The 72089-nt window shown below is 40.6% G+C and overlaps 1 long non-coding RNA gene across 1 annotated transcript; it reads right to left on the bottom strand.

Annotated features, from left to right (window-relative positions):
- Positions 1-16795: 16795 nt before the first annotated feature.
- Positions 16796-58478, bottom strand: LOC108536902 (uncharacterized). Its single transcript, XR_001887652.1, has 3 exons — positions 58256-58478; positions 57503-57585; positions 16796-16960 (listed from the first exon to the last, which is right to left on the bottom strand). It is a non-coding gene; the product is annotated as an uncharacterized LOC108536902 (long non-coding RNA).
- Positions 58479-72089: the final 13611 nt, after the last annotated feature.

Genomic DNA, 72089 nt, shown 5'->3' with positions numbered 1-72089 from the left:
ACACTTCATTCCAATTCTGACTCTACTTGCTCTGTGCTGTTAGGCAACTTGGAAACTCAGTGTTCTCATCCATAAAATAGAGATAGCTCATATGTGTAACCGCGGCTCAAATGCAAGGACAGCTGTATCTTCTTAAACAAGGGCTGGTTACCATAGAAGGTTGGTACATGTTAGTTCCCTGGTCCCTTTCTACTATCAAGGCGGTGAGATCAGGACTTTTAAAGCATCAGGACGATGGCTAGCTAGATTTTGAAGATGAGGTAAAAGGAGAAAAAGCAACCAAGAGAGGTGGAAACCTGGCAGGAGGAGGGAGATTGGGGGTCTGGGAGAGGACCACCAAAATCAACGTTACAAGTGTTGAGTGTTTCATGATCTTGCTTAGGAAAAGGGCTTGTTTGCAGCAGAGTGTCTCTTCTCAAATCCTTTGCCGAGCACTGCTGATCATCAGATTGGAGATGGATCTGAAGAGATAAAAGCTGTTTCTGCTGGCCGGTCTGGCTAGACAGGCAGCCCTTCGTGCTCAGCATGCCATGGGAAGACCACCCCCAAATCTGCACCTTGCTCTGAGAGTATGCCCTTCCCAAATAAAGAAAAGCTGCTCTCCTGCCAGTCACACACACAAACAATAGCTGCCCTTCTCAACTAGAAATTCCTCCAAGTCCATTTGTCCTGACCTTGATCAAAGTTTCACTGCTGTGGATTGGGATATTGTGTACAGTGTCTGATAGAAAGAATTTGCTCTACAGAGAAAAATTCTCAGGATAGCCACCCCGAGGACACTGATTATAAAGTCCTCATGTGACAGAGCCGGCAATTCCTGCATCCAGATGTCAAAAGCTGGTTAATTAAGATTAAGACATAGTTGCTTGAGCAAGTCCAGTCAATCCAATTTCAGTATAGTTCTTTTCCCTTTGTTCATTTCTACAGAAATGTCTTTGTCTCTGTAGAACAGCCGTAAGTAGCAGAAATAACCAGAATTTCACAATACCGTCTCTCAAGCAAGAGTGAAGAATAGTTTATTTATTTGAAAAGAGAAGGGAACATTTTTGGAGAGGAATTAAAATGTCTTGTCTTCAAGCTATCATTTTTAAGGAAAAAGTATACTCTACAACTTCAAACTGTACAAAAGGTAAAGCTGAATATTGCAATTGACCACTTGACGCAATGAAGAAGAATGAAAGCTCACAGCTGAATCTCATTCACAACATTTCACCAGCCCACTTGGGTAATTTGCACCATCTTGACTCAAAAGGAAGAGTTTCCCCACCGAGTCCATCATAAATGCTGCTGCTGACATTTCCATTTCCCCCTTTGCTTGACTATAGACTAAGGCCCAGAAAACAGTGCTTCCACAATCTGCAAATTAAGATGACTTTTCGGCATCCATAAACTTCAAGCTGAAGAGGCTATTCAAAAAGCTGCGGTAAAGGAGGCAGTAACTGTTTTATCTTTTTCCATAAAACTCTAATGCATTGGAGGGAAAATAAAGAAACCCCAGGTATAAACACTGCTATTGTAAGTTCAGTACACAACCTCTGTGATCTATCTACAACAAAGTTAAAGCTGTTGCATATGATAGTGATAAAATTCTAAACAGAACTCATGAGAGGAACGAAAACGATTCAAAAAAGGGATTTTTTAATGGGATTTATTAGCAAGACCATCCTTGGGAATTATAGGGACATGCATATAAGAGTTTTGCAAAGGCAAATTACACTATGTTGGGCATTATTCTATCTTAATTTAAAGGTAAAAGGCAAAAAACCAAAGGTCATCAGCCCAAGAGTATATTAATTTATATCTAATGTAGGGTTTTTTCCACACATGAAGAAGTCCAAAGGGGAAAAAATTATAGCTCCCACAAGAAACTTTCAGCAATAATCTTACGTAATTTACAACATAAAAGGACATTTCTGTGTCCAGGAATTGTGGCTCATCAGCATTGTAAAAATGGATCTGTGCAACTCATTTGATGCAAAAGTCATATTAAAATTTTCAGCCAACTGGTTTCTTTCACACAACTCTTTCTTCTATTGAAAGTCACACTCACAACAGGTAATATTTATGGCCACTCTAGTGGAAAGATAAATACATGAACTTTGGGTGCAGGAGGTCAAACTGAAAGGACAAGCTCAGTTCTTCTGAGTCTCAAGAAGCACTGCTCAGTTACCCAACAAGGCCCATGCCAGCTGGGTTCTATATCTAGCCTAGCACAGGCTCAGAAAAGCCCTGAACAATTTCATTATCTCATGCCTTCCAAAGGGAGAAAGAGCCTGCTTTCCTATTTCATGATAATTGGATGAAGAAATGTGGGTGGGAACACAATTCATTTCAGAGTTTGATGAATTATTTACCAATTAAGGAGATGAACACAGGAAGGGGAGGGCTACACAACTTTCATATGAATGTTCCTTTTATTATATTATTTATACACACGAAATTGTTGCTTTTATTAACTAAGAGGTTAATCACTTGAATGGGATTCTTTGCAGCCTTTCCAATCCCATACACAGGCAAATTGGCTAATTTTATGTTAGGAAAATAACCTGGCAATTTTTCTAGCACTTATCTGTGTGGTGCAGTTTAATAACATTTTATAATATGAAAAATGAATAAACTAGCCAGGCTGCTGGTGTTGCAAAGCCACCCGTTTTAGAGGTGAGGGAAAAAGGAAGCATACACAGGACTCTGGTAAAAAATGGATTTCAAGAACATTACCTTTTTCTGCTTTTCAAGTGACAACATGAAAGTCTGTGTTATGTGGAATCAAAGCACAGACTGCAGGGTTCGAAAATGTAACTGGAGACCCAGCCTTGCCACTCACTGTGTAATTTTGGGCAAGTCATGTGCCTCCTAAGTCTTATCTTCATTTGTGAAATAAGGATTTACTCATTCATTCATTCAAACATGTTATGAAAACATTCTATATATTTTCATTTCACAGGATACCAGGATTGTCATGATGACAAGATTGACAAGATTCTTGTCCCCTTGAAGATTTCACTCTAGTGAAAATAACAATGCACACATAAAAAATGAATTAAGTGAATTAAACGAATTTGCAGGTTGTGATAAGTACTCTCAAAGAAATAAATAGGAATAATTGGAAAATAACAATGAGACCTACTCTTTTTATTGTAATAAACACACTGACATGAGATCTACCCTCTTAACAAATTTTAAGTGTACAGTACAGTGTCATTGACCATAGGTACAGTGTTCTACAGCAGATCTCTAGAGCTTATTCATCTTGCTTAGCTGAGACTAAGATATAGGAAGGAATAAGCAATTTGTAGGCCAACAAAAGAGAATTTCACAGGGAACAGCAAGAGTAAAGCCCCTGATGCCTGAAAGACTTGGTTTGTTCTAGCAACTGAGAGATGGTCAGTGTTGTCAGGGCCAGAGAGGTAAGAGATGAAGCTGGAGAGGTAGGAGAATCCAGATCACACAGGACCTTGTAGGCCACATTAAGAAATTTGTATATTTATTCTAAGTTTTAATGTGCAGCCAATAAGGGTGTAAACAAGATCTTATTCACATTTTTTGAAGATCTTTCTGGTTATTATGCAGTGTCCGTTGAAAAGACAGAAGAGAGATGGAGAGAATGTTGGAGGCCACTGCAGTAATCTAAATGATGGGTAGTGGTGGCATTGACTAGAATGTTGACAGTGAAGATGGAGATGGGCAGAGAGAGACAAGCTATGTTCTGCAGGTAGAATCATCAAGCTTTTGTGATGAAAAGATTATGTCTCATTAGATTTCCCATGAAATAAGAGACAAGTTTATGATGACACTGACTGAAATAACAGACCAGACTGGTGCTACTGGTGACGCAAGACTGGAAACACTCCAGGTTTGGGAAATATTCACAAGTTCACCCCAGGCCTGATTTTGAAGCATCTTTTGAGACATCCAAATGGATATGTCAAGGAGGGCAGTTAGACAGGTAAGTGTGAGCCCAGATAAAAAGTATGAGTTAGGAATGTAAATCTGGGAGTCGTCAGATTAGCAAGAGTATATTAGTAATGTGTTCCTTACACACCTTACAAGAGTTTCTTCAAATTATTATCTTGCAGCCTATCTCACTGAGAGAAGTTAAGTTATGCTACAGTAACAAAAACTGGAAAACACCAGTAGCTAGAAACAATAGAGGTTCATTTCTTATTCATGCTACCTGCCTGTAGTAGGTTGGCTGGGGGCTCTGCTCTAAATCTCTGCTATCATCACTATGGCCAAGGCTGACAGAGCTGCCAAGTCTAAAGAATTGTCAGTCATAGTAGCTGAGATGGTTAGTCTTATATGTAACTTGAGTGGGACACAGGATGCCCAGATATCTGGTTAAGCATTATTCTGGGTGTGTCTGTGAGGGCATTTCCTGAAGAGATTAGCATTTGAATCTGCAGACTGAGTAAAGTCATGAAGTCCATTGAAGACCCGAATAGAGCAGTCTGAGTAAAGGAACACTTGCGCTCTTGCTGACTCATTATTTTTAAGTTGGAACATCAGTCTTCTGCTATCTTTGGCCTGTGGCTCAGACTGGAATTGACACTATCAGCTCTCCTGATTCTCAGGCCTTCAGACTCAGACCAGAACTAAACCATCAGCTTTTCTGGGCCTCCAACTTGCCAGCAGCAGACCTTGGGACTTGTCAGCCTCTTTAACTTCATGAGATAATTCCTTATAATAAACCTCTTTATGTTATATATATATATATTTTATATACAAAACATTATATGTGTGTTGGGGGGCAGGGAGAGAGAGAGATGCTTCTGCTTCCCTGGAGAACACAGACTAATACAAATTTAGGTACCAAGAGTGATTCTAGAGGAACAGAGTTTTAAGGATGAGTTTTCCAAATTTGTTCTAGAGTTTCTGGAATTGGGTCTCTAATCCAATTAGATCTAAAGACACTAGTAACTCTATTTCCAGTAGTAAAGAATGCAATGATAGGCCATAGGGTGATCAGGAAATAGAGACACAAAATATCGTCACCGGATACTCCTAACTAACCATTTATAAGAATAACGAGTTGGGTGACTGTGTATATGATACTTTTGAACATTTTTGGAAAACTAATTAATATTACTATTAAATTGGCTGATTGCTCCTGATATTGCTGAACAAAGTGGTGAAAGACAAAGATGAGTTCAGGGACTTGAATTTCCAGCTCAGGCATAACTAATCTGAAGAGATCTATGTGTGCTCTGAAGGAGACCCTTATCTCCTGTAGCCACAGGGCTGAGATTGCTGAAAATCCAATGTAGAATCTCATCCTGTGACTGGCTGAATCACAATACAAATTTAACTCCCAGCTTCACAGGGTATCTACTGTTAGAGTAAGAGTATTGATCAGCAAAGAATGAGGTTCTGTAAGCAGGAATGGAGACATGTGAGAAGACCCTGATGAAGGTGGGGACATTGAGCCCTTAAATTGTGATGAGTTTTTTTGCAGTGAAAGAGGCTTTCCCACCGCCAGTGGAAGTGACCTCCTCATCCCCAGTAGAAGCACCCTCACTGGGAGTGGGATAGTGGCTTCTCCAATCTCATCTCAGGGGAGTAATCCCTCATTGCCCAAGGAAACTATAATGGCCTCCTCTGAGGCAGTTGCCATGGAAGACAATACTGATTCTCCTCAGGACCTACCTCTACTACCTCTCCTTGATTCTTGACCTATAACTAGACTCAAGTCACAAAAGGCCCCTGCAGGTGAGGTAAAAAGTATGACCCATGAGGAGATGTGCTATACTCCAGAACTACTTGAGTTTTCTAATTTATACAGCCAGAAATCTGGGTTAATATGTGGAAATGGATATTAAAGGTGTGGGATAATGGTGGAAGGGACATTAAATTAGATCAGTCTGAATTTATTGACAAGAGTCCACCAAGCAGAGATTCTGCATTTAATGTTGCAGCTCAGGGAGTTAGATGGGTCTCTAACAAGACATCTTTCACCACTATTGTGAGAAGTAAATTTGTGATGGGAAACACAGCATCCTCATTGAGTTCTGCGATCACTTCTCTGTAGGTCAGAACTGATAATATGGACTGCAGACAGAACTGGAAAATCTAAATGTAATGGGATGGGGTGGCAGAAGCCAAGTGGCAGCATTCAATTGCCAAAGGTAAAGCAGGTGTGGTAACTGTAATAGTAGGGTCAAAGCAGCAATCAGAATAGTCTGACTTACTCAGATCTATGGTGTTAGCTAGTTAATGACTGTGTTCCTAAATGTGAAATAGATAGTGCCCACTAAATTCTTACTTGATCTGTATAAGCAGAAAAGTTCTAGATCAAGTGAACAAACGTCTAACTCAAATCATAATAAGAGTGTCATAGCCCCTCAATCAATTACCAGACTTGAGCCAGTTTATAGACCCAAAACCCTTTGAATAAATGGAAGGTTGAGTCCCCTCAAGGAAGGACCATGTACACTACCAAAAATGTGTACTGTTAATCTTTCTCCCAGCATTTCCCAAAGGATTCTGTAAGTAGGAATGGGGACATTCCTATTGCCTTTTACTAGGGTAACTGTACATTGGGAAAATACAAGAAATAATCAGGCTTTTCAGGGACTACTGAACACTGTCTCTGAACTGATGCTGATTCCAGAAAATTCGAAATGTCACTGTGGCTCTCTAGTTCGAACAGGAGCTTATGGAGGTCAGGTGATAAAGAGAATTTTAGCTCAGGTCCATCCCACAGTGGATCCAGTGAGTCCCTAAACCTATCCTGTGGCCTTTCCTCAGTTTCAGAATGCATAATTGGAGTAGGTCTACTCTGCATGTGGCAAAATCACCACACTGACTCCATGACCTGTAAAGTGGGGGCTGTTGTGATGGGAAATGCCAAGTGGAAGCCACTAGAACTGCCTCTACATAGAAAAATAGTAAATCAAATGCAATTCAAATGCAGTATCCCTGCATTTGCAATGCAAAATGGTTGGGACCAGAAGAGTTTTTGATTTGGGATTTGTTTTTAATTTTGGAATATTTGCATTATACATACTGGTTCAGCATCTCAAATTTGAAAATCTAAAATTTAAAATGCTCCAATGAGCATTTCCTTGGAGCTTCAGGTCAGTTTAAGTTTTAGATTTTGGAGCATTTTGGATTTCGGATTTGAGATACTCAACTTTGTACTTCATTCCTGGAAGAATTGCAGAGATTAGTGCCACCATCAAGGACTTGAAAGATCAGAAGTGACGTGATCATTAATTTTATGTGTCAACTTGAGTGGGACGTGAGGTGTCCAGATATTTAATTAAACATTATTCTGGGTGTGTCTGTGAGAGTGTTTCCAGAAGAGAATAGCATTTGAGTTGGTAGATTGAATAAAGTTGATTGCCCTTCCCAATGTGGGTGGACATGAGCCAAAATACTGGGGTCCTGAGTAGACCAAAAGGCAGAGGAATGGAGAATTCATTCTGCGTGACTACTAAAGCAGAGACCTGGATTTTCTCTTGCCCTTGGACTAGGACTTCACCATTGACATTCCCAGTTCTCAGGCCTTTAGACTTGAACTGGAATATAAACCATTGGCTCTCTGGTTTTCAGGCATTTGAACTCCAACAGGAACTACACCATCAGCTTTTCTGGGTCCCCTGTGTGCAGATGGCAAATTATGGGATTTGTCAGCCCTCATAATTGTATGAGCTGATACCTTGTAATAAACATGTATATAGACATATAGATGTAGATGTAGATATATAGATAGAGATATCATATTGGCTCTGTTTCTCTGGAGAACACAGACAGGTAGCGATTCCCACCACATCCCCATTCAACTCACCTATTTGGCCTATGCTGAAGACAGGTGTGTCTTGGAGAATGATAGTGGATTACTACAAGCTTAACCAGGTGTTAACTTCAAGTGCAGCTGCTGCACCAGATGTGGTGTCGTTGCTTGAGCAAATTAACACATCCCCTGGTACTTGGTATGCAGCTATTGATCTGGCAAATGCCTTCTTCTCCATATCTGTTTATAAGGCCCACCAGTAGCAGTTTGCTTTCAGCTGACAAGGCCAGCAATATACCTTGTCCTATCTCAGGAGTATATCAACTCTCTACCTTATGTCATAATTTAGTTCACAAGGATCATGATTGCCTTTCCTTTCTACAAGATGTCACACCAGTCTATTACACTGATGACAATATGCTGATTGGACCTAGTGAACAAAAAGTAGCAACTACTCTAGACTTATTGATAAGACATTTGCATGTTCAGAGGGTGCGAAAACTATGACAAAATTCAGGGACCTTCCACTTCAGTGAAATTCGTATGAGTTCAATGGTGTGCAGCATGTCAAGACATCCCTTCTAAAGTGAAGGGTAAGTTGTTGCAGTTGACCTCCCCTCCTCTACAACCAAAAAAAAAAAAAAAAAAGTCAAATTGCCAAGTGGGTCTCTTTTAACGTTTTGAGACAACACATTCCTCATTTGAGTATCTTACTCCACCCCATTCATTGAATGACCCAAAACCTACCAATTTTGAATGAGGCTAAGAATAAGAGAAGGCTCAGCAAAAGGTCCGGGCTTCTGTGCAAGCTGCTCTGACACTTGGGCCATATGATCCAGCAGATCCAATGGTGTTTGAGGTGTCAGTGGTAAATGGAGATGCTGTTTGGAGCATTTGACAGGCCCCTATAGGTAAACTGTAGTTCAGGCCCTCAAGATTTTAGAACAAAACATGCCATCATCTGTGGATAACTACTCTCCTTTTGAGAAACGGTTCTTGACCTACTACTGGCCCTTAGTAGAAACTAAATGCTTAACCATGGGCCACCAGGTTACTAGGCAACCTGAGCTACCCATCATGAACTGAATGCCATCTGACCCACCAAGTCATAAAGTTGGACATACACAGCAGCACTCCACCATCAAACAGATGGTATATACACAATCAGGCCTGAGCAGGCCCTGAAGGCACAAGTAAGTTACATGAAGATGTGGTCCAAATTCCCATGGTGCCCACTCTTGCTACGTTGCCTTCTCTCTCCCAGCCTGCACTTACACCCTCATGGGCAGTTCCCTAGGATCAGCTGATGGAGAAAGAGAAGACTCGGCTTAGGCCTGGTTTACAGATGGCTCTGCATGATATGCAGGTCCCACCTAAAAGTGGACAATTGTGCCACTATAGCCCCTTTCTAAGATATCCCTGAAGCACAGTCGTGAAGAGAAATCCTCCTGGTGGGCAGAACTTTGAGCAATGTACCTGGTTGCATATTTTGCTTGGAAGGAGAAATCGCAAGACATGTAATTATATACTAATTCATGGGCTGTAGCCAATGATTTTACTGACTGGTCAGGGACTTAAAAGGTACATGATTTGCAAGTTGGTGGCAATGGTATCTGGGAAAGAGATATGTAGATAGACCTCTCCGAATGCACAAAAAATGGAACTATATTTGTGTCTCATGTGAATGCTCATCAAAAAGTGACCTCAGCAGAGGAGGATTTTAATAGTCAAGTGGATAAGATGACCCATTTTGCGGATACTAGTCAGTCTATTTTCCCAGCCATCCTATTCATGACCCAATAAGACATCAACAAAGTGGCCATGGTGGCAGGGATGTAGATTATCCCTGGGCTCAGCAAACATGATTTTCACTCACTAAGGCCAATCCAGCTACAATTACTGCTGAGTGTCCAATCTGCCAACAGCAGAGACCAATACTGAGTCCACAATATAGCACCATTCCCTGATGTGGTCAGACAGCTACCTGGAGGGCAGTTGATATCACTGCATCACTTCCATCATGGAAGAGGTTACATGTGTTCTTATTGGAATAGACACTGACTCTGGATATGGGTTTGCCTTCCCTGCACATAATGCTTCTGCCAAAAAGGCTTATGGAGTGCCTTATCTATCATCATTGTATTACGTACATCATAGCTTCTGGTTGAAGAACTCACTTGACAGCAGCTGACGTGCAGTGCTGGGCCCAGGACCACATCTTCATGTAACTTACTTGTGCCTTCAGGGCCTGCTCAGGCCCAGGGCCCATGGTCATAGAATTCATGGCCTTACCTTATTCTCTACCATCCTGAATAGAATGGTAAAATAGCCTTTCAAAGACTCAGTTATACCAGCTAGGTAGCAATACTATGCAGGTCGGGGCAAGATTCTCCTGAAGGCTGCATGCTCTGAATCAGCATCTATTATATGGTGCTTTTTCTCCCAAAGCCAGGCTTCACAGGTTCAGGAATGCAGGGGCAGAAATGGGAGTGGCACCACTCACTATTACCCTCAGTGACCTACTAGTAAAATGTTCGGCTAGCCTAGAGGTCTTAGTTCTAAAGGAAGGAACGCTTCTAAAAGGAAACAAAACACTGACTCCATTGAACTGAAAATTCACACTGCCACTGGCCACTTGGAACTCTGCATGCCTTTGAATCAGCAAGCAAAGAAGAAAGTGACTGTGGTGGCTGGGGCGATTGATCCTGACTAACATGGGTCAATTGGGCAGCTACTATATAATGGAGGTAAATAAGAGTATGTCTGGAATATAGAAGATCCCTGAAGGCATCTCTTAGTACCACCACGCCCTGGGATTAAAGTCAATAGAAAACACAACAATCCAGATCCTTCAGGAATAAGGGTTTGGACAGCTCCACCAGATGAAAAATGATGACTAACCGAGGCATTTGCAGAGGGCAAAGGCATACAGAATGGATAGTGGAAGAAGATAGTTAAAAGCAGCAGCTACGACCACATAACCAGTTACAGAAATGAGGACTGTAATTTTCCTGAGTATTTCCTTTTTATTTTGCTGTAAATATACATATACATGTGTGTGTGTGTACTGAGTAAAAATCTTTGTTTTCTTTCCTCTTATTCCCTTATTGTTTAGCATAAGCTGTACTGATTTTATATCATAACATTTAAGTATTGTTAATTATACGTCATACTATTTCATGTATGGGATATCAAGGAGAAGGGTAAACATCACTCAAGGATTTTACCTCTTTTTCTGGGGAAGAGGTTACTGTGTTTTCAGTTGTATGTAGGATAGTTGTGTCATGTTGGGTGGAATTATAGTCTTGTTATTGTCTTTATTTGGAGATTAAGCATGGTTTAGGAAGATTCATGTGGATGCCAAGTATGTGTCAACTTGACTGGGCCTGGGATGCCCAGATATGTGGTCAAACATTATTCAAGGTTTATCTGTGAGAATGTTTCTAAATGAGATTAATGTTTAGCCAGTAGACTGGGTAAAGCAGATTGCCCTCCCCAGTGTGAGTGGGCCTCATCTAATCTGAGCCCTAGATAGATAGATGGCTCTAGATAAGAGCAAAAGTATGAGTAAGGGAGTCTTTGCCCTCTCTCTGCCTGATTGTCCTTTCTTTTTTTTTTTTGAGACGGAGTTTTGCTCTTGTTGTCCAGGATGGAGCACAATGGCACAATCTCAGCTCACTGCAACCTCTGCCTCCTGGGTTCAAGCAATTCTCCTGCCTCAGCCTCCTGAGTAGCTGGGATTACAGGCTCCTGCCATCATGCCCAGCTTGCTTATTTATTTATTTATTTATTTATTTATTTATTTATTTATTTATTTATTTATTGTATTTTTAGTAGAGATGGGCTTTCAGCATGTTGGCCAGGCTGGTCTCAAACTCCTTATCTTAAGTGATCCACCCACCTCGGCCTCCCAAAGGGCTGAGATTACAGGTGTGAGCCACTGCGCCTGGCCCCTGAATGTCTTTAACCTGGGACATCAGTCATCTGTCCTCGGCCTTAAACTCCAACTTAGACTCCAACTTATACCATTGGCTTTCCTCATTCTCAGGCTTTCAGACTCAGACTGGAACATACATCATTATCTCTCCTGGGTCTCCAGCTTGCCAACCAGAGATCTTGGGACTTCTCAGCCTCTATAACTGTGTGAACCAATTCCTTACAATATATATGTTTCTCTGAAGAACCCAGGCTGATACAGTAGCAAAGGGAAAATTGAACCTGGAAGAGTCTCATGTTGACCTTAATGCTCCAGCAAAGAAGTGACACATGTTGCTTATCTTTTCAGCTCATTGACCAAACCTAGTCACATGATTCCATCAGAAAGGGAGTCAGGAAATACAATTATATCATGCACATACTTGGAATGAAGAAAGATGAGAACATTTGGTAAACAGCACTAATAGGCAGCATATGAAGGAGATGCTACCCTCTTGGAGGCAGAAGGTGCCATGGAGCTGATGGTTCTCAGCTCTGCCAGCTTTCGGGTCCCACTTTGTATTTCCTAGTGCAGTGTGCTGATGCATTATAACAACATCTTGAAAAAGGAAAATAAAAATGGTAAGTAACAGGATAGATTTTAGAAAAGAGTATTTTTTTAAGGTAAGGTTCAAGGCCCTAGACTGAATGTGATGAGGGTGCTGTGACACACAAAGCAGATCATTAAACATTTAGTAACCAATGGTTATTGGGGCCTTGGCTTGACAGCCTCATTTAGGAGACAGCTGCACTTGCCTGCATTGATTGAGATGGCATGTGCTAACAAAACCTGAAACCTTCAGATTTAATGAAGGCAAGGAGTCATCCTTGGGCAGAAAGCAACTATCGAACTGATTATCGTAGACAAACCCAAAGTTTGATTAATTCCATGGAGCATTGTGTCCAAAAAGAAACTCACTATAGTTCATATAAATCAACTCAATCAGGATCAGAGAAATCTGGTAAATTCCAGTTGACTGGTGGATAGAATGACTCAGATAGGCAGTCAGAAGGATCACAAATAATTACTGAACAAGATTCTCTCAAGCTCCTTCCTGTTACTACATTAAATGTTTAAGGAGTCCTACTCTCTCAGATCATGAGGATATTCTTCACACCTCCTCTCTAAAGCCCTTTACATTACCAGTGATGTAGGCTTGGCCCCTAGAAGGTTGCAGCTCTCACAGAGTCTACTCCACCTTGAGCCAGATGCTATGAAAAGCTAAAGCCCAAAGGCTACAGCCTTCACCCTCAACCCACTGTTTAACATTGCAGACCACACTCTCTTTTTAATTACATGTATTTCATTAGTTTGCTTATTGATCTTTTGCAAATGATCTAAGTTTTAACTTGAGTATTCAGGTAGGGTAGGAGGCAGGCAAGCCGTGGGTCTGTGAAAAGTAAGGAGGCCAAGAGGGCAAGTGGGTAGGGCTGATCTAGGAGGCAAAGTGCATGAGAGAATTAAAGACTGCTGATCACTCAGCAAATGGATGCTGACTCCACAGGATATTTGTGTGTAGTACAAAGATAAATGCCACACATAGAGGTGGGAATGAGGAGTAGCAAGAAGCTCTGACGCACTGGATGGAAGGGCTGTGGGAAAGAGAAGGGTGGAGAGATGAGATGGAGCTGAGGGCAGAGCACTTTGATGACTACTGAAAAGCTTTGGTACTCACTTCTTTAGGCACAGGGAAGTCATACAAATATTTTTAGCTGGAGGGTAACTTGATAAAGTATTGAGTTTTTGTTTTTCTTTCTTCTTCTTTTTTTTTTAGACGGAGTATTTTTCGCTCTTGTTGCCCAGGCTGGAGTGCAATGGTGCAGTCTTGGCTCACTGCAACCTCCACCTCCCGGGTTCAAGCAATTCTCCTGCCTCAGCCTCCCGAGTAGCTGGGATTAGAGGCACCTGCCACCACACCCAGCTAATTTTTGTATTTTTAGTAGAGACGGGGTTTTACTATGTTGACCAGGCTGGTCTCGAACTCCTGACCTCAGGTGATCCACCCGCCTCGGCCTCCCAAAGTGCTGGGATTACAGGCATGAGCCACTGCGCCTGGCCAAAACTGAGGCAATGCTTGGGATTGGCATGGACTGAAAAAAGGAGCAATCCTGAAAAGGACCTCATTTATGAGGCTATTGTAGAAGCCCACACAATCGTTCTTTCAAACTGGTTTCTAACAACAGCCCCCAAACCATCAGGGACAGATGACCCTACCCACACAACATGTCCATTATTTTCTCCAGGGTAAAAAGTTCTTTTTCTTTCTCTTAGCATCATAATTGACATGATAATAACTCATTTCCTCCACACTCCTCTCCTTTGTTATAGACACTTGTAGTACTAAAAGAGTAGGAAACCAGTCTTAGGTTTTTCTTATTGTTATCTGATTCCACTCAATCCTGCCTAAGAAGAGCAACTATTATTCATATCTGTTCTACATGTATATCTGTTACATACCAGACACTGCTTGTGAGGCATACAAAGAAAATTCCTGAATTGTTTCCTAAGGATATTCAGAGGTAACTAGTGAAATAAACAAATGAGCTGTACCATTAAAGGTAACTGGAGGAATGGAGCAACGTGGGCTGCCTGGTCCCCTCCTCAGTCTAAGGCACATAACCCCATGAAGTAAGGTGGCTACACTGGAGAAAATCACATCCACACTGAGTTTAGAAAAAGGAAAAAAGGAAACACTAAAAGATTATCCTGGGTTGCCCGGGCGCAGTGGCTCATGCCTGTAATCTCAGCACTTTGGGAGGCCAAGGCGGGCGGATCACGAGGTCAAGAGATTGAGACCATCCTGGCTAACACGGTGAATCCCTGTCTCTACTAAAAATATAAAAAATTAGCCGGGCGTGCTGGCGGGTGCCTGTAGCCCCAGCTACTCAGGAGGCTGAGGCAAGAGAATGGTGTGAACCCGGGAGGCAGAGCTTGCAGTGAGCAGAGATGGCACCACTGCACTCCAGCCTGGGCGACAGAGCAACACTGTCAAAAAAAAAAAAAAAAAAAGATTATGCTGGGTTAGTAGAGAAATTGAGCTTTAAGATAAAGGAAGCTGCTATGTTGAAAGATTAAACAAGGAAAACTAAGTTCTAATGTGGACACAGAAAGGTCTTGGTAGGGAAAAGAGACGAAGAGTGAGGTGCATCGCCAAGGGGCATCTTTCTGGGTTACAAGAAGCAAAAACAAATGCAATGCCTGTTTCTTAAACATTTGTCTTGTGCCAAGTGCTCCACATGGCTCCTCTCATTTCATCTTCCGCACAGTACTATGAAATATGAATCTGAGTTAGTATCCCCATTCTGCAGACGAAGAAGCTGAGGCTTATATAAGGACACACAGCTAATAAACAGGTGGTTACGGATTCCACCCAACTGTTGAGTTCAAGAGCTTATGGATTTAAGTACCACACTTACACTGTCTCCACAATCCTGATTGTAAATTCTCAGAATCAGGTCCACTGATCCATCTCTTGCAGCATAGCTACAACTAAATTACATTTCCGTGTATTTTGCAAACATCTACATGGATATTCTGTAAGTACTTCTTTTTTAAAATGTCCAAAAACATCTCTTTATCTTCTACCACCCAAGGTACACCTCTTCCTGCATTCTCTAATTCAAAAAAGGTATCATCTTTCTCCCAGTAAACTATCTTTAATCAGGGGAATATCTCTCAATATACAAGCAGTTGCTAAATTTTGTCTGGCCTTCTTTTGACATATTTCATACGATTCTAAAGTCACTTTCTATGATAGCTGGCCTATCCCTGTTCTCTCCTCCTGCAATTGACTACCCACCTGCCTCACACTGCCAGTGGGGCTTTGACACCAATGATGGAAACCCTCAGTGATAAGTCAGTTAAGTGTACATGCTCTGGAATCAGATAACCAGGCTTCAAATCCAGGTTTCCGTATTTACTAACAATGTGACCTTCAGCAGTAACTGAAATATCCTTGGTTTCAGTTCCTAAACACATTAAATTGGGATAATGATAGTACCTATCTCATAAAGTCATGGGAAAAATTAAATGAGACACTTCCGCTTGAGACACAGAAGGCCCCTATGAAATGTCATTAAGATCGTTGAAGTTAATGACAGGGTTTCTTCCCTGATCAAAAGCCTCTGTTGACTCCATTTTGCTTACAAAGTGAAGCTGGAAGAAACGTTCATCATGATATTCAAATCCCAAAAGAAAATTGCCTTCATCTACCTTTCTAGACTTCTCTTATATCCAAGTTCTCCTCCCCAGCTATGCTGTGCTCTAACCAGAGACCATTCACAACACCAGCACAAGGTGTTCCTTGTGCCTGGAACAGCCTTCATCCATATCAGCGATCAAATCTGACCCTTGGGCCTAAACATCACCTTCTCTGCGAGGCATTCAAATATCCTCTTCTTCCAGACACCCCAGTGGTCTCTCATAGGGCTCTGTTCCACCTGTGCCTGCATCACTAGATTGCAGGTAACCTTGTTGACTGCACTCTATCTCCCATGACCACTTTTTTTTTTTTTCTTTTTTGCGGTGTTATACTGTACTGGCTGTAAAGGAAACCTTCGTTCTGCACCCTTCCATCCTCAACTCTCGTGTGCCAGGCACCTCTTACTCTACACCCATAGTCACTCCCACAACTATACTTTTCCCTGTGAATAGCAGCACTGGGAGTGATTCTCTCACTCCCCACTAATGCCAACCATCTTCCTTCTCAAATACACCTGGTCAACACTGACCCATGCCTTGGAAGTTGGCACAGCCAGTACTAGCATAGGATGACAAATTACTTGCACCAGCCCTAATCAAGACTAAGTTATCTAATAACTTAGGGGATTTTCTCCATCCACACAGTAGGTTCTTAAGAAATCAAATTAAAATACAGCAGTGGTTCTCAAACCTGTCTGCACATTGAAATCACTTGGGAAGCTATATTAGTTTTCTAGGCTTCCATAACAGCATACTATGAACTGGATGGCTTAAAACAACAGAAATTCAGTGTCTTACCATTCTGGAGGATAGAAGTCTGAAATCAAAATGTCAGCAAGGCCATGGCTCCCTCTGAAACCTTTACGGGAGGATCCTTACTTGCCTGCTCCTAGCTTCTGGTGGTTTGCCAGCAATCTTGTACATTTCTTGGCTTGCAGATGCATGACTCCAATCTCTGTCTTCATCATCCCATGGCATTCTCCCATGAAGCTTTAAGGAATTCTAATGCTTCAAGGGCATGCATGATGTGGCAAAGAAGATTGAGATGGAGACTAGAAAAACAAGAGAAAGCAAGAGAAGATGGGAAGTTGGGAGCCAAAGAAAATTGCCTTCACCTACCATTCTGGACTTCTTTTCTTTTGCATCCACTCTCTTCTCTAGCTATGCTGTGCTCTAATCAGAGGCCACTCACAACTCACCAGGCCCCAACTTCACACGGCCATCTGTTTATAAGGACACCAGTCCTATTGATTAAGGGCACACTGTACTCCAATATGACTTCATTTAACTTAAGCAGTTACATCCTGCAATTACCTATTTAGGAATAAGGTCACATTCAGAAGTATCAAGATTTAGGGCATCAACGTATCTTTTTGGGGGGACCCAACTCAATCCATAAATGAAGTTTTTAAAAACGCTGTAATGTTCCACACCCAGAGACTGTAATTTAATTGGTCTAGGGTGCAGCCTGGTCTTCTGAAATTTTTTAAATTTTTTAAATTCTTTAAGCAATTCTAATATGCAAACAAGTTTTAAAACCAAGTGTCAGGGGTTCATATCAAGGGGTTTTGGAAATGTCAGGGGTTCATATCAAGGGGTTTTGGGGTCAGGCTGCCTGGCATTGAATCATGCCTACACCACTTACAAGATGAGTGACCTTGGGAAATGTGTATAACCTCTCTGTGCCTCAGTTTCCACCATTTAAAAATGGAGATAATAATATTAAATAGTACTTGCCCCATAGAGAGGGTATAGGAATTAAATTAGGTTATAAAGGAGAGCATTTAGAAATATGCCTGAAATCATATTGCCCCTATTATTACTATAGTTCAGGCATACCTGCACCCTACCTTTAAAAGCCTCAATGGCAATATTCAATGAAGACTGTTTAGTCTCTATTTTAGAGATGAGACAAAGAGAGCACATAGATATTCAATAATTTACTCAGAAGTCTGTGAGGAGCCCTAGAAAGAAATTCAGGTCTCCTGTGTACAGTTCACAGCCCAGAACCCCAGGAAGCCAGAGGTTTTCCATCCAGGTCCCAGGGGCCACCATAATGTGGGGTGAGGATGAAGGACTGGGGTGGAACAGCTCAGTTTTATCTGCTTCACATGTTGATACCCTAAAGGATTTTGTTTGAAAAGGGACCAGGGCTTCCCATGGCTTAAAAAAAAATAAAAAAATAAAAAAAATAATTAGAAAGCACTGTGATGCAGCCATAAAAAAGGATGAGTTTGCGTCCTTTGTAGGGACATGGAGGCAGCTGGAAACCATCAATTTCTTAGCAAACTATCACAAGAAGAGAAAACCAAACACCGCATGGTCTTCACTCAATAAGGTGGGAACTGAACAAATGAAGAATCCAACTTGGACTCGGGAAGGGGAACATCACACACTGGGGGCCCTATCATGGGGAGTGGGGAGGGGGGAGGGAATTGGCATCGGGGAGTTATACATGATATAAATGATGAATTGATGGGTGCTGACGAGTTGATTGGGTGCAGCACATCCAACAATGGGCACAAACATAACATATGTTAACCAAATCCTGCCACGTTATGCACATGTACCCTAGAACTTAAAGTATAATAAAAAATAAATAAAATAAAATAAGAAAGTGATTTTAGAAAAAAAAAAGAAAGCACTGTGCCTGATTATGTCACCATAAACCTTCTAAACTGACAGTTTATCCTGGCTTCTGCCTCCTCCCTTTTCCCTGTGGAGCAGAAAAGCCCCAGAGAATTTCAGGTGGCTGAGGGCACTCCAAAAGAGGAGGTGAGCGGATGTCTCCACGTTCTGTAAGAGGAGGAATGCAGACAAACTCTGCAGCATTTCAGAATGTCTGCCCTCTGCTCATTACTAAAATTTGTGTAAGGGGGACCGAGAATTAAGACCTCCCAAAGCTCCAATCAGAGTCATCTCCACTGAGAAATGCAAGATGAAATGGACGGAGCACTCTCTTACAGCTTCTAATCACCGGGAAGTTCAGGAAATTGGAAACGCCCCAGAAACAACATGACATATCAAATACCAGAGCCTGGGTGATCCATCACCACCGTCATCACTGTGGTCATTACCATTCACTTCCACTCCGCGGACAGCCCGTAAATCAGCTTGTAGAGCTCTTTGGGATCGCTGAGTGAGAAGCACTGAATAAATGTCAGCTGGGATCATTAGAGATACCTTTCACTTCAGACAGATAAATGTTAGTGAGTCCGTGGTCAAGAAAGCACCAATAGGGACCTTAGCTATTTGCAGGGGCCCCAAGATACTAATAATGGTTTGCATAGTCAGAAAATTAAGATAGAAAAGGAAAGGCCCTTCTTATCCCACAATATTAAAAATACTCCACAAGCATAAAAACTCATTTACTGTACTTGGCTTGTGAAGGGACATATTTCTTGTTCAGTGAAGTTCCTCCATGATGGTGATCTGAAAATAGGCAGAGAGCCAAATAATTTGTAATATGCCAGTGCATCAGGACAAAACTTTGAAACCTTCACTAAGGACATTGGGACCAAGCCAAGGATGCTTATAGGAAAGGCCACTGCCTTTGTGCTCCATTCTACCACCGTGAGCCCTCTGGTATCTTTTTGCTTAGCCTTCTCTTCTCAAGTATTAGCTCTATGCAGTGTGTCCATTGTGTACATAACAGGCAGCTCTCCAACAGCAGCTCCAGAAGCGAAGGTTGGGTCTAGGGATTATGACTGCTCCTATGGAAGATTGCCCAGGACTTCCCAGCATTGGGACACTGTGTTTTCTAGACCCGAATTGATCAGTCTCTTTGTTCAGAAAGATAAACCTTCATCTTCTAACATATTCCCTTGTGTGTTTGCATCTGTGTGTTACTTTGGCCTAGGTTATTGGTTTCCATTGAACTAAGTACCAGGCCCACATGGAGGAGGGGACTGTCTTTTTAGTAGGTTTTCTATTGTTCATTGTTTGCTGAGTGCATTCTCAGTACAGTATTGGACAGATCTTCAAGGTCCCTTGAGGCAGAAAGTCCAAAATAAGGAGACAGAAGTGACTCATATAGAAACTGCTCTGCTGGGAAGAAAAGCCAAGTTGTTCATGGCCTGTACATGAGCCAGGTGGGTGGGAGTATGTTTATGCTAGAACTTCCAAAGACTAACTTCCAGTGAGGCCCTCTGGGGACACGAGACTCTAGTCAAGTCTGTCTTTGGGGGAATGCTTCTTCCTGCCTAATACAAGGCAAGGCCACCTGGGGATTCTGGAATTTCCCTTTTAACAATTACACGGATTATATTTGTCACTGGGACACAAACACCTTTTTCAGTGCTATATTTATTTTGTGCTTAGAAATGAGATAGAATTACAAAGGCCAGAATGGAAAAAGTTTAGAATTCAGAAAAGAATATATCAGCATATTGGGCTCAATTCTGTTCTTCAAGGTTTCTCTTTAGATGGGATGGGGCTTTAAGCATTAAGAACCATTCTATCTTTCAAATTGCATTCCAAGAGCCCCCATACAGCCATCACAGAGAGCCTACTGGAACCTGAGCTTCAGTGATACAGTTGTTTACCCATTGGAAGCGGAGATGGCAAAACCTAGGGAATTATTTTAGAATATAGGTAATTCAATGACATTGTGTTTACTTTTGACACAAACACAATGCAGGCTGGCCTCTTAGTGGGAAGGGAGGATTGGATCCTTCTTTTCTTTTTTTCCCCGACTCTTGTCCACATTATCTATTTGTTGTTACTAATTCAGTATAGGTTGGAGTGTGGGAAAAGGGGAGGAAAAAAAGGAATAAGGAAACTCTTCCCTTATGTAAATCAGGACTGCCCTAAGATGGTTTTTTGCTCTTTGGGCCAAGCAGATGTTCAAAGCTGATTCTTTCTTTCTCATGGGCATTTTTGTGAATTTACCTGAGGCTCCCTTCTCAGGCTTCATCTAGCTGAAACTTCTGTAATTTTAGAAATTTTTCCTCTATTTGCTGCTCAATCCTCACCATCATCCCTGGGTTTTCTTGCAATCTACTCTACATAAACTCTTTCCTGTGGGAGTTCCATTACATCTTCCAAATGTCCCTCGATCTTGAAAGACCAAAATGCTGGAAAGAAGAAAAACAGACAGAAGTGAACACTACACTAGTTTCTACTTGCCACCCTCAGGGCATTTGCCAATTTGCTTTGTGGAACATAGATGCTGAACAAAGATCAGCAGCCAAGAGTTTCTAACAGTCTCATTGGCAGGAGAGTTGAAAATTGGTGGATAGGGCTACCAAGGACGCTACAACTTGAGAACTCATGATCTGAAAGAAAAGCTAACTGCAGAGATGTAAAGTGGGTATTATATGTGCAATTTTTCCTTGAGGTATTTTCCAGCTTCTAGCTGCACATGTGTGAGGCAAGTTGCCAAGAAAACAAGTAAAAAGCAGCTGCTAAGAAGCTAAAAATCTAAGCAGACATTTCAGTAGTCTCATGGTGCTGGAAAAAATTGAAGTTCATAGCCTGCCAAGAAAGAGAATCTCTAATAAGCATACTAGACTCACCCTTGAGCTCCTTGAAGGGATAGGCTCTAGGAATAAAGATGAACTTAAAATAGACCAGTTCTCACAAACCCTAACATTGAATCTGAAATCCAAATCCAATAGATCAAGATAATCTTCCTGTGGTCTATATGCCTGTCAGAAGAAAATTAAATCCTCTCTACAGGGAGATGTCATCCACAGCATCTACAATTTTTTGGCAGACATTATAATGTCTGCCATTTGGTCACATTTACCAAGCATGCCAGAATACAAGATCAAATGACCAAAAACAACAGTTGAAAAAAAAAACTGACTTTAGAAACAGACTCAAAGGCAAATATTTAAGTTCAAATTATTGGACATAAAGTTTCAAATAACTATAAATAACATAATCAAAATAGACAAAAAGATGGAAAATTTCATCCAACTACTGAAATCCATTAATATCATCAGAAAACTCAGAGTTTAATAATACAACACTGAAATTAAAAATCCAACTGGATTGAAATTCAGTTGGATTTAAAAGCACATTAGATATAGCAGAAGAAAAAATTAGTGATCTGGAATGTAGGTCAGTAGAAAATATTCAGGTTGATACTTTTCAGAGAAATAGAAAGAATAAACAACACAGAAAAAGAGTTTAAGAGACATACGAAACATGATGAAAATAACTTTCATAAGTGTAGTTGTAGTCTACAAAGGAGAGAGATAATTGAACAGAAGAAACACTGTGAGAATTTTCCAAAACAAGCAAAAGATATTAGTAAATTGACACTCTACAAATTCTGAGCAAAATAAATACAGATAAAGCTAACCCACAAACACTAAAAAGAATATCTTATAAACAGACAGAAAACAAACACATGATGTTCAGAGAGATACAATATTACTATGGTTGAGTTTTCAATAGAAACAGTGAACAAAAATGTCTTTAAAGAGCTAAAAGAAAATTATTGCCAACCTAGAATTGTGTACACAAGGAAAATAGCTTTCAACAATAAAGGCTAAGCAGACAATTTCAAACAAGCACTTAACAAGCAGGAACAACAACAACAACAATGGCACAAGAAAAATGACCGTAGATGAAAACGTGTTATTGCAAGTAAAGACAGGCTAGAGGGAATTTTGTAGTCTTAAGTGCATAAACTAGAAATGAAAAGAAAACTTACCATCTCTAACACAAGTATTCACAATAAGTTAGCAAAACTGCAAATTAACCCAAGAGAAAGAAGGAGGTAGGTGGGAGAAAAATAGAAATAAAAACAAAAATTATTGAAATAGAAAGGAATCATCTAATAGAAAAAAGGCAACAAATATTTGAAAATATTATTAAAATTAATACTTAGCAAGACTAATCAAGAAAAAAGAATGAGGAACATATTACTAATACTAAAAACAAGAAAGAGGCTATCACTGCAGATTCTGGAAATATTTAAAAAGAGGTTAATACAAACTTATGATCCTAAACTTGACTAAATTTATTGACTACATTTATGACTGCCACTTTGCAGAACTGTTTGGCAATATAGACTAATGCTAAACATAAGCATGTTCCATAACCCAGCAATTTCTCTTCTAGGCAACTCAACAGAAATGTATGCATATATTCACTACGATGTATAAAAATATGTGTTCTAGCATCAATATTTCTTTTTTTAACTTTTATTTTAGGTTCAGGGATACATGTGCAGGTTTGTTATATAGGTAAACTTGTGTCACAGGCATTTGTTGTACAGATTATTTCATTATCCAGGTACTAAGCTTAGTACTGAATAGTTTTGTCTTCTGATCCCTCCCTCCTTCCACCCTCCACCCTCAAGTAGGCCCCAGTGTGTGCTGTTCCCCTCTTTGTGTTCTCATCATTTAGCTCTCTCTTATAAGTGAGAACATGCAGTATTGGTTTTCTATTCCTATGTTAGTTTGCTAAGGATAACGGCCTCCATCTCCATCCATGTTCCTGCAAAGGACACAATCTTGTTCTTTTTTATGGTTGCATAGTATTCCATGGTGCATATATACCACATTTTCTTTATCCAATCTTCCACTGATGGCCATTTAGGTTGATTCCTTGCCTTTGCTATTGTGAATACTGCTGCAACGAACATATGCGTGCATGTGTCTTTATGGTAGAACGATTCATGTTCCTTTGGGTATATACCCAGTAAGGGGATTGCTGGGTTGAATAGTAGTTCTGTTTTTAGCTGTTTGAGGAATCGCCACACTGCTTTCCACAATGGTTGAACTAATTTACACTCTCGCCAATACTGTATAAGCATTCCCTTTTCTCTGCAACCTTACCAGCATCTGTTATTTTTTGACTTTTTAATAATAACTTTTATGACTGGTGTGAGATGATACCTATTGTGGTTTTGATTTAGCAGCAATATTTCCAACAGCCTTAAAAATACCCAAATTTCTTATTAAAACAGAATATATACATAAATTAGGGTGTATTATTGAAAATTAATACCATTGTCAGCAATGCAAAAAACAAACTATGCTACATGTAATAATTAGGACGAATTTCAGAGCTGTCTGATCTCACAGACATCCAAGAGAATATATTGCATGTTTCCATTTGTATAAATTTCAAAAATAGACAAATGTAATCTTTGATGTAGAAGTCAGAATTAATGTTTTCTATGGGCAGAGGTGGGTAGTGAGCAGTGGAGAGGTAATAACTTACTGAGGGTATGAAATAGACTTTTGGGAGGCTGATAATACACAGTGTTGATCTGGATGTAATTACATGAGATTTTCAGTTTTCCAAAAGTTAAGCAAACTGTACACCTATGATCCATGTACTTATATAAAAAAGCAAAGTGACTAGAATAGCTAAAATAATTTTGAAAAAGAAGATCAAAGTTGGAGTACTCACACTAACCTGTTTTAAGACTTACTCTAAAGTGACAATCATTAAGACAGTGTTGTATTGGTGAAGAGCTAGACACATAAATCAATGGACAACAATAGAAAGTCTAGAAATAGGTCCACACAAATATGGCCAATTGACTTTAGACAAAGGTGCAAAGACAATTCATTAAAGAAAGCATAGTAGCTTTCATCAAATGATGCTGAAACAGTTGGAATCCCCATGTTAGAAAATGAACCTTGACCTGTACCTCACAATTTAAACAAAAATTTAGATCATAGATCTCAGTGTAAAATATAAAACTACAGAACTTCCAAAAGAAAATCTTAGTAACCCTTGGGCTATGCAAACTTATTAAATAAGACGCCAAAAGCACAACCTATTTTAAAAAAGAGACAAAAGTGGCCTTATCAAATACAAAAATGCTTGCCCTGTAAAAAACATTGTTAAGACAATGAAAAGACAAGCTATAGATAATATTTACAAGTCATGTACCTTACAAAGGACTTGTATTCAGCAAATACAAAGAACTCTCAAAACTCCACAAAAGAAACACCACCACTTACACATACACAAATGGGCAAAATATTTAAATAGGCATTTCACCAGAGAAGATATATAGATGACAAAGACATGGTGTTCCACATCATTAGTTAATAGAAAAATGCAAAGTAAAACCACACTAGGACACCATTACACACCTACTAAAAATGACTAGAATAAAAAACAAACAAAAAGAGAGGACCAAGTACTGATAAGGATATAGAGAAACCAGGAGTCTCATACATTGCTGGTAGGAATGCAAAATAATACAGCCACCCTGAAAAACTATTTGTCAGTTTCTTATAAAGTTAAAATACACTTGCCATATAACCCAGCAATCCCATACCTAGGTATTTACCCTAGAGAAATGAAAACTTATGCTCACACAAAAACTCTTACAGTCTATTAATAATTGTCAAAAACTAGAAACAATCCAAATGTCCTTCAACAGGTGGCTGAATGAACTGTGTACATCTACACAATGGAACACTACCCAGCAATAAAAAGGAATGAATTCTTGATGTACACAACATGGATAAATCTCAAAAGCATTATGCTAAGAGAAAGAAGCCAAACATAAAAGATTGCACGCTGTGTGATTCCATTTATATGACATTCTGGAAAAGACAAAACTATAGAGCTGCAGAAAAGACCAGTAGTTGCCAGGGGTCAGGAGTCGACGAGGATTTTGAGCAGCAGGAGGGACATTTTTTGGGGTGATGGAGCTTCTCTGTGTCCTGATTATAGTGGTGGCTACATTAATATGTACATATCCAGGCATAGAGCTATACATTTTTAAAAAGTTAATTTTATATATGCTAAAATTTTCAATGTTTAATAATTTTAGGGTAGAACATTCTGCTTTTTATTTGCATTGTTCACAGCAAACTGAACACATTAGTGGAGCTTCAATGGCTATTGCTTTTAGACAATGGATATTTAAGGAAACTAATTTACTTCATCTCATAGTCATTAAGAAACTCAAAAAATAAACCCATGGAAAAAAGAAATAAAAGGTCAAACTTTAAGCTTCAGCTCTCTTTGAGAACTGTTTTGGCATTGACTATATCATTACCTACCTAGCTATGAGGTCACACTTCTGCCCAGTTCATTAGAATTTACCTTTAATTCTATAGCAAACCATAACTGCAAAGCCAACATGTTCTAGTCAACATTTATTGCACTGGCATATTTCTCTCAAAGGCACATATTGAAGAAAACTAAAGAGACAGAGTCCCTCCAAAGTTCTTTGGGTTAAGACTCTTGGTGATACTTTAAAATGTTTCATTCAGAGTATTATTTTGGGAACTTCCTCTAGCATTCTAATGATTCACAGATTTTGAGACCATTAAAATATTTTTCTCGATTTTCCTTTCCTTACTTATGCCACTTTGTTGTTTTTTTCATTTTACTTTAATTTTAATTCTTGTGGGTATGTGGTAGGTGTTAAATATTTAATAATTTAAAATTCCTATGTGCATCATTGTATGGGTATATATATATATTTATATGTATATGAATCGAATTCGATTCATATATATGAATTTAATTCACTAAGACTAATACACATTAATATATATGAGTTTATATGCATATTAGTCCTCAATTAAAAATTTACAAAGAAAAAAAACAAAGCAAATAGACAGCAACAACGAAAGCAGCACCAGATAGGTTCTCTCTGCAATGGCTTTGGGAAATGTGCAAACATCAGGCTAATGGAAAACATTGGAACTTTGCCCCAACAAACTGGGGAAGTGCTGGCCAATCCCAGCGTACCACCTGCTCTTCGCACTTGCTGTCAGGAAGATAATGCTGTATGCTGGGCCCTCCCGGGTGCAGCCATCTCTCCTGCTCCCCAGCACTCCATCCTTTAGGTTAGCCAACTTCAGGACGCAAGTTCCACGCTCTCTAGGTCTCAGCCATGTCTCCCCACTTCTCTCAGGGTCAGGAGGCAGATGCACTCACCCACCCTTTTGAGGGAAGTCATAAGATGCACAGCACACCAGCAGCTCCATGTAAATCTGCCTCACAAAATCCCCTTCCTTTTCACTGTCCTACTTCTTTTTTTTTTTTTTTTTTTTTTTTTGAGACGGAGTCTTGCTCTGTCGCCCAGGCTGGAGTGCAGTGGCCTGATCTCAGCTCACTGCAAGCTCCGCCTCCCGGGTTTATGCCATTCTCCTGCCTCAGCCTCCCGAGTAGCTGGGACTACAGGCGCCCGCCACCTCGCCCGGCTAGTTTTTTGTATTTTAGTGGAGACGGGGTTTCACCGTGTTAGCCAGGATGGTCTCGATCTCCTGACCTCGTGATCCGCCCGTCTCGGCCTCCCAAAGTGCTGGGATTACAGGCTTGAGCCACCGCGCCTGGCCTCACTGTCCTACTTCTTTTCCTATTTCAGACCTGCTCAGAGATTCCAGGTGAGAGTTCCAAGAATCTGGAAAAAAGGACTTGGCATTGTGATTTGAAATTTGCATTATCAATGGATTGCTGGTTTAGTAATTATCTGTGAACTCAGGTTAACAACCTGTGACACGTAGCAATCGTTTAGCAATTCAATTTTTTAAGTACTCACAAAAAAAGAAAAGAAAACAGAAGGGCACCTTCTTTGTTGATTTATTTTCTGTTACTCTATTTTACGTATTTTGTTAAACCTGTTTCTTTCTGTTCATTAGATTAGATTACTGTTGTAGATCCATTAGGAAAAATGCATACCACACTGCAATGTGAAGGGCTGGCACACAGAGAAAGCCAGCTGGTCACCCAAGCAATTCACCACAGAGCAGAAGAATTCACCAAGCCCCAGGATTTTATTGTCAGAAACATTGTTAATACCTAGAGAATAAATGGATAGCTCAGGGGCACACTCACATTAATCAACCTTGCAGAGCCTGAGATAGACAGGTAGATAGGTAGATCAGATAACACATTCACATATAGTATAAAAGCACAGTAGCCAAGCTAGATTTATATACATATCATACTATCAACTTATTAGCCTGATGTTTACTGAAAGCTTCCCACTACCTTCTCTACTTGTAATCAAAATAGATGGGAAACTAAGTCAACCAAATGCAAACGGATATCAATGAAGACAGAAGGAAAGGAATTGAAGGGACCTAAAAAGTTTCTCTTAGAATAGGTGGTTTGCAGCACCATCCTTTCAAATAGGTACACCCTGGATAAGAAAACATGAAAACAGCCCCCCACCCCACACACCCTTTTTTCTTTTCTTTTTTTTTTTTTTTTTTTTTGAGACAGGGTCTCCTTCTGTTGCCCAGGCTGGAGTGCAGTGGCGTGATCTCAGCTCACTGCAGCCTTCGCCTCCCGAGTTCAGGGGATTCTCCTGCCTCAGCCTCCTGAATAGCTGGGATTACAGGCACGCGCCACCACACCCGGCTAATTTTTGTATTTTCAGTAAAGACGGGGTTTCACCATGTTGGCCAGGCTGGTCTTGAACTCCTGACCTCAAGTGATCTGCCCACCTCGGCCTCCCAATGTGCTGGGATGACAGGCGTGAGCCACCGTGCCCGACCAAAAAACCCATATTTTTGAGACTGCCTCACCAACACTCCCTCTCATCTGTATCAGATCACGGCCTCTACAATTTCTTTTTGAGCTGAGTTCTGAAAGACAAGTAGAAAAGTTACAGAGCTACCTATGGGGAATGCAGCATTACGGGTAGACAGAAGAACACAAGCAAAGAACCAGGGGCATAAAACAAGGTAAGTAGCTGTGCAGACCTTTTGCAAAAGCAATGTGAATGGCAAAAGCAAGAAGGTGGCCAGAACTAAAAGAAGCAGCATGCATTGTGAGCCTCTTCTGTTACAGTTGCCAGAATGCAAAGGCGACAGCTCTGGTCACGGCCCTCAAGGAGCCCACTGACTGGAAGGGGTTATATGCGGGTAAAGAAACAAGACAGCAAGAGGTGCCGTAGCAGTGGTAGGTACAAAGTACCATTCTGAGCGCAATCTCAACATAATTCTGCTGGCTTGGACCAATTCTAGCTCTCTTAGGTAGTAGCAAGTACAACAGAGTCTTCTATTCATTCTCTCTAGTTGGGGTTTAGGATTTCTCAGGACCTGCACATTGAAATCGCTATGGGACGCGCGTGCCTTGCCTCTTCTTTTCTAGTTTTCGTTCCAGCCCAGTTAACAGTACTTATCTATAATAAAGTGCCTTTGTCCCAGCAGGGGCCATCGCCAAGTAAATGCAATGAGAGTTTTAAGGTTACTGAATCCACACCAAAAATCTTTCATATTTATCTAAAAAGCATGTAATTATAAAGCAAATACATACCTTGGGAATGAATAATTGAATCATAAAATCCATCAAATGTCATTTTACTCATTTTGCCCAAGTGTCTGTTCGAAATGATTCTAAGCAGTGTGACGTCAGTATCTATTGAATGCCAACCTTACACAGGGATGCATAAATTACCCTCTCAGAGAATTAATGGCATATAAATATATCTCCATTAAATATGTTTCAAATTCGGTTGTTATACATTCACTACATGTATAGGTGCTTTTTTAAAAAATTTTTATTATACTTTAAGTTCTAGGGTACATGTGCACAGCTTTTAAAAGTTACATTTTGGGCCAAGTTACCTCTGAAACCACAAGACTTTTTTTCTTTCTTTCTTTTCTGGAGCTGCAGTGGAGTCCCAGGCCAGGACTGTTATATATGGTGATGATAGCAGGCAGCTCAGATTACCCCAAGAACAACACCCAGGCAAGAGCACAGAGAGATGCCGCTTGTTCTAGGCGGCTATGAATTAGAGGCCTCATGGTTAGTTCTCTGAATATTTCTCAGGCAGTCTTTCAGGCTGCTCTCTCTGTGGGTTGGTTCATCTGGAGTTGATGAAGGAAGAAGTATTTCAGAGCCAGCATCTGCAGTTCTGTAGCCGTTTCACAGACACCTGGGGGTCCAGGCACCATTGTGGGTGGCTCTTCCTCCTCAACCTGGAGAGGGCTGGGTTTAATTCCTTCATGCTAACCTCCCATCACCACACTGTACCCACTGTTCAGCCTTTCTCCCCTTTTGTTGGGGAGACATATTTTCCACCTTTCCTTGGTAAAGTAACAATCATCATTTCTAAAAAAGAAGATTCCAAGACATTGAGTCAGGGGTTGTTCGCTTTAATAAGCAACCATAGGAAGAAAGAGAAAGAAAGAATACCGTCCTTTATTAAGCACATAATAATTCTTTCAATCCTCATACAACACCCCAGAGAGGCAGATACTGTTATTAGGACTCATGTAGGGAGTGGAGGGTAGTACTTAAAACCACTGAAACTAGAGTGAACTGCGTGGATTCAAATCCTGGCTTCAGGACTTACTAGTTGAGTGACATTGACAAGCAACTTAACATATCCACGTCTGCCCCATTTTCTGGTTCCTCATTTATAAAATTGAAAAAAATCCTTGTTTCTATTTCCTGAGTTATCATAAATAAGATAATACTCTAGGTGAAAAGCACTTAGATGAGTGTTTGGCATATAGTAAGCTCTCAGAAAAAAAGCTTATTATTATTAATAATGTATCATTTTATATATGAAGAAACTAAAATTCAGTCATTCCCAAGATTACAAAGATGTTAACAGTAGAACTGAGATTGGAACCCAGGTCTGGATTGTTCAGTCACTAATTAATTCAACAAGCTCTTTCCATTACCCATTATTAGTTGTTATTGGGATACAATTCACCCTGGGTCTCTTGCATTGCTGCACATCTTGCAAATGGGGCACTGACTGTCCTTTGTCCAGAGTTATTTGTTGAAGGGCATTTATAAAGCAAAGAGACTTGGAAGAAAAAAGATACGGACTCCCTCTGGAGTAAATTGTAGGCCTGCTTTTACTGTTCATTATGACAGATTTGGGCTTCTTAATCCCAGAGTCTTTTCCTGTAATACAAACTACTGTATGTACAGGCATCCATCTGGGGCCATCCCTATCATCTCTGGGAGACTTGGGGGCAAAGGGAACTGACACAAATATGCTGATGCTCTTGCTTCTTGCCACACCGTGAGATCCAGGAGTGTGTGTCTTCTGCCTTGAAACTGGTAGGCTGCCATGTCAGCTTGCAACTGCATGGATTCAAATCCTGGCTTTAGAGCTTAATTACTGTGTGACACTGACAAGCAACTTAACATATCCATGTCTGCCCTATTTTCTGGTCCCTCACTTGTGAAATGGAGAAATACGGCAAAAATCTTAGACCTCGTCTCAGTTCTTGACAGTATTGGGGATGAGAGGAAAAAAGGACCCTGCTGGGCATGTTTGGGAGTATGTAAAGACCCCCTGAGATTTGACAGAACGCACTCACTAAAGTGGTAAGCAAGTGGAGAGTAATGAATGTTGATGAACGTTTAGAAGATGAGCAGAAATAGGTAGGGTTGACCAAGCACCCAAATGGTGCATTTGTTGTTGCTTACTCTCCCTCAGGAAAGAGGAGGAAGAAATTTTGCCATGGGATTCAGGAATGAAAAACCAAATATGTTCTACATGTTCTCACAAGTGGAAGCTAAGTTATGGGTATGCAAAGGCGTGGGGGTGGTGTAATGCATATTGGTGACACAGAAGCAGGGCAGGGTAGGAAAGGAGTGGGGGATTAAAAAATCTACATACTGGGTACAATATACATCACTTGGGTGGTGAATGTACCAAAATCTCAGACTTCACCATTACCTAATTCATCCACATAACCAAAAAATCACTTGTATCCCAAAAGCTATTGAAATTTATATATATAAATATCTAAATTTTACAAAAAATGTTATCATGGGCCAGCAAGCCCATGGCCCCAGCCAAAAGGCAATGTGGCTGTCCCTGATGAGCCCAAGAGTCCCTAAAGCTGAAACATAAGGTGCCACCAATGAGCACATAGAATTTTAGGTGTATCAAAGACATACAAATTTGTTTGGCTGAGCTCAGAGCAAATGGCCACTCTCAGATGAAAATAAATGCAAAGCCTTGTTGATTAACTCAAAGCCACTCTCTCCCTACATGCCCTGATCCCTCCCTCTCTCGCTGTCCTGACCTCAGCTTCTTTAAGGAAAAAGATGATTAGGGGTGAGGCTGCGGTCTCTCTGTCTCCAAGCAAAATCAAAGACCATATGCACCCATATGAGTGTGTAGGGGAACTTTGGTGAGAAGGAATAAAACTGTTATGACACCGTTAAGTACAGCTGCCCAGGTCACAATTACACATGGTCCCATAGGAGAAGGGAGCCCCCAAATTCAATTGATGGGATTGGAGTGAGGTTCACCGTAGATGGGAGTAGCTAAGGTGATGCTGAGAGGGGCGTCTTTGGGCAGGAGCTGTGGTTGCTTCTACCTCTGAATGTCTAACAGCAATACATACATTAAATATTTGTACTTCCCCATCCTATAAGTGCCAAAGGGGATTCTCCCAGTCAGAAAGAGCCACATGTAAAAAACTGGTTGTACTTTTGGGGAGGTCTCGACCCTAATGAGGTCACTTTGAGCCATGAGTCCCTGTGACTGATGAACTTGTCTATTGGAGTCTCTGGCAAAGGGAGGCAGATTCTACTCAGAGACGCCCCTTGGGGTTTTGGACCTGTCACCTCCCTGACATGATTAACAGGTACATGCATTTTGGAAAGAAGCTATGAGATTACTGTAGGGCTGTCGTCCAAACTGAAAACCTGACGCAAGGAGGCCTTGTAATTCTCTGATAGTTCTTTTTTTGGCACGGGAGAACTAGAACTCAATGACCAACAAGGTAAGAAGAGCCCAACAAGCCCCTCTTGTCAAAAATGTATGAAGCGAGCCTGGCCCCAGCAGCATCTTGGCTTTATACAAAAAAGTAGTAGCTATCCCTTGAGAAAAACTTTATTCCCCATTCTGCCACCTGAAGTAAAGCCACTGGCTCAGTGAAGCCCTTGATTCACAGAGTTTCCACTAAGTGCCTGGGCCTGGTTCACTGATGGTTCAGCTAAGCTAAAACCTGATGGTGTCCAACAGCTGTTCAACTCCCTGCCAGCTATGCAGAACCAGGATGTGGTTGCTCTGCTTGGTGAGCAGAACTCAAAGCCATACTCATAGCTCCAGCCAATACTCCCTTTGATGAACCATAGTATATTTCTCCTAACTCTTGGACTGTGGCCAATGGCTTAGCTCTTCAGTCTGCCATTTAGACAACTACAGACTGGCAGATTAAAGACACCCCACTTTGGGGTCATGAAATGTGGAAACATATCATGGCTGCTAATCAAACCATCTGGGTTGCTCCTGCAGATGCCCACAGTAAGGGTCTGTGCTCTGATGAGATGGGCTGCAATCAGGCTTTTAATGGGGTCTGCAGTGTCCAGATTGCCACCATTGCCACCATGATCTCTCATCTTCCCACAGGGCAACATGGCCACCATCATGGACTGTGGACAAAGCAAGGGTCTTTATGTTTCTGGTGCAGAAGTTCCCACTGCATGCCAGATTTGTGACTCCTGCCAAAACAATTTGTGACTCCTGTCTTGATCCTTTTATCTCCCAGTGAGGAAGGCTACACATAACCCTTAAAGTTGATGCATCATGTTTTGGGCTTGCTGGACCATTTGTGGTCTGCTAAGGGTAAACTTTTTCATCACAAAAACTACCCAATTACAGGCTAGTGGTCAAGGTATTCAATAGACAGTCAACACTCCCTGCCATCCACAGGTATATGGTATTATTCTGAGCTGGGAAAGGCTTTTTCATATTTTTGATTTTACCTCAATCACCTTCTTCTAGTATATATACCTTCCTAAGACAATTTAGCCACTGAATGTGGCTGTTCCCAGGAAGGGATTATGTTCTCTTTCACTTCCTGGATAATAATTAGGATGTAAGGGGTGAGGGTTTACATAAGCCACTTTTGAAAATTCTGGATCTTTCCTGACCATTCCTGGGCATGATACTCTTTTCAGTCCCCTCAAAACAACCCTAGGTAAGCCTGCTTGGATCACCCTCTGGGTGGAGGCACAGGCAGAAGGGGACCTGCAGGACTCAAATTTGATTTTAGTTTGGCCACCTGGGTGTTCTTGTTGGACTGACATGGTAAGAGGGCATAAGGATGATGACTGCCTGGTTGAGTACATGACTCACTGAGTCCCCTACAGTGGCCCACATGTGCCAAAGTAGGCGATATGGTGGGTCTCTGCCAGTTTCATAAAAATGCCCTTGTCCTTCTCACGTTTGATCTCTCTGAATGAAAGGCATGGGTGTGAATATAGGATGATGTTTTTAAGGTGATATTATAGCTCCTGGAATGGGACACACTACTTTTGTGGCCATCGAAGAAGAATAACGACCTTGGCACTGGAGAAGATAACACCTCAGAACCCAGGAGGGATGGAGCGGTGAGGGAGACTAATGCTACTTGTCTTTCAGAAACTTCCCTGGACCCTTGATTCCAAAGGTGTCACTCTCTCAACCTGACGCAGGCACGTTAAATTTAACTGACTTCTGTGCCTGTCATTCTCCACCAGATGGTTCTAACAAAACAGCAGGGAGGAGCCCCAGTTCCTGCACCTCCCCTGCAAAACACCCTTTCAGCACCTCTAGATGTTTTCCTCATCACTCTTTTCCAGCTGTCACTCAGTCATCCCATGCAGCAGATGAACGCCTCCAGTCTGGCAGCATGGACCAACAGGACAGGTTGGACTGACTGTCCTCAGGTGAAAAACAAGGACATGGGAACTGAACTGGGAGCCTTAAGGTCCACCAGCCAAGTGGAATCCCAAGCTGACAGCACGGATAGCTGGGGCCCTCCAACTCCCGTAGGTCCCACCTGAAGGAGGAGGCAGAGGGGCATCTATTGAAAACAATGATTCCTTCTTAGGGGAACCATGAACACTCCTCCAACTACACTTGTTGTATGGAAGCCAGGTATGGAAATAGTGACAGCTATGGAAATCATGGTGAGAAAAACTTCCCGAGGTGTGAGTGTGTTTTGCAGGGAAGGTACAGGAACTGGGGCCATCCCCTGCTGTTTTGCTGGACTTGTTAGAGCTGTCTGGTGGAGAACAACAGACACAGAAGTCTGTTAAATTTCAGACAAATTGTGTGGAATCTGGCACCTCAGGGGTGGCTGTAAGAAACTTCAAGTCAGATGTTAAAGCAAATATCACCAGTAAATTACGTAGCTCTCAGATGACTGTGGAGAGCTCTCCAAAATGAGGCTACCCTTGGATATTTGGGAGAGATTCCCAGAGAGAGGGTGGGTATGTTATTTGTGCCCACTCCAAGGCCAGCTTTTTCTACAATAGGAGTCATCCAATTAGAATTAGTACAGCGGCAAGATGTGGTGGCTCATACCCATAATCCCAGCCCTTTGGGAAGCTGAGGTGGGCAGATCACTTGAGCCCAGGAGTTCAAGACCAGCCTGGGCAACCTGGTAAAATTCTGTCTCTACCAAAAAAAAAAAAAATTAACCAGGCATGATGGGGCATGACTGTAGTAGCTGAGGTGGGAGGATCACTGGAGCCTGCAGTGAGCCATGATCATGCCACTGCACTCCAGCCCGGGCAACAGAATCAGACCCTGTCTCAAAAAAGAATGAGAAAAAAGAAAAAAAGAAAGGAATAAAGGAAGGAAGGAAAGGAAGGAAAGGAAAGGAGAAAAGAAAGAAAAGAAAGGAAAGAGGAAAGAAAAGAAAGGAACAAAGAAAGGGAGGGAGGGAGGGAGTGGTACAAAATTTGTCTTAGCTGAAGAGATTAATGACACCACTCTGGGTCTTGAAGGCACTGAAATCAGCCTTGGTTCATTGGCCAGGGCTGTTAATGATGAGAGAACTGGCCTAGACTTCCTCCTCTCTTGTCAAAGCAAAGTCTAAGCAATCACTAAAGCATCCTGCTGTACCTGAATGAATTCCTCAGCCAAGTGAAAAGGTCAATACAGAAACAAAAGGAGAAAGTCACCTGACTTTTAAAGTTAAGTCCCTTAGGTTTATGGAATTTGCTCAGCTGATTGGATCCAAGACACAGGGGCCATGGTTGAGGTCAATGCCACAAGCTGCCCTCATCCTGCTGCTTGGAGTTGTCCTGTTGATAGTGGACATAATTAAATGTTACATGAAATCAGTTGATTAGATTTGGCCCTGGTCTCTGTCAATCAGATTAATTAGAGTGGCCAGAGATTTGGCATACTCATGGAAAAATCACCAGAATCCAAGATGGTGTAAAAATCAGGGATGAATATTGGTGGGGGAAAATTCTAGACACATCTCTAATGTTTCTGCACATCCTGTGAATGATGCAATAATTGTCTTTCTCCAGGATTATCTTTTCAAGGACATTTATAAAGCAAACAGATAGAGATAGTGTTTTCCTTCAGAAAAAAGGAGATAATTTGCTTATAGTCTTAGAAGATTAAGACAGTATCTTTTTCTGGAGCAAAGGACAGGCATGCTTATTGTCCATTGTAAAAGATTTGGGTTCCCTAAACTCCAGAAAGCTCTCCTGCAGCATATCCATCTGGGGCAATCACCATCGTTTCTATGGGACTTGAGAGGAAGGGAAACTTATGCAAATACACTGATGCTCATGCTGCTTGCTGTTCTGTGAGTATTAGAATCCATTTTCTCTGACCCGGGAAACTCCTATCTTCTGTCAGCATCCATGAAACTGTGACAGGCTAACTTGTAGCTTGCAAATAGATAAAATCTCAGAACTTTTAAAATTCCTGACAGTCATGGAGTGTGATTTTGGACAAGGCATTCTCTCAAAAATAAAAAACATTAAAATTAAAGAATTCTGTAAAATCTAAATATTTCTAAGATATATCCACAAAGCTATTTTAGTTCATTTGTCCTGTTCACTTTTTGAAATTCCTTCATTAATTCATTCATTCTTCAATTTTTACCAAACACTACTTAAGAATGATGTAACAAAATACAAAACACAGCAGATTCTTACCTGCCAGAGCATGCAGGCTGGTGGGGAAGGCAGGGACACCAATCATCATATAGTATAGGGATCGTGGAGCATATCTTATGATAAGTGTCATGAAATAAAAGAGCAGGGTGCTAAGAGAAAGAATATCTGAAGGGACCCTCATTAGTTGAGGGTGGAGGGGTGGACTGGCCAGACAAGACATCACTGAGGAAGGGGCAGTGAACTGAGATACGAAAGGCATGTGGCAGTGAAGTAGGTGACAGGGTAGGGAAGAGCCAACAGCCTGTGCAGAGGTTCTGAGGGAGAAGATCTTGGCATACCCCAGTGTGGTGGAAGTAAAAAAGCTGGGGATAGAGGTTCCAGATGAAGCTGGGGAGTAGGGCAGAGGCCAGATCAGGTGTAGCCTTGTATTCAATCATTTTAAGGCTTGGGACTTTATCCTACGACCTGTGGGGGCCGTTAAAATGTCAGTCTCATAAGGAGACAGAGTAAATCTTCATCTCTCTCATTTACCACAATATTCCTAGCACCTGGAACGGTGCCTGGCACATAGTAGGTGCTCAATAAATATGTCTTCAATTACTTGAAAGAAAAGATACAACTTGCATTTTTGAAAGATCACTTTGGCTGCTAGGTGAGAATGGATTGAAGCAGATGAAATCAGACCAGGAAGACAAGTTAGGAGACTATTGCACATCCTAGGGATAAATTAAGGAGCTTGGACTAGCGGGCAGCAGGAAAGATGAAGCATATATTCCCTTACACACACCCTTTTGGTTTCATTAATCCTTAAGGATCTAGTCAACTTGGAAAATCATGAAAGATCATCAAATACAATGTCACTAATAAAGACAGTATGTTACATGATGCTTGGAGTCTTTGGGGTTAACGGCTAGTTATACGTGATTACTGGTGACAGCAAAGACAGTAAAAGAGGAAACTTGCTTGTGAAGACAAAGCAAAAATTGATAACTGAAGACACATGCAGTAAAACTTCCAGGCTCAGCAGAATAAACCCCAGAGCCTTTCCTCTTCCAGAATTCATCAAACTGTCTCCCCAGCCTGACGGCCCCTTACTCCCACAGGTCACAGCGAGTTGGAGCCTGACCTTGCCATTGTGGGGAGCCCTTTTGCTCCTGTGAGGATGGTAAGCATTTTCAGTGTATGTATGTGTGTGTGTGTGTGTGTGTGTGTGTGTGTGTGTGTGTATGCACATGCGTGCTCAGCCCAGCTCGCATCGTGGTAAGAAAGAGCTCCTTCAATCAGCTTGTGAGAGAGAATGTTAACTGAGTATGTGAGAAAGAGGGGCCTTAGAGATGAGAGAATAGGACAGTGCCCCTCCAGGTCACATGACATCCGTGCCCCCTGTGTCACATGCCACAGCATTGGGCATGGCAATTCCTGAAGCAGAAGCTGCAAAAGAACTGGCCAAGGTTATTCTGGTGCCAGAGTGGTCTCCATCTCCCAGCCCAGATGGCCAGGAATGCTACGAGGCAGAGAACTTTGCTCCCGGTGGAGAGCAGAGCACTTGGCACCGCTTAATTCATGACCACTCACGCCCACTGGACAGGTTCACTTTCCCTTTTGAAGGGCAGGGGGTAGGCAAGGGCCCCAGAGAGGGAGTTCTTATTGAGAGACAGTGGAAAGGCTGTTCTGGTTCTGTCTCAGCCCTGCTAGGCACGCCCACAGCCCAGGTGGGGGCTGAGCAGGCAGGAACACTGAGCAAAAGCCAGTGGGGCAGAGATTTAAGATATGTGTCAAATGACAGAATAACACTGATGGAAATCAGCCACCAAGTGGTCATTCATTTTAAATATTTCTTATAAAAGGAAGAAAAAGAAACCGTCAATGGTTATATCTAAACGAAAGCCCACCAAAAGAACTAAACTAAAATATGTTATTATTCTGATGTCTCATGAGGTAGACAGCATGTTGTATGTGGCTACCTCTTTTTAAAACTTTCCATGAAAAGTAATTACTTTAACCGGTGCATCTGCTCCCAACTCATTCACAGTGAGTGGAGACTGGGGCTGCTACCTGTGACCTTAAATTTGCCTTTGAGTTAAAATTGTTTTCACCATCTTTAAGATGTTGGAACAATATACTGACTGTGATTTTCACTGTTTTTAAGTACCAGCTGGTATGCTTTGCCCCTTCGTAACTACCAACACCCAAGGGGCATCAGCCAATATGGATAATGACATGTCCCAAAAGGGCAGCCTTGCACTTTCACCGGGGTTTGCGTGGGAAACTTCTGGGTGGTGCTACCTTCAGAATCTGCACCCAGATCCTGGGCAAGTCTCCCACATCCAGTTAATTAATTACCCAGGATCCCATTGAGTATGGAATTACAAGCTTCTGAAATAACCATTCTCACTGTGTGGACATCCCAATTTCACAGTTATAGGTAGATTTTCACACCTATTTCATAGCTATTTATGACATCAAAAGTGAACAGAACTTTGAGAAATAAATTGTTTTAGTCTGTTTTGTGCTGCTCTAATAGAATGCTACAGACTGGGTAATACACAAACAGTAGAAGTTTATTTGACTCACAGTTCTAGAGCCTGGGAAGTCCCAGTTCAAGGGGCTGCATCTGGTTAGGACCTTCTTGCTCCCTCATAACATGGCAAAAGGTAGCACATGGCAAGAGGGCTTGAGAGAGAGAGCAAGAGAGGGCCAACTCACTTTAATAACAAACCCACTTTTGAGATAATGGACCCACTCCCACAAAAATGAAATCAATCCGTTTGTGAGGGTAGAACCCTCATGATCTAATCACCTCTTAAAGGTGCCACTTCCCAACACTGTTGCAATAAGGATTACATTTCAAACACATGAATTCTGTGGGACATATTCAAACCATCAGAGAAATTAATAGTTGTTTCTTTTTTCTGGGATCCGCCTTATTGTTTGAAACTTTTTCTCCAGCTCTCTTGCTTCATACCAGATGCCTGTGACTTAAGAGGCATTCCTAACCAAGTGGTCTTGTCAGGGTTTTAGGTAAAAGCCATGTAGGACGCCTTCCCTGAACTCATTTAAGCTAAACAGTTATTAGGTGAATGTGATGGTTAATTTTATGTCAACTAGACTGGGTCATGGGATACCCAGACATTTGGCTAAATGGGGGTGTGTCTGTGAGAGTGTCCGGATGAGATTAATGTTTGAGTTAGTGGACTGAGTAAAACGGACTGTCCTCTCTAATGTGGTGGGTTCATCAAATCCGTTCAAGACTTGAGTTGAACAAAAGGCTAAGAAATAATTCTTTGGCTGGGTGCGGTGGCTCACACCTGTAATCCCAGCACTTTGGGAGGCCAAGGCAGACAGATCACGAGGTCAAGAGATTGAGACCATCCTGGCCAACATGGTGAAACCCCGTTTCTACTAAAAATAAAAAAATTAATGGGACATGGTGGTGCACGCCTGTAGTCCCAGCTACTCAGGAGTCTGAGGCAGGATAATTGCTTGAACCCAGGAGGCGGAGGCTGCAGTAAGCCAATATCATGTCACTGCACTCCAGCCTGGGTGACAGAGCAAGACTCTGTCAAAAAAAAAAAAAGAATTCTTTTTCTCTAAGTAACTGTCATAGAGCTAGGAGATCAATCTTCTGCCTTCAGATTGGACAGAATTTAGACCATTGGCTCTTGTGACTATCAGGCCTTCAGACTTGGGTTGGAACTATACCACGGGCTCTTCCAGATCTAGATTTCTCAGCTTCCATAATTGCATGAACCAATTCCTTATAATACATATTTATTTTTATATATAAGGATTTATTATATATATACATACAAAATACATGCATATGTATTTTATATGTGTATATATGTATATATGTTATATATATTGGTTCTGTTTAATGTCATAAATATATATATATATATATATATATATATTTGTTCTGTTTCCCTGGAGGACCCTGACTAATACAGTGTGCTACTCAAAGTTTTAGAAAAACATCTTCAGTGGCTTCCTATAAACTCAAATGCCTACAAACAAATGTAAATGAGTGTCACAGCAAGAGAGATCATGCCATGTCCTCAGGTCCCAGCCAGTCTCCACTCCAACTGTCTCTTGCTGTGTCAAATTGTGGGTACCATCATTGCCATATTTTTCCAGTTTTTAAAAGAAATCAAAAGTCTGGATATTTTTGTCCATGTTGGTAACTCCTTCAAAAAATGTTTAAAACCTTGTGTGAGCCAACAGTTCTAGTCCATGAGCTAGATCTGGTCCCTGGCTGCCAGGGTGCACTCTCTGCTCTAAGGAGGTGGTGGGAAATCTTTTCGGATGGTAGGAAAGGACATGTTTAGAAATATGTCCCTATTTCTAAACTTGGAGTGGCTGCTCCAACTGCTGCATGACAACATTAATTCTTGAATTGATCGTTTGTCCCAGGCTTCTATACAAAGCAACTCCACAGCATGTTTACATTTTCCCATGAGAACGTGGATAGGAGCAAAAGAGAATAAATATTATAATCTCCACGCTTGTATTTTTTAAATTGAGTTAAACATTCTTCAGATGGTGTGCCCCATGGAAAGGTGATAGAAAAAGTTGCACCATTTCAACTACATGTCAGGCCTATATTCTCCCCCCAGTATGAACTTCACAGTAGTTATTCCTGATACGTTGTCTCTCCTACACTTTCACAAACACACTGACATTTGGCTAAAAATGCTTTCAATGCTGGGTGAGGGAGAGACATAAATATTAATTTCAGTCAACACCCCCATGAATCATTTAAAACCTATTTTTCCTATGAATAGCTTGATTTTTTTCATTCTGATTGTTATATTTTTTTTAACTTACTACTGCTCTTGAAAGATGTCTTCACTGTTCTTCAATCTCCAGAGATTTTCTTCTCCCATTAAGCTGTGCCTCCAGTGCCCCCAAGGACCGGTGCAAGGTGTACAGGAACACCCAGATGGCTCTGAAGGTGTTTGTTATAGGCCCTCTATTGTATTCAAATTAATGGCACCACATTAGCATGGGCTGCCCTTTGGTGCTCATTTGTTCCTGCACTCTGGGGGTTAAAGAAGCCGCATGCTTTCCAGATGTTCAGTAGCTCTTATAAATGAAAGATTAGCGATTTTTCGCTGCTGCTGCTATTTCCTTGAGTCCCTGTTAAAGCTGATATTTTCTTTAGGTACTTGCTTAGTGTCTGAGTCAGAAGAATCTTCTCCCTGAGGTACATCAATCAATAACATGCACAAGAAGAACAAAATGTAGAGGAGGTAGACTTGGTCTGTATTAATTTATTGACTACGATAGTCTTCCAATGACTGATATATGCAACCTGTGGTTGCACTCCACCTTTTGAAATGCGGATCAAATACATGTAACATTTTTCTCAGTCTAAAAAACTAAAAAGAAAACCAAAAAACTCCTTTTTTTGGTGAGAATATCTTTTGTTAGTGCTATGACAGGAATATCAACTTTATTTTCAAATCCAGCCTTTCTTCCAAGTAAGAGATGTAAGTGTCTGCAATATGACTGTATCTAACTCAAAGATGCCACCAACAATGTCTTCCCAGGAGAGAAATAGGAAAAGTACCCAAAATGGATCCCAATAAATGAATGCCAGTTTAGCATCTACCATGCTTGCCTTTTGTATACAGAGACACTCCCAGGTTCCTGCTGTTCTAAGAGCTGTTCAAGCATTGAATAAGTAGAGTTCCAATGAGACGAAACCTTCTGCCTCAGCTGGTGTTTAACAAGCTGTTTTCTTGCTACAACTCAGTCAGGATTTCTCTAGCCTTAGCAGAATTACATTTCACATCTCCTCCTAATACATTTCCAACACTCCTTTTACCGAGCTGGAATAAAGACACAGACCAACTTAAATAGAAGAGAAAAGCCTGGCGAATGCACTTAGTCTTGTTACTACCTTTTTGACAATGGAGAAGAAAGTGACTGATAGGCTGAGAGGGAGCTACTGGCCTTTAAGGGCTGTGGTATCTAGGATGGAATCTTATGGAAGCTTGAGCTCCTCCAATGGGATGCTCACTATGACCCCCTTTTGAGGTAGAGATAGCATGCAAGGAGACTTGAGATGACAGTAACACTTGAAGTCTTAATACAAACTTAGGTCAGTTTCAAGGTTGGGAGTCCCAGTCACATACACATGAAATAAAGTTTTTGAAAGACAACTAGAGACAAAATATTTATAATATACTTATAAGATTGACATCGTCAAGAATGCCAGCTCAGAATGAATTGTCATGGCCACTGTAGGGGAGAAAAAACCTTTTTCCTTCTAGTCTCCTAGGTTCAATGGCTTGGTTCCAAGAATCAAACCGATAAGAGACATTCACAAGAGGAAAAACAGTTTAATTATGTACATGAACAAGCGAGCGTGGGAATTTCACAAAGAAATAGGACTAAAGGAGATGGCCAGTTGATTGAAGCTTATAGATGTTTGAAGCTGACATACCATCATAAGTCAAACAAAGGGATTTGGGGCTTCTGGGCAGGGAGACAAGTTTCGGGAAGGGGAGAGGAGGAAATGGTAAGTAAGAGTCATCTTGTCATGCAGATAAGAATCTCCCAGGTGACGAGAGAGGTCTTGGAAGTAGCACTCTTCCCCATACAGAGACATTGTTACTCATGGGAAATTTTCTTTATAAATATAAATTTCCTTTAAAAAACGGGTGGGGGGAAAATCTTTATTTTTAGACAGGTGGAGGTAAAGAACTTTTCCTGGGTCTGCAGGTTCTCAATTTTCTTTAACTCAAAATAATCCTTATACCAAAGTGGCACATTTCAAGATGACATATTCTAGTACCATTCATCCCTAACCCCACCAGCATGGTCAGGCTGGTGCCCAGAGAGAGGCTTCTGAGGGAGAAGTTTTGTGGTTTTCTCACAGGCACACATAATGCTGGTCTGTGAGAAGCAAACCTGCAAAACAGAGGTAAATACGAAGGATGACCAAGGTCGGGGAGAGGGACTATTGTAGGGGGTGAGAGAACAGGTGAAAAGAATTCCAAGCCATGCAGGAGAAAGCAGGAAACACCTGCAGGAGACTGGCGGCCTCAGCTTCTCCCTTATCTGCCAGGGTTCTCCAGGGAAGTCTTGTTATAGGAGGAATTTCCCAAATGACATCAGCCCTATCTGACACGGAGAAGGCTTGGAGCAGACACCTGAAGGAGAGGCATTCAGTTGATTGACTCAATAACTGAGTTGTGGAGGTGAGGCTGATCGAGAAGATTTCAAGGGGAGCCAAGAAGAAGTGATACAATGGAAACCAGAAAGGAAAAGCACAGTGGTTAAGGACAGATAGGAAAGTCAAAAATAAGGTGCACCCTAAAAAGATCTTAGAAGATCGCCTTCTGATATTTTGACTATGAAAACGATCAGGCACATATAAGAGCAGAGATAGGCAAACTCACCTTAAGGAAACAGACTTGCATCAGGTTAGCACAAGTGAGTCAATATATTAATATAGCTATAGAAGCCATGTGTAAAACAAAGAGAGGTTGTTTGGCAAGAGAAATTTTCTAAGTGTTAAGTCACTTGAGCGGGTAATCCAAACATTTGAAGAACAAATTAGTACATCAAGAACTAAGAGGCCCAGACCCAAGTTAATCTGCTTCTTTAAGGAGAAGGAGCGAATGAATTATTCTTCACTTGTAAGATGTGAACAAGTCTGGCATCCCTCAGGCCCTCAGGAACCCCAATTACCTGCTCTGCACTAGAGCATAAGCCCTGGAGCTCCTAGAAGTTGCATGAAGAGGACTTGAACCTGCAGCTGTGGTGACCACTACTCTCCCAAGGTCTCTTCTTGCTCTCCAGGTGGAAAAACTCATGCTCAGGTCTTGCTTCTCATCTCAATTTTCATTAGTGCAGAAAATTAAAAATGATGATCATAATTCAGTGATAGCCATTTCAAACTCTTTCACTGCTAGGGAATGCTAGAATATCTTAAAGCAGCAGGTAGGAGCTGGCATTCACCTCTCCATCAGAAAACCAAGCAGTTAACATCATTAGCATTTGACAAACCTACCACCACTGCCACGTGATAGTGGGAATTTAACCTGATACTTCTCACTTGCTTCATTAGTAAACCGGTGTAAGCACTTAATAATGAGAATCTGTATATTATTTTTGCTTTGGTCCTAGAATTCTTCTCATCCTCTGTGCTTTCCAGCAGGAAGTAGATACAGTCCCTGGTTCACTTGTAAGTTTCACAACCAAACCTATTTAAACACAGATGTGCTAGTGGATTGATTTCCTTCTCTTTCCTGGTACAAAATAAAGTACCAGAAGGGGAAAGAGAGAAAGGAATTGATAAAATATCCATCTCAACCCAGAGAAGCACAGTATCTAAAGAGGCAGCTTTGCTCTGCCAGTGGTCCATATCTCAAGCAGATACTCCAGAACAGAATAAATTTCTCTAACTCAAACTTCCAACACTTGGCATATATACCTTTATCAACCTACCAGATTCCAATAAGCTTCACTCTTAGGGTGTCAGTTCTGTTCCAGGAAAACGTTACCACAGTTAGGTGAAAAAGAAAAGCACTATCTTTGATCCTTTGCTAAGTTACTGAGACCCTACCCATAAACAGTACCAAAGATGTCCAGGCACACAACTGCCCTGAATGGAGACAGTTGTGGAGGCTCTGTGGATACAATTCAAATAACCAACAATACAGGTTACTGATTTCATAAAGCCAATACCTGCCTATCCTAGTATTATGTACTTGACAGATCAATGGGTTATCACCGTGGATCATGAAGATGAAGTAGAGTTTATTTAGAAAGAATAAGAACAAGTAATGGGCATCTCTTCCATGTTGAGTAGCAGCATGTTATTTGAGTCACCTCTCCTCTACCCACCTGCTTTCTCCTCCAGCTCCAGGGGTAGGTCTTGTTGGCATAAGCCAATCAGCACCCGACACTCCCTAGACATCCAATTTAGCAATTAGTTGAGATATAGAACTTAAGTTAATTCAACAAAAAAATGCCTGGGGTTTATTTTCATGGTCTTGAGACATCTCTTCCCGCCCCAATCCCCGCCCCAACACACACACACAAAAGCTCACTTGCGTTTTCTCTCTCTGTCTCTTCATGGAAAATGAGTTACATTGCCACACCAATGGCATTGGCAGCTATTCTGTGACTATGAAAGGATCTAGTCCTAAGATGAAGCTGATCATGTAAAAGGTGGAACAGAGAGAAAGAAAGAGGCTGGGTCCTGGTTTATGCTATTGGAGCATTGGAGACACCCTGAAGACACCCTACTTATAGACTATGCAAATATGGGAGCCAAAAATTGTGTTTTATTGTTTAATCCAGTGGGAATGGGGGTTTCTGTCCCTTGGAACCAAAAGCACCCCGGCTTACACTCAAGAGACAAGTCAGAACACAACGCACTTGGGCCCAGCAGGAGAAGGGAATACTTTGATCACCTTTAATGTCAGCTCCATCTTTGCAGAGACAAAGACACAAGATGGAGGGGATGGAATGTCTTCAGAGCCACCTGCCCATCAGCACCTCTTCAGCCGCCTCTCTTTTTATTAAACTGGGAAGAAGTAGTGTGGGAAGGAGCAGGGAAAGAAGAGAGCGGAAAGCAGGATACAGAGGAAAGACGCCAACTGGAATGTGCCCGCATCATCCCTGGGCTGCCCTGGAGCTTTCCATATGGGCATTAACTGATTACACAAAGCACTTGCTGGAACTGCTCTACTCTTCTGGGCCGTATACTTAAAGGTATAACTATTAGTGTATAAAACTGAGTTTGATGTGTTTTCATACATAATTTGAAGTGTAATTAGCTTTGTTATTCATATTATCAGGAACCTCAAGCTTTGGTTTCCCAAGAGAAATCTGTGTCCTGCACCTGTCATAGGAGCTAACTGGCCCATTCTAATACTTTCCCTGCCCAAATGCAGAGAAGCATTGAGGGGCAGTTAAAATCATTGGAATTGCTGGCTCAGGCTTCACATGATCAGGATAAACAAACCTCCAGCCAAGCAAGTGAAAAACTTGGTTTGCTTTATTTCTCTGCTTTCCCAAGTCACAGCAGTCAAGTCTTCAAGCCAAGATGCCTCTCAAATACCTTCTGAGGATTTCAACTCTTGTTTTTTCTTTTCCCTGGGGATCCCAAGTATAGTAATTTCATAGTCTGTCTCCAATAGGTACAATGACATTTTCCCGTTATTATTATTATTGACACCCCAAAGAACCTATCCTCAAACATATTCATTATCTTTTCCAGCCAGGGAAAAGATGGTGAGAAATCCATCTGCCACAAGCACAAGTAGAAACTTGTAAAACAGGGCGTCTGTCATAAGGCATAAAGAAACTTATGACAGAATTGGAAGGCAAGAAAGGTTTTGAGACAAAGTCAGTAAACGCCATCTGTGTAGGCCAAGAGTCATCCCAAAATTTGGGAGCCGCTAAGAAAGACAGAGGGAGAGGAGGACAAGAGCGGAGGAGAAGCTTAGGAAACAGGCTGTGTGCTCTTAAGGGAGACTGAAAAATCATCACATTTCTTCCACACAGTTGGCTGATCAACTAGAAGGAGAGTGGGTCAGCTACAAGCCATCCCTTTAATACTCTCACTTAAGTCACCCAAGAACTCAAAACGCAAAATGTATGCCCTGTGGAAGGAGTCTTTTGCCTTGTCCTTTTTTCTGCCATCAGACAAAAAGTGTGTGAAACCCTTATTGACACAAGAATTAAGTTATCATGATTTTGGAGAACTTTAAAATGGCTTGGGAGAATTCTCAATGCTGAAAGCCTTATTTCCACTAATTCCCTACATTTCCTTCCTTTATTGGCATTTTCCTGGCTACCTTACTCCTACTCCTTCCCTCTTTTATGTCTTCTTTCCTATCCGAAGTGTTATAGATCACCTCTGGGTAGCCCTTACATCTGACCCACCTGAGGCAACATGCTCATGCTGAACTTCAGCAAGAATGGGCCAATAAGTACACACACAGCACACACACAACACACACACACAAACACACATACAAAACACACACACAAACACAACACACAAAAAAACACACACAAACACACAACACACAAACACAACACACAAAAAACACATACAACACACACACACAGACAACACACACAAACACAACACACAAAAAACACACATACAACACACAACACAAACACACAAAAACAACACACACATACAACACACACACAAAACAACACACACACACACCACACACAAACACACATACAACACACACATACAATACACACAACACACAAAAAACACATATGCAACACACACATAGCCACAACACAAAAACACACAAATACAACACACACACACATACAACACACACACATACAACACACACACAACACACAAATACACAATACAAACAACACACAAAAAACACATACAACACACACAAACACACATACACAACACACAAACACACAAAAACACAACAAACATACATACAACACACACAAACACATACAACACACAAACACACATACAACACACACACATACAACACAACACACAAAAAATAACACATACAACACAAAAAACACATGCAACACACACAGCCACAAAACCAGAAAACATACAACGCAAAACACACAAACACACACATACAACACACAAAACACACATACAACACACACACACACATACAACACACACATACCCACAACACAAAAAAACAAACAACACAAAATACACACATACTACACACACAACATAAAAAACACAAAACACACAGCACACACAAAACATACACACAAATACACGACACAAACACACACAACGCACAAAAAACACAACACACACACACAACACACACAAACCACAAAAAATACATACAACACACAAAAAACACATACAACACACAGAGCACACACACAAAACACACACACAACACAACACACATGTACTTCTGCCTTCTCTTATGCCCTCAACCCAAATCTGCTTCAACAGGCAACTACAGAGATCTTATTGCTGATTGTCAATGAAGAGGGGACAGAGAGGCTTCCTCCCACTTAGTCTTCAGCCCTGGACACCAGCCTGTCCATAACAGTAGCAGTAGCAGAAGCTCAGCTGTGTGAGTTCCAGCTGGGCCCCAGGCAAGGTAGCCTACATTGTTGCATGTATTTAAAATGCATTACAACATCCCAAGAAAAAAGCACTTATTATGGACCCCGTCCTGCAGTTGCCGAAAGTGAAACTCCAAGCAGTTAATGCATTTGCCCAAGGTCACAGAGCTAGCAAGCAGTGAGGTGGAATTAGAACCCAAGTGTGTGTAACTCCCTAGCATGAATCCTTGACTTCCAAGCTGCCTTTGCGTTTATTCCCTAAGCAGCAGCCCTGGGAACACCCAGGAATGAGCCAGGTTGAGGCACGTTTTGGGAGCAATGGCATCTTTTTGATAGAAACAAGAAGATTCAGGGTGTGGCGCTGGATGTCCCCACGGAGAACAGGCCTGAGAGGGTTCATTCATCACGGCCAAGCCAGGCGACAGTGGGGTTCCTCCTCACCTCCATTTAACACTATGGGAGGTTACACATTAGAGATTTGGAATCACAAAACTCCCCAGCCCCTGAGAAGCCCAGCCAAGCACATAGTTTGCAGGTTATGTAAGCAAGTAGAACAACTTCAGACCAGAGTTGTTTTCTTCTCCAACCCCTCCCTCCTCTGCTTTAAATAAGGTCAAAATGAAGTTATTTAATCCAAAAATTATAAATATTAAATGCTAAATGTCAAGCAACTTAGGCATTTTAAAGTAACAGATTATATTCTGCATTAATCCACAGGGATGTCTTCTCTTCCCTATCACTATTTTCTCACACTGTCCTCCGGGTTATTATTATGGCTCACTTCACACTCAAATGGTAACATTTAAACTGATCAAGCGTAGAAAGAGACATCATCTCAGTCCCAAGAATCTCCCCCACCTAAGTCAGAGACAGCTGCTGAAAAGGAGCTGCTGGAAGGCTCGCGGTAGCGATTCTGCACTGCCTCTTTTGTGCATTGTCTAAAGGAGGAGCCAGTGCATGCACACCTTTCAGTGCAGACAAAACGGTCTTCTTTATCTATAAAGGAGCCACTTAGATCAACCAGACTGGCCACAGGATGTCACTGTTACTCCACACACACACACAATAGCAAGTGCGCGTTTCCACCAGGGGTTGGATCTGGCCCGGGACCTGGGCTCCCCTCAGCCCTGCCTGTCACAGAATTGTCATCCCTTCAGGTGGCACACCACAAGCCAGCAGCGCGTGCCCTGTAAAAGCCATATAGCCTGACCCATTGTCTCAATATTCGCATTGTTCTGTATCAAAGGGGACGGGAAGAGAAAGAGAAGTGAAAAGAAGAAAAGGATCAGCGTGGTCCCTCACATCACGGGTTCTCCAGGAGTTGGACTTTGAACATTTGATGACCTTGGATAGAGCCCAGGTCCCTTTCATATATTTTATAGTGTTATATAAGGATAAGAACATCTTTTGCTTATCTTTATTTTCTAAAATTTCTGGAAAGGATATGGAATACTTAAGCTATCCTTAAGCTGTGTTCACTCTTCCTGCGGATGCTGCTTTGCATTGGAGCCTGAGATGAGGTCAACACTAGTTAAATGCTTTCCTTTTATCCCAACAAAGCACCTGCCTCTCCCCACCACCCATTCCTCAAATGTCTCCTAGACTCAGGGGCAAGCTGAAGTCCAGGAAGAATGCATGCTCTGCAGCTGGCAAGCAAATGCCACTTCACAGTTGGCATCATGGAACTCTTATCAGGGAACACGCCAGTAGCCCCTGCTGGAGCAGGAAAGTCGCCTTCTATTCATGGCTGGCAGCTATTCTTCTTTCCTTGCTAGAGCCCCCTCAGAGGGATAGATTTTATTATTTTATTTTATTTTATTTTATTTTTGAGACAGAGTCTCACTCTGTCACCCAGGCTGGAGGGCAGTGGTGCGATCTCGGCTCACTGCAACCTCCGCCTCCCGGGTTCAAGTGATTATCCTGTCTCAGCCTCCTGAGTAGGTGGGATTACAGGTACATGCCACCACGCCCGGCTAATCTTTTGTATTTTTAGTAGAGATGGGCTTTCACCGTGTTAGCCAGGATGGTCTCAATCTCCTGACCTTGTGATCCACCTGCCTCGGCCTCCCAAAGTGCTGGGATTACAGGCGTGAGCCACTGCACCTGGCCAGAGGGATGGTTTTCTATCCATAGCCCAATTCCCCTTTGCCCCCATTTTCTACCATTATCCTCAGTGTATAGTCTACACAGTCATTGGCATGAAATGGTTAAAGCTAGAATTATAGACTACCATAGCCAGTGGGAAGGGGTGTTTTGGGTAGCCAGGGAGACATTTAACAATGCAGCATAAAAGGTAATCACAGAACAAAGGTACTTTGACTCATAAAGATGGGGAAAACCTTTTGCCTTAGAAAAGTGACTATAATGTAGCCTGGAAGTAGCTTTCGTTTCAGTGGAAGTTATAGCTGTTGAAACCTCCCTGCCACATATCACCCTACTTTAGCTATACCATAGCAGCAAAAAGAATTAAAATAAATAAAGCAAAGAGTTTCTTGTAGAGTGAGCATTTAAGAAAGGAAACTGATTGTTCCAGCCTTTGCAAGGATCTGTGCAGTAGCTAAGAGCTACAGCTACGTAAATACAGTTGATGGAGGTTTTGTTAATCTCCACACTAACAGTCTTTCTGCATATTGATATCAGTATAAGAAAACAGTTAGTTATTTTGACTGGAAGTGGCTTGGATCAGTGTGAGGAGTGGACCACCTCAAGATCTAGGAGAAAATCAGTAGGCTAAAGGGAACCAAATAAGACACAAAGAAAATCCAGACAAGGACAGTTGCCTTAACTATACTTGCCTTAGGATTTGAACAATTCCCTAATGGTAATGGTTTAAAATAAATGCCAGAATAAAATCTGTCTAATAATTGCTTTTCTTTCACATTCATATGGCTATTTTTTGTATCTACATTGTGTTAAATACAAAGACTATGATGAACAAGGTAGCACATTCCCTGCCCTCAAGAGGTTAATTAGAGAGACAGATAAAAATGCAGCTAATACAGTGTGAGAGGGACTGTGTGGAATAAAGAGTCTGGCTGGACTGTGACCTCAGATACTGGGGGCTAACCTCTAAACCCTTGGGATTCCTGAGTGATTGGAATGTTTGTTATTCATGGTGCACCCCTCAGACCACACCTGCAGCTAACACTAAAAAGATGACTCAAGACTGGGGCTGGCCATGCCAAAAAGGCCAACAGTATGATTAGAAGGTTGGTGCCTGAGTCTTAAGATATCAGCCTGACCTTCAGGGAGAGGATGAGGCCTGGAGACCGAGTTCAGCTGCCTGCCAATGATTGAATCAATCAGTGTATGTAATGAAGCCTCAGTTAACACTCTGGAAGCTGAGCTTGCGAGATCTTCCCTGCTTGGCAATACTCTCTGTGCGTTGTCACTGATTGCTGGGAAGGTAACACATCCCTGAGGACACTGGAAGCTTCGAGTTTGGAAACCTCCCAGACTTCTTCCTGGTTAAATACAGTGTTTTCAGAGAGTTCTGTGAGTCTCTCCAGTGAATCATCAAACCTGGGGGTACCTTGAGGGATGGAGACCCCTAAATTTGCACCCAGCTGGTCTAAAGTGGGGTGCCCCAAAGACCCCAAACTATGGCTGGTGTCAGAAGCCTTGGGCAGACTTCTATCTGTACTGAGGACTGTGCTCCATCTGAAAGTTTGGTCTGACACTGGATGGGCTAGAATAAAGGAAATTTGGGGTGCCAGAGGCACACAAAGGAGAGAATTTGATCCAGACTGTGGGGGGTGGGGAAGAAATGCCAGGAAAGTCTTCCTGGAAAAATTATCTCTGGCACCTGGAGGAAGGATGGTTAAGCATTTGAGCTCCAAGTAACCCTTGAGAAAAGCAGACTCAATCCCAAAGAGGACGTTTCATTCTCAACAAAGCACTGTCTTGATTTCAAACACCCAAGTCACAGAAATACTTCTGGTTTTGCTCAGGAAGTTTCCCTGTCCACAGTGTGCCCAGCCAACCACTAAAGAAGGAATTCAGGCTCCCAGAGAGGACAGAATCAACAAATTACTAACCACACCCCAAAATGATGCTGCGACAGAGCAGGGGCGAGCTGCAGGTTACCGCGGGAATCAAGGTGAAGATGGGCTCACCCAGTCACACCCTAAACTGCTCCTCTCATGGAAGGAAGCATGCATTAATTTCCCTTTGCAGAGAGAAGTTACTAGGCACTGAAAGTTTCTAAAATTTATTCAAAGTAAACAATAAGTTCTTAATATAGGGGATCAGGCCATCAAAGTATTATATGGCAATGATTGTCCTCAATTACCTTTCCTAAGGGTTCTTATCCATGAGGTGCTTATTGAGTAAATACATACGGTTTCTCCCTTCCATCCCTGCCAGTTCAGATATACTCTCCTCCACAAGCTGGTAAACATTCAAAGGAGAAAGTGATTGAAGAGACCAGGAGGAAGTGTTGACCCTGGATGGAGTGCTTCGGCACTGCCCACGCTGCTTTACACTGAAGGATCTATTTATAGGTGAATTTATTACCTCAGTCTTACTCTACACAAGAACGGAGCCCATTGTACCCTCAGCCTCCAGCACTCCAGCAAGGCGGTTACTCAATAAATGTCTGTTCAATCAAATGAAGTTAAATAATAACTCTAAGCAGAAAATAAACCTCTAGTAATATCATTTCTGATTTCTGAACATGGTCCTGTTTTGAGTTAACTCCCATTGGAGGATGCTCCAGTGAGTCTCCTTCCTCCTCCCCAACCCCATCACAAGCCCACCTGCCATTGCTGAACAAATGTTCACTGAGCACCTGGATCTACTTGCTGGGAACATAGTTGGGAACAACCCCATCCTGTCAGAGCTTGCCTTCTTCTGGATAAAACAGTGTAAGTAGGTAGCATACAGAGTATATTAAACAGTAATAAATGCAAAGGGTATAAAGCAGAGGTAGTGGCAAGGACACAACTGGTGGCGAGGGGTGCGATTTTAGGAGAACAACTAGAGGAGGGCCACGCATTGGAGCAAAGAGCTACAGGAGGTGGGGGGTGAGCCACATGGACTCCAGGGAAAGAGCTTCCATGCAGAGGACCCAGTCAGTGCACAGATGCGGGGCGAGAGCATGCCTAGCATAAAGAAAAGTGGAGATTAATGCAGCAGAAACAGAATGAGAAGATGAGAGCAGAGAGGAAATAGAGGCAGCTAAGAGTGCAATGTAGTAGATGTTACTCTGAATGACATAGACAGCCATCAGAAAGGTTTTCAGCAGAGTGCTTTGATCTGATGTGTTTTAACAGGATCATGTAAGCTGCTGGGCTGAGAGGGATTGGAGAGAGCAAGGGAGGCTGGCTGGGGGCTACTGTAGATGTCCATGCAAGAGATGTGGACAGCTGAGACCAATGTAGCAGTAGGGAAAGTAAAGAAAATGATCAAAACCTGTGTATAATTGGAAGGTGGAGATGACCGAATTTGGTGACAGATCAGACATGGGATGAGAGAGAGCAGTCAAAGACGGCTCCAAGGTTTGGCCCACGCTGCCAGAAAGAAGCTGCTTTTTGAGATGAAAGATGAAGAAGGCTAGGAAAGAGCAGACCTGGGAGGAAAATATCTGGAGCTTAGTTTGGGGCTTACTAACTTTGAGATTCCTGTCAGGCATCCAAATGTTTCCTCCTCCTGATGGAGGCAATAATTATATGTATATATATTTATAAATATATTGTGTGCATATATATATATATAGTGTTTGTGTGTATTTGCAACTTGGAGGACATGTCTAGGATGGAGATACCAGTTTTGGAATTAACAGCATATAGATGGCATTAACCAGAGAAGAGAAATGAATTCACCAAAGAAAGAAGGAGGAAAAAAGGAGACCATATCTGTCAATTTTCTAGAATGGCATCAAAACCAACATGCATCCCATTAATCACATTCCACTCCAATTCTTCCCTTGCCCGTAAGTCCAGGACAGAGCCCATTCTTTTCTGTGGCAAAAGAGGTGGACTTGAACTTGGGGTGAAAATACGGTGGTGGCCACTCAGAATGTAGATTGTATCTGGTATCAGTAGCGTTTAGTGTATCAAGGTCTTAGGAAGAAGTAACTATTTCAAGGGAAATGATACCTAAAATAGTGCTAAAATATCTTAAAACTAGAGTGGGGTTGAGGTGAAGAGTGAGGCTACAGTTGGGAGGGGATAAACTGCGTCCCTTTCTCATTTCCTATTCTTGCCTGTCTGCAAAACAGAGGCCATGGACCTTCTGCCTCTTCTACTTTCCCCTAGGTGACTTGAAGCTCCATAGTTTGCCACAATCCACATTATGTCATTCTTTTCAATAAAGCCAAATTAGTAAATGCATACCTTAATGTGATTCAAAGTGGGTAACTTTAGAACAAATTTACAAATCAAAAAGGAAAATAACTTGTTAATCCAAATATCACCAATTTTGGACTCAAAAAAAAAAAAATCTAACATCATGGCAGCTCCACGCTCAGGGTGAGTAACAACAAATAAAGAAGGTCTGAGTCTTGCTCTTAACTGTGATAGAGGCTGGGGGCAGGGCAAGGGTAAGGGGGAGTCCTAGACAAATGCTCCATGTCTTTGCTGTCTCTGGAAAAAGCATTAACTTTGCCAAAAAAAGGGAAAAGTTAAACAAGCAGTAGCTCATTTCAACTGGATGAAGGACTTAAAAAGTGAGCATTACCTCTTCTTGGTACCTCTAAATGGCCATCTCTTGATCCTGGAATCGCAGAGGCCGTGATGGGGAAACCGAGGCCTAGAGCAGGTTCTCGCTCAAAGTTGCAAAGCTGGAAAGCTCCAAGCCCTATGTAGAGCCCGTACCTTCTGATCGCCAGCCAGAACATTCTCTACACCACAGCAAATGGGTTCTGAACTAAAAAAGAAAAAAAAACTCTCATTTGGGGATGAGTCATCTGAAGTTAGAATTTCTGCTGTGTTAGAAAAAAAAAAAATGGGCCAGGCGCGGTGGCTCAAGCCTGTAATCCCAGCACTTTGGGAGGCCGAGACGGGCGGATCACAAGGTCAGGAGATCGAGACCATCCGGGCTAACACGGTGAAACCCCGTCTCTACCAAAAAATACAAAAAAATCTAGCCGGGCGAGGTGGCCGGCGCCTGTAGTCCCAGCTACTCCGGAGGCTGAGGCAGGAGACGCCGGAAAGGCGGAGCTTGCCTAGTGAGGCTGAGTATCTCGCCACGTGTCAAGTCTCAGCCCCAGCGAGCAGATGGCGGAGAACTCCGTCTCAAAAAAAAAAAAAAATAAAAAAAAAGAAAAGAAAGAAAAAAAAAAAAAAAAAAAATGCTTTCCTAAGTGTTAAGAGTTCAAGGTGTCCCAGTAGAGAACACACCAGAGGTCTGCAGCAAGAGAGGTGGGAGATGAAAAATACCTTCATTACTGACCGGGTTGATGGTGGAGGTCATGGTTTCTAATTGTGGGGTGGGCTTCCCTACCCGAGTCTTCAGATTGGACAGCCTCCCCCACCCATTCCTCCGCAGCACAGGGACGGAGTGGCCCTGTGAAATGTACAGATAGGAATAGGAACAGGTGCACCAGATGCAGTCTCTCTGCGGGTGGCCTCGCTCCTGGAGCGGGCAGGGCATTGGGGACTGCGCTGCACAAACCCTGTTATCTCTAGGAACTTACCATGTGATGAAATCATTCCTCTCCTCTTCTAAGAGGAACCGGAGGGGCATCAGGTGGTCAGGAGTGTAACTGCTAGTGAAGCTCCCTCGGTGGCAGGAACTTCAGGAGACTGCAAGCGGCATGAGGAGAGCAGAGCACTCCTCTCCCCTGACTGTGTTCGACTGCAGGGGCCACAGTCTCCTAAGCTGCAAGACAGAAACAGAAGTATCTCAAGTAGCAAATGATGTGCAAAGAGATCGCAGGTGCCGCAAATGATAGTCATTATGACAGAGTAGAAGGAAAGGCCGCGGGAAGAGGGAGGTAGGAGAATAGGGGAGAGAAAACGGGTAGAGAGAGGTGCAAACCAGCAAGGGATGTAGGAGGTGGAGAAGACCCCGCCAGAGAGCCTGCAGGTGTGAGAATGGCTCATGTGTGCAAGAGCAGGCAGCGTGGCTGGGACCCACATGGGACCGTGAAGACATGATGCTGCAGGGAACAATGTGCGTCTGCAATGTGCTGCAGCCAGAGTCACTGTAACTTGGTGCTGTGCTGAATGAAGTGGAAGAAATGCTATTAAACTCGTGACTCCATGAGGTCATAATATTCCCAGTGAGCCCACGCCTACAGAAATACACCCAGCAAGCAGGCTTTCCAGGAGCCCCTCTAAGTTATAACAAGCTGCCTGTATCCTGCTGCCAGGATGCAGAGAAAAAATGAAAGCCAGTAACGAACTACATTATAAACTTAGTGACCTGCTTCACCTCCCCTGGTTTAGTGACGAGCTCGGCTGCCTTTTGGGCACGGAGAAAGAAACATAAGGCTAGGATTAAGTTTCCTGGCTTTTGAAGTCATCAACAGTCAAAAACGCTTTCAGCTGGCATTTCTCTCTTATCCAGTCAGCTTTGATGGATTTATTTTCTTTGCCCTATTTCATGGAAGTTACTGGGGCCCATTTCCGCAAAGATGATTGCCAGGGAGTTTTTTTTAGGTGGACACGAGGTGGCGCTGTCTCTCCAGCTGTTTCAGTACTCTTTTAGGACGTGCAGAGACCGGTTCCATTAAAGTCCTTAGAGTTTTCTAACTAGCAATGAGAGTGAGGAATTCAATGGTCAGAAAGGCACTCACTTACTTTCTCCAATCTGTGGGTCTCCGAGCCCCGGGAGAGCGGTAGAATCCTTTATACACTTCACAGTCTCACGGTTTTATTTCTCTCTGTAGTAAGTGAAGCAATTAGAAAGTAGTGCTGTATTCAGATATTCATAGTCAGCAACTGGAATTCTCGCTCGTTTTGGACTCTGGCATTTTGATTTGTAAAACAAGTCTTTTTCCTTACTACAAATTACCAATGACTTTCCAATTTATTTTTAAAAATTCTCTAACAGAGTGCCCCACTTGAGGACATTTCTATTTCTGCTAAAAGACCAGGATCTCTTATATGGATTAGAGCCTAAAATTCCTGACCGGGAGATTGTAAGTCTTGCAGCTCTGGAATAGACTGAGTATTATTTTCCTTTAGGATTTATGGAGATAGCAGCAATGATGGGGGGTGGTCTGCCATGAAGAGAAGACAGTGCCTCCGTGCAGTTAAGCCCCCTTGCTAAAATCACATTAGTGTCAAAGATACAATTAGGCCCCAGGCCTCCTGATTGCTGATGCAATGCTTTTTTCATGACACTCCTCTTTCTCCGTGAGTCCAAATACCTACACGTGCCTGGACTGATAATACATGTTACACGATGTTTGAAAATTTTTACTGGGATATCTGTAATACTAAATAGACATGCCAAGAAACCCAGTGGTTTCTAAGCAGCATGTATAGATTGAAGAGAAAAGCAATATTCTAACTTCTGGCAAAACATCAAGTACCAAGAATATCACTTACCACAGCTGACTTGATAAGGATGCTGCTGAGGGACCAGCATGCTGCCTCATCCCAAATATCTGCCATGGCTCCTCCCAGGGGACAGGGAGCTGGGTGGCAGAGTCCCAGGATTTTCCCTCAGATCTTTTCTCTGAAGTGCTCCCAATCCTCTCCACCCCCCATCCCCCTCTCTCTCCTCTCTCTCATGAGAGCCTCGCCTCCCAGAGCAGAGTTCATTAGAGCACAGACTTCCTTGCAGCTTCTGACCACAATATGTATAAGCTATGAGTGGAGGAATAAATCTGATCTGAAAATTTAAATCTATGTTTTCCTTGATATTTACAGATCTTACTGTTATTTGGGCTTGTGACCCTGGAATTTGTGTTAGTTGATTTTTATATTGATGCATATTTTGCGTGCTCTCTAGTCCCAATTACTAAGAGATGAACATGTTTCTCAGGCAAAGGGTCCACTCCGGTTTCTAATATTACTGTCCCTAGTTTCATTCAGAAACTGGAAGGTTGAAGTCTTCTTCATGATCATAAGCTGCTTGCTTCTACAAGTTTGGGTTTTTTTCTGTTTTATGAGAACTAGACCGTTCAGACCTAATTACAGGTAAAACGTCTAATATTTCAGGTTGGTTTTTTTTTAATTCTTTTTTTCATTAATGAAGTGTGAAAAATTTTACTAATACCCTAGATACAAATTTTAAATCAATTAAAATAGAAATTTGAGGGCTGTTAGGAGGGGGAAAATTGAGGAAGTAAGTTATCTCATTTTCTAGAGCAATGAAATAATATGGATGCAATTCATTCATTTATTTATCCACAGAGTGTATATGGGTTAGTTTATTAGATATAGAACACTTATTATATTAGGCTTATTATACATGAGGAACTAGGGAGAGATGATGGTGAACCAGAAACACTCAATCCATAAATATTTTGTGAATCAATGAACAATGAATGAACAAATACATTGCATTTATATTATTTCAATTTAATTATTTTAGATACAGCAATGCTATTCTTCCCCTACCCCATTTTGGCTTTTAGATTTTTTTAAATTGTTTTAATTGACGTAATGATTGTACACGTTTATGGAGTACATAGTGATGTTTCAATACATATACTGTATATTGATCAGATCAGGGTAATTAACATATCCATTATCTCAAACATTTATCATTTCTTTGTGCTGGGAACATTCAGTATCCTTCTTCTAGCTATTGGAAACTATTTAATATATTATTGTTAACTATAGTCATCTACACTGGCATAGAACACTAGAACTTATTCCTCCTATCTCTCCAAATTCAGTTTTAAATGATTTCACTGATATATACTCTGGATGCAAAATATTATTCTCTAACCTGGCTCAAATACTTCTTATTTGATCCAAGTTCCTTTATGATAAATACATGCAGCTTACTCCTCCACTGATGATCAATTTATCCCCCTAGTAGCCACCTGGCCTTAGAGAAATTCACAGTCCCAAAAAATCATGAAATCAAATGTCTACAGGGCCAGGTGCTCATTAAAAAGCAAATCAGGTGGGGCTAGGTCAGGACTGAGGCGAGCTGGATAGCAGAACTCCAGGACCTTCTAAAGGGCTGATGGCCAAATGTTGCCTCAGGGAAGCAAAGCTGTATTGTGAGATCTTCAAGTTAGAAAATCTATATTGCTGCACAAAATCTCTGATTTCTGAATGATAACAAGAGATTTTGTTAGAACACTGCACAGGCCAAATAAAACATGTTTGTGGGCTGGATCCAGGCTGTCAATCTGAAACCTCTGATGTATAGTTTCAGATTAAATGAAGGCTTTAGTGAGATAATAAACCCAATCTACCAACCTAATTCAGAACTACCTGGCTTTATCAAGACGGCTTCTTTCACAGCTAGAATTTGTTTAATCCCTAAATGGAAACATTTATTAATTAAACACAGCACCATCCTATTGACAAATTTGGTGACTATCACCGAAACTTCTAACAAGCTCGTGCAGAAGTTTGAACTAGAAGAGGGTAAGAACCTTTACAGGGAAAGGTTACCTACATTATAGTTGCTCGGCTTTTTTTATGTAAATGAAAATTAAGAGATATTGAAGCTCTGCAAAAGTCTTCTTAAGATGTAGAAGAGTATGGAATTTTTATTATCTTAGCAGAATCTAATATAATGGCTCAAATGAATCAATACATTTATTATCAAAACAAAGCTTCAGACCAGACATGGTGGCTCACGCCTGTAATCCCAGCACTTTGGGAGGCCAAGGCAGGCGGATCATGAGGTCAGGAGACTGAAACATGGTGAAACCCCATCTCTACTAAAAATACAAAAAATTAGCCGGGCATGGTGGCAGGTGCCTGTAGTCCCAGCTACTGGGGAGGCTGAGGCAGGACAATTGCTTGAATCCAGGAGGCGGAGGTTGCAGTGAACTGAGATTGTGCCATTGCACTCCAGCCTGGGTGACAGAGCAAGACTCCGTCTCAAAACAAAAAACAAAACAAAACAAAAAACAACAACAACAAAAAGAAAAAGCTTCAAAAGAGTTTCTAGGTTATTATTCCTCAATTTCTCATAAAAGCAAAGAAAAGTTGGCTGATGCTTTAGATCATGTATTCACTCAACAAACAGTTATTTTTGTTCCTAGAATAACTTGGCATCTTGGGATAGTTTATTGTGCTCTGAAAGCTTTTCAGTACAGAGTCTACCTTTCAACAAATCATGTTCAACACATATTTATTAAATACTACTTTCTAGCAAATTTATTATAGAAGCAGATTTGACCTTTTGGTATTGGCAACATGAAGAGGTCAGGTGTGTATTAAAATATCTCACATACCACATAAATATATACACTTACTATGTACCTATAAAATTTAAAAATAAAAATAATGGCCAGGCATGGTGGCTCATGCCTGTAATCCCCATATTTTGGAAGGTCAAAGAGGGAGAATCGCTTGAAGCCAGGAGTTGAAGACAAGTCAGGGCAACATAGCAAGACCCTGTCTTTACAAAATATATATTAAAAAAAATAGCCAGGTGTGGGTGTGCCTGTAGTCTCAACTACTCAAGAGGCTGAAGTGGGAGATCGCTTGAGCCCAGGAGTTTGAGGTTGTAGTTAACTATGATCATGCCATTGCATTCCAGCCTGGGTGACGGAGCAAGACCTTGTCTCAAAAATAGAAATAATGAAGAGGTCAGGTGATTCTCCTTTAGAGAAAACAAGCATAAAATGGACAAAATTGTCTTTTAAAAAATTTGTTTTGGCATGCAGAAACCTACCAAAGCCAAAAAATAAATTAAGCAGAATTTATTCTAATATACAAAAACTGATAGAGTTTTTGGGCAGGAATGATGGAAGTCTGTGGTCTCTTGCCTGGGCTATTCCTATGCTCCCCTTTCTCAGTTCAATTGGTAAGAATATGGCCATGCCAACTTAGGCAGGCTGTAATTAGAAAGGGGCTTTGCTGCCAAAGAAGGCAGACTTGCCTTGGGGTATAGGGGAAGGAACAAACTTCTATTACATTCACAGCTAAATATGGCAACTTTGGTTTGGAATAGACTGTAAAAAGCTGCAGCTTTTCTAGACTTAGGTCATGTTTCTCAGTTTAAGGTGAGTGACCAACCAGAAATTTAATAAGGCAATCTTGGAATTTAGAACATCATGAAAGGGCTGAGATTAGCTCTCCACACATCCCTGGCTGACAACTAAACTACCTGTGTGTAGGAGAGATCCAAAGGACACTTAGGAAATGTGATAAACCAAGGGAGACATGAGAACTGGCTGCAACTTTGAATATGTTCGTCACATAACTCAGTTGGCACAGGATGGAAGTCTAATAGGTTCAAGGTGTTTGAACAAAACTTGAGCCGTCATTAGTTGACCATTAAACTATACAGACAGAGGAGTGACCTCTAGAGAGCCAGGTTAAAAATTAGAAATAGAAAAAACAGATGGGCCGAGGCATCAGCAGTTGCGCATTGTGTGAGAGAGATTTTCCACAATGTAAATTAATAGACGTGTAAAAAATCAGGAAAGTGTGACCCATGCTTGGAGGATTTGGGAGGAAACAATTTTTAGAAACTGACTCTGAGTGATCCTAGATGTTAGGCTTAGCAGACAAGACTTTTGACAGCTGTTATAGATATGTTCAAATAATTAAACTAAAACAATAAACAAAAAAGAGAGAAAATTATGCTCAAAGGTTAAAAGAAAAATATGCTAACAACTGGTCAAGAAGTAAGAAGTCCACACAGAGAAATAGAAGCTAAATGAAAGAACCAAATGGAAATTCTAGAGTGTAAGAGTATAACTGAAAGAAAAATATTTACTAGCTAGGAACAACTGCAAACTTGAAATGGCAAAAGGAATAAAAGGAAACTTAAAGATAGATAAATGGAAACTGTTTATAGATAAGATAGATAAATGGAAATCTGAAGAACAGAGAGAAATAAAGGGAAAAAAATAAACAGATTCTCAAAGACTTGCCAGATAACATCAAGCATTTCAACATATGTGTAACGGGAGTTCCAGTGGAAGACAAGAGAAAGGTCCAGAAAATTCGCTGAAGAAATAATGGCTGAAATCTCCCAAAACTTGATGAAAATCATTAACTTACAGATCCAAGAAGCTCAACAAGCATCAGATAAAATAAACACAAAGAGAACCACATAGAGATACATCATTGTCAAACTGCCAAAAGATAAAAACAAAGAGAAAATCTCTAAAGCAGCAAAAGAAAATGACTAATCCTGGACAAAAGAATAACATGATAAGCAGCTGACTTTCATCAGAATCAGTGTGACCCAGTGGGCAGTGGAATACCATATTCAAAGCACTGAAAGAAAAAAAGTCAATCTGAAATCCTATATTCAGTAAAATCATTGTTCAAAAAGAAATTAAAGAAACATCCAGGTGGACAAAATGAGAAAATTCCTTTATAGCAGAACTTTGCTACAATACATACTAAAATTTAAGTTCTTCAGGATGAAAGGAAATATCAGAGTAACTGGAATCTCCAGAAAGAAATAAAGAGAATTTGAAATGGCAAGTAAATTGGTAAATATTAAAGATTGAAGATCATATATGTTTTTCTCTTTTCTTATACTAATTTTTTATAGACATAAGATTGTTTAGGGCATTAATTACAACACCATATTTTTTTATTTATACCTGACATTGATCTAACATATGCAATAATAGCAGTAGAAGGAACAAGAAAATTGAGTTGTGTTAGTTACTATACTTTTCTCGGGTTAAACCAGTATTAACCTGAGATTGTCATAAATTAAAATTGAATATTGTAATCTCTAAAGCAGCCACATTTTTAAGTTTTCAAAAGCTACAACAACAAAATAAACAGAGGATTTAAAATGGTACACTAAAAAATACTTATTTAATACAAAATAGCCAAAGAGGAATAGAGGAACAAGAAAAAGGACACGAGCCATATAGGGAAAAAATAGCAAAATGGGAGGCATAATTCAATGACATCAACAATTCCATTAAATATTAATCAACTCGGTGCTCCAATCAAAAAGCAGAAAGTATCAGACAAGAACAAACAAGATTCAATTTATATGCAGTCTACAAGAGAAACACCTCAAATTCACACAGATTAAATTCACATATTCACATGTTAAATTTACATGTTCACTATATTCCATGAATATAGTAACTGTAGGAGAATTAGAGTGGCTATGCTAATATCGGACAAAGCAGACTTTAAGAAAAGACCTATTACTAGAGACAAAGAGGGACATTTCATAGTGATAAAAGTATTGACATGACCAGAAGATACAATAATCATAAATATGCATATACTTTATCACCAGGGCCAAAAAAATTGCATAAAACAGATTGAAAGGAGAAATGGATAATTTAATAATTATATAGAGAGACTTTAATGCTCCTTTCTCAGTAATTGAGAGATCATAACAGAAAGTCTGTAAGGATATACAAGTCTTGAATAACTTGATCAAACTGACAAATACAGACCATTTAACCCAAAAACAACAGAATATACATTGTTTTCAACAGCAGGCAGAAATCTTAGAAATCCCCAAATATTTCAAAATGAAACAACATACTTCTGAATATCTCATGATTCACATAACAAATCATAAGGGAAATTCAAAAATATCATAAACTGAATGTAAATGAGAACCAGTATATCAAAATCTATGTGTCACAGCTAAAATGTTGCTTAGAGAGAAATTTGAGCTTTATACACTTCTATTAGAAAGGGGGAAATACCTTACACGAATAATGTAAGTCTTCATCTTGAGAAGTTAGAAAAAGAAAGCAAATTAAGCACAAAGTACTAGGAAGGAAATAATAAAAATCAGAGCAGGATGCCATGAACTAGAAAATAGAAAAAAGCAATCGAAGAAAATCAATGAAATCAAAAGTTGGTTCTTTGATATCATCAACAAAATTGAAACAGTAGGCTAGCTAGATGTCAGTCAAGAAACAAAGAGAGATGAAAATTTTTCCAAATTTGGGAACGAAAGAGGGAACGAGACTACAGACACTATAGAAATTAACAGGCTTATAAAAGAATATCATGAACAACTGTATGCTAATGAATTTGTTAACTTAGATAAAATAGACAAATTCCTAGAAAGACACAAATTATCAAAATTGACTCAAGAGTAAATAGAAATTTTGAATATACTTATGCCAAGTAAAGAAATTGAATTAGTAATTTAAAGTCTCTCCACAAAGTTCAGGCACAGATGGCATCACTGATTAATTCTTTGAAACATCTAAGAAAGAAATAATACTAATTCTACAAAACCTGTTTCAAAAAATAGAAAAGGAGAGAATACTTTCCATTATATTCTATGAAACCACTATTAGCCTGATACTAATGCTAGACAAAGGAATTAAAATAAAAGAAAGCTATAGCCCAATATCCTTCATGGACACAGATTTTTAAATCCTTGAGAAATATTAACAAATAAAATCTAAAAGCATATGAAAAAGATTATACTCAATGGTCAAATGAAGTTTATCCCAGAACTGCAAAGTTGTTTTAACATCTTAAAATCAATTAACATAAAATTCCATACTAATAGAAAAAAGAAACAAATTAATCACCTTAATAGATATAGAAAAAAGTTACTTGATGATTTGATTCATTATACAAATTCTCACAAAATTAGGAATGAAGGGAATTTCCTCAACTGGATAAAGAACATCTACAGAAAACTTTGGCAACTAACATCACTCTTCATGGTTAAAGGCTGAAAGTTATCCTCCTAAGATCAGGAACAAGGGAGAAATGCATGCTCTCACCATTTCTGTTTAACACTGTGGTACAAAATGAGACAAATAAATAAAAGGCATGCACACTGTAAAGAAAGATGCAAAACTATCTTTATACAGAGACATAATCTTTGATATAGAAAAGCTTAAGGAATCTACCAAAAAATCTACTAAAGTAAACAAATTTGGTAATGTCACAATTATAAGGCCAATACACAAAATTCAATGAGTGGCATTTTTATATATTAGCACCAATCAATTCCAAACCTCAATTAAGAAATCATTCACAAAAGCATCAACAATAATAAAATACCTAGAAATAAATTTACTGAAAGAATGACGAAACTTAAAGGGGACCTAAAATAGTGGAAAAATAAACCACATTCATGTGTTGAAACAGTCAATATTATTAAATGGGAATTCTGTCCAAATTGATCTTCGCATTCAAGACAATTCTTATTAAAATCCCAGGAAGTGTGAGTGCAGTGGCTCACACTTGCAATCCCAGCACTTTGGGAGGTCCACGCGGGAGGATCACTTGAGCCCAGGATGTGAGCCTGGGCAACATAGTGAGACTTTATCTCTACAAAAAATTAAAAAATGATGCAGGAGGATAGTTTCAGCCCGGGAGACCAAGGCTGCAATGAGCCGTGATTGTGCCACCACACTCCTGCCTGGGTGACAGAGAGAGACCCTGCTTCAAAAGAAGCATTTTTTTTTTTTTTTAGAAATTGATGACAAGTTGATATAAAATTAATATGGAGATACCAGGATCTTAAATAGCTGAAACAATTTTGAAAACAAATGAATAAAAAACTTCTTAGGATTTGTACTCACTGATTTCAAAACCTACTGTAAAGCTAAACAGTAGGCAAGACAATGTGGTACTGGTTGTAAGAATAGTCATGTAGATAAAAAATGGAACAGAGTTCAGAAATAAACCAAAACATATATTGTCAACTGATTTCAACATAGTGCCAAGGCGATTCAACAGAGAAAGAATAGGCTTTTCCAGAAAGTATGCTAGTACAATTGGACATTCATATACAAAGTAAACTAAGAAGCTTGATCCTTAACTCTCATCACAGAAAAAAATTAATGCAAATGGATGCCTGAACTAACTATAAGAGTGAGATAAACTATAAAACTCCTAGGATAAAATTTTTGTCACTTAGGCTAGGCAATTTTTTTTAGAAATGAAATCAAAAGCATCATTAGAAAAAAAAATTGATAAACTATACTCCATCAAATATAAAAATTGTGCTCTTCAAAAGACATCATTAGAAAATTAATAGAGGCCACAGACTGGGAGAGAAGATTTGCAAAACATACATTTCATAAAAGACTTCTATTCAGAATATATAAAGCACTCTTACAACTCAATAATAAGACAACATTTTAAAATCACAAAAGATTTGAATGGTACTTCCCCAAAGATGACATACACATGGCAGAAAAGCACATTTTAAAATGCTCAAAATCATTAGTCATTAGGGAAATGCAAACTTAAAACACAATGAAAGACATCACTACAAAATTATTGAAATGGCTAAAATCAAACAGACTGACACTACCAAGTGTTGACAAGGAAGTAGAGAAACTGGAAACTGCACACATTGTTGGTGAGAATAAAATGTCATGGTCTGTTTAGAAAACAGTTTAGCAGTTTAGCAAAATGTTTCCGTATGACTCAGCAATTTCACCCTGAGCAATTTCACTCTGAGTTATCTGCTAAAGAGAAATGAAAATATGTCCACAAGAAGATTGTTTGTACTAGCATTATTCATAATAGCTAGACACTGAAAACCATCCAAACTGCTATTAATTAGTGAAAGGATTAACCAAATCTGGTATTCATACAATGGAATAAATGAAAAGGAACAAACTACTGATAACACGCAACAACATGGCTAGACCTCAAAACACTTGTGCTACTTGAAAGAAGCCAGAGAGTAATGGCTATGTATTATATAATTTCACTTATAGAAAATGTCTAGAAAAGGGAAACTACAAAACAGAAGAAAAGATTGATGGATGCATGAGACTAGGTAGAAACAGATATTGACTGCAGAAATCCACACAGGAACTTTCAGGATGATGAAAATGTTTTAAACTGGATCATAGTAATGACTGCGTAATTGTGTGAATTTACCTACACTTGTAGAATTTCTATCCACTTACAGTGTGGGTGCATTTCATGGTATTTAAATCATTCCTCAATAAAAGTTCTTAAAAACAGATTTGATCCCTGCCTCTTGGAATTTGTAATCTGTGCCACATTCTTTCTAGATCATCCCATTTCTTAATCATAACAATATTGAAACTATCCAGGTAACCAAGTTTCACGCAGAATCCCTGATATCCTTTATGTCCTATAAAAGGAGAAAGTTTTCACTCTATCTTCTCCATCCATGCTAGTTTCCATACTTCCTCAATACATGCATGTTGCCTGAGCACTTTGGGAGGCCAAAGCAGGCGGATCACTTAAGGTCAGGAATTCGAGACCAGCCCGGCCAACGTGGTGAAACCCTGTCTCTACTAAAAATACAAAAATTAGCCAGGCTTGGTGACGCATGTCTGTAGTCCCAGCTACTTGGGAGGCTGAGGCAGAAGAATCACTTGAACCCGGATGCAGAGGCTGCAGTGAGCCAAGATTACACCACTATATTCCAGCCTGGGCAACAGAGTGAGACTCCATCTCAAAAAAGAAAAAAAAAAAAGAAAGAGAGAGAGAAAGAAAAAATGCATATTGGCTGAATGGAAAAAAAAATGGCTGAAATAATAGTGATAATTTTAAAATAAATCTATAGAAATCTTTCTCACTTCTGAAATATAAGTAGATTGTCTAGAGAAGTCCTTCTAAACTACAGGCCATTTTGACCCCCAGCACTCCAAATACTCAGCAATACCTGGAGACATTTTTGGTGGAGACATTTTGATACGGGGGAGTGCTGCTGGCAGCTAGTGGGTAGGGGCCAGAACTGTCACTAAACCCACAGTGTACAGGACACCCACCCACTGAAGAATTACCTGGCCCAAAATGTCAGTAGTGTGAAGATTGAGAAACCCTGCTCTAGACTGATCTAATGGCCCTTTCAGAGCTTGCTCCTTAATCTACATATCACATTTCAGCTGTTTACATTGTTCTCTCCCACAGATTGCGACTCTCCTAAGACTTTACCTATATGTCTTTTCTTTGGGGTGTTTGGCATGATACCCAAAACATAATAGGTGCTATATAAGTGGTTAATGAAAAAATAGGTAAAAGAATAAAAAAAAGTGTGATCAAATATAAGGACGCTATTTTTAGAAGAGATGTGCTATTTCAATCATTTGTTAAACACCTGTTACGGCTTTATGTTATGATATTAAAACAAAAATAATTCCTCAAATAAATATGGTATTCTACACCTTTTTTTAAGATGGAAAAAATTACAAAATATTTTAAGAAGTATATGTCACATCTCTAAAAGAATTGTGAAATACTGAGCTAATTTCTGAGTTTACCTTCCACAGCTAGAAATATCAATCTCTGTTTTACATAGGAAAAGTATTTTGTATATCTCCCTTCCCAATTGTGTGTTCACAAGTTAATACTATTTTTATCAATAATAGTCATTCTCCATTACCCCCAGTATATGGCGTTCTCTTCCTTTAAAGGCTTTTGAGAATCTATTAGTGTTACTATTAATTATTGAAGCTATACCACTTAAATATAGCATTTCCATTTAAATGGACATTTTCCATTCTCATACTGTAATAAAACAAATGAAACCAGCTAATTTTTTTTTTTTTTTTTTTTTTTTTTTTTTTTTTTTTTTTTTTTTTTTTTTTTGGAGGCAGAGTCTCAACTTCTAGAGTGCAGTGGTGCAATCGCGGCTCACTGCAAGCTCCACCTCTCCGGGTTCACGCCATTCCCCCATCCTGCTCAGCCTCCCAGCGTAGCTGGGACTACAGGTGCTTGCCACCATGCCTGGCTAATTTGTTTTGTATTTTAGTAGAGATGGGGTTTCACCGTGTTAGCCAGGTTGGTCTCAATCTCCTGACCTCGTGATCCGCCTGCCTCAGCCTCCCAAAGTACTGGGATTACAGGCATGAGCCACCGAGCCCGGCCCATCAGCTAATATTTTTATAACTTTTCTTCAACACTCTGCCTCCCACCCCCATCCCAATCCTGGATAAGTCAGAGTATTCTAAAGAGGATATATAGTTGTTGTGATAATTGTAGACATAAATAATGATAGATAGATAACAGACACATAATTATAGATGTAAGATATATATGCGTATGTATTTATGTATAGCTGTATATAAGGGTATGTACCTATTTCTATTAATCTATCTGTCCTTATCCTGTTTCCCCACATGCATGCATACATTAGCAGCACTCTAACGTCTATGACACAGTCTCACCTCTTCACACTTACATTTAAGCACTGCCACAGTTTGATCAATATCTGGTTCCAATGTAACATAACTCTGTTTCAGAAATTATCTGGTTAAGACATACTGAACTATTCGTGTCCCTCAAAGAGGAGGGCCTTCTGAAAGACTTGCTTTCATAACCCCATATCTTTATGCCCTCTCAGAATAAAAAAAAGTGACAGATAAAAAATAGAATAGGGCCGGGTGAGGTGACTCACGCCTGTAATCCCAGCACTTTGGGAGGCTGAGGCAAGCGGATCACAAGGTCAGGAGTTCAAGACCAGCCTGGCTAACATGGTGAAACCCCGTCTCTACTAAAAACACAAAAATTAGCCGAGTATGGTGGCGGGCACTTGTAATCCCAGCTACTCGGGAGGCTGAGACAGGAGAATTGCTTCAACTCAGGAAGCAGAGGTTTCAGTGAGCCGAGATCACGCTACTGCACTCCAATCTGGGCAACAGAACAAGACTCTCTCTTGGAAAAAAAAAAATGGAATGGGGATCATCTCCCTTTTTGAACTTATTTTCTAAAGAAAATAGCAACTTAATATCTACTGTCACAGAGGAAAATACAGGAAAAAAATTCTAAACCCATTTATGTCTTGCAATCTCCACCTGTCCTCCAGCAGTTTTCTTCCACTTCTTGAATGGAATCTGGCACCCTTGGACTTTGCTTTTAGTGTTACTGATTTGTCTATTCATTTATTAAATAATATTAAAGATGTGCAAAAGAGTATAAAGAATATTCAAGCAAGCAAGCATCATTATCCTAAATTTATGTATACTTTTACTGCATTTATACTTATCCTTGGATGATTTTATGTGTTGTGTTGCAGGTTTGGTAACTTACATGAATTGTATCATAATGTATATAACATTCTGCAATTTACTTTGTAAAAGCATCATTATTCTTATAAATGCCTTCAGGATAGATAACATTTAGCTATAGTTTATTTACTTTCACTGTTGTATAGTACTCCTTTGTGAGAACATGTGATTTTAGGTCATTTCCAGTTTGGGCTATTACAAATAATGCTGCTGTGAAAATATTAACACCTGTCTCCTTGGGTATGCAAGTGTTATTTGAGGGCATGTGCCAATTTTTAAAATTATAAGTTAGGAAAATCTCCAGCTTTCTTTAGATAATTCCAGCTGTTCTCCAAATGGTAGTACATTCCTATGAACAGTATGTAAGATTACCTGATATTCTATCTCCAGCACTTAATATTGTCAAACTTATTCCCATGAAATGATTCCCATAATGAATCACTTTGGTCACCTCTGTCTACTTTGTATATGATAAAAAAATTAAGCACATCCTATTATTTTTATTTAAATTTTTCATAATTAGAAGCTATTCCTGATCACAAGGTTGTCTCTTATTTTTCCATAGACTCAACACTTACAGTTAAGCATTAGTGGGTTGTAGACTATTCATTTGTATTTTAGAACATGGCTTAATTCTGACCACAAAGCTATGAAACATAATTTTGTATATGACTTATCAAATGTATATCATTATTTTTGCATTTTCTGAGGATGATTAAATTAGTGATGATGAGCTGATATAGGTGAAACTAAAACTTTTCAACTAGAACATGCCAAAATGCAGCTACTTTAATAATTGCTTCATAGGCAATCATCTCTGTCCTACTATCTATAGGTTAAAGCCCAGCTACTTCAAACCATGTCAGTCTGTTCTAGTGTGGAAAAATCACAGAGGGCAACAATTTCATAGCTTAACCCTTTAATCCATTACAAACTGTTCTAGAATCCAAGATGTCTACATATTTAACTACATGTCACATTGCAGTTCAACCTCCTTTTCTTTTTAATGCCTCTTGTAAACAGTGAAGAATGGTTTGTATCTGGTTATTAAAAGTTACTCAACTGCTAACATGAGAGTTTTGTAGTTTCGTTTTTAGTTGCCAACCTGGTGATGATGATGAGTATGATAATAAAGAAGAATGTTTACTTGTAGAAGTGTGTTTGTATGCATATGCACACACAGAGAAGGAGATTGCCCTTTGTATTTGGAAACAAGTTATGCCATCCAAGATCTAGAAAAAGAAGAACCACATTTTGAAGAATGTTAAACACCTATAATGCCAGGAACCACAACATAATTTCCAAATGGTCTCATATAAACAGAAACC

Source organism: Rhinopithecus bieti, unplaced genomic scaffold, assembly GCF_001698545.2.
Source record: "Rhinopithecus bieti isolate Rb0 unplaced genomic scaffold, ASM169854v2 scaffold_13577, whole genome shotgun sequence".
Lineage (NCBI taxonomy): Eukaryota > Metazoa > Chordata > Mammalia > Primates > Cercopithecidae > Rhinopithecus > Rhinopithecus bieti.
This window is presented reverse-complemented; position numbering and strand designations above follow the sequence as displayed.